The following is a 70795-nucleotide window of genomic DNA, read 5'->3' as shown; positions in this document are numbered from 1 at the left end:
TATCGTATGCTTTGTAATCACAAGAAAAAACTAATTTAGCTTCAGAACAACTGCCTAGAAACAGTACACTGTGGTGGTCCACATGCAAAATTATGATGTGATATGAGGATGGTTGAGAAACATGCATGGATGTTATTTATCTGAGATCGCATCAAGCACAAAATGATTTTACAGCATGAATGATCACTCTGACTCAATACTGTTATTTACTGCAATATTCTTTATAAGATTTTGTGGAGTTCAAAGGAACATAGAGCCCTTTAGAAAGGGCATGGAAATGGAGAGTGATTTGTTATATAAGTGCAGGCATTTACAACAGAATGAACAATTTTTTTAGCTGTGTTTTGACGTATGTGATTGGAGCTTATGAGAGTATATAGGTTTTCTAACTTTCCTGGTAGGTTAAGAAGCAGTTTTCACATAATTATTATCAAAATATTTCTACCTAAATATTATATTACTATTGAAAATTGTTGTTACTTAGATGGATCTTGGGAATGGTCCTAGGCTAGGCAGGCTATCTCTAGATCTTGTTGTTCACCTTTTGTACTCTGTTGATTTATTCCATCAGGTGATTCCCCAGTTAATTATGTCTTCCAGTTACCCACTGTGAACATTTCTGTCAGTTTGATATACAAAGCTACAGGTGTACTCACTGAAAAATCCCATGAAATTTGTAAATTTTTGCTCTACTTTTGGCTAATGAAGAGCATTATTTAGAGGGCAGATGTTGTTGCTGGTAATGTCACTGTGATTTTGCAGAACTAATCTAATCAAACTTACTATTCTAAAGTTGAAACAACTTTTTAATGTGAAAGTAGAGTAATATGATTAGGAATTTCTGGTCATTTTCACATTCTTCTTCTTTACTGCATTTAATCAAATTATGTCAAAGTTTTCTGCTTACGAACATTGGGAAAATCTCAGCTTCCCCCTCCCATATGAATCTTGAAGGAAATAAGATACAAACAAAAGTGAGAGGAGTTCTCGTGCTATTTTAAACTAAGAAGAACTTAATTATCACAGATGAATAACATTTTTCTAATTGCTTCCTTAGATATTTTTAATTTGTTCCTATAATTTTTTTGAAAATATGATTAAATATTTAAATGCTGATTTAGCTTGCTTCATTTTTAGTGTTTCTTTATTAAAATAAGTGCAGCTTTACCAACCCTGACAATTCTGCTAGAGTGCCTTAGTGGTTTTAATATTGAGTGTCCTTGATACAGTCCAAAGTAACAACACTTAAATGTATAAAATTGCATAGCTCATTGAGATAGTTGACTGCAACAGCAGAAGTTTTTACTTGTATGTGTCTTAAGTACTTTTAAATTCTTTGAATTATTGTATCATGATAGAAAGAAAAAGAAGCAAGTGAAAAAATTACATTGGTCATGGTACCCTTATTTCATGTGCTATGTATTAAAAATGTGTTTTGTGGTTTTGCAAAGAAATAATGGCATGACAAAAAATTATATTCATTCTATTTTTAAAGTTCCATTCATTTCAACAGCTGTGTCTGTCAATATATATTTCTGGTTTTCCTTTCCTCTGAATTTCTCTTTCAAACTCTTCCATTCCACAGATCTGAACAGTTACGGTCATTTCCTTTTTCCCTGATGTTGCAAGCAAAGATGTTATTGCAGTTGTTGTATGAATAATATCTCTTTGTGGTCACTCTCAATGATCATTTTCTGCTCATGAGACCATGCTGCCACTCAGCAATGAACTGTTTGAGCAACACAGGATTTGGGAGAACAAATGCATCATGTATGAGAGGTGGGAAACAAACTGAAAATTACCTGCCTAAGAACTATTCCCCAGATCCATCTGAATAATTACAGTCTTCCAGAGCAATATAACCATTGGCTAGAAATATTTTTATAATAATTATGTGAAGGACTTACTATTAATCTGTCAGGAAATTTAGGACAGCTATGTATTTCTGCTTACTATCACAATGATTTCTGAAATTATGTTGCTTGTGCAGTAGCATATGTCCATCTTGTTACCTGGGTGTGCAGCTGCTGATTTTTATGAAGGACCCCACCTTAATAAAGTCTGAAATTAAATGTGGAAAGTGTGTTTAGAAAATCAAAGGCTTGGTTCAGTATGAATTCTGGGTCAAGACTGACATGTTAACACTTGAGTTTGCTTTACATTGAACATAAAATTAGCAATAGCTCTTCTCTCAAATGCTAATAAAATTTACAGATTAACTGCTTTCTACTTATTTTTCTTAAGAAATATGTGTTCTGGATTGCAAGGGTAAAATGTCATCGATGAGTAGCAACATGGGCTTTGTCCGATTTCAAGAAAAAAAGAAGCATCTTGCCCTTTCAATGGTAAGACTTTTACTCTGTCTTAATGTCAGTTTCTAAAAGCACAGGCACCCAGATACTATTTATATTTTTATTATTTGGAATTATTTTACAGTAACTTTGTTTGGAGAATTCTGCACAGCTCATATTTGGTTTTTATTGCTTCTTTGGGTGTACTACTGTTCTCTTTTTGAGAAGTAATTTATACCACATCACATCAGTAGTATTTTCATAAACATAGAAACTATACAAACCACAATTTTCTTTGCTTTTAATAAAGAAATCTGTCATCTCATTATAGTGAGAACTCAATATGAAAGGGAAAGCCAGATTTTTGTAGATAGAAATAATTTTTCTTTGTTCTGGTATTTATCAAGCCAAGATTTAACTTTAATGGTATTCACTTTATGTTTTTAAACATTTCTATATGTGTAGAAAGAGATACTTGTACAGAAATATTCTTTCTTTCATTGTGAAAAAGCTATTGCAATAAACCTTGAGCTGGCATCAGTAACGATTTTCTAATATTCATACCTCTTACCCATTGCTGCATATTTTATCATTGAACTTCAGACCAATCAAACAGTGGTGATATTTTTGCTGTTTCTAGAATTACTCACACAGTGGAATTTTGTTGGAAAATACTAACACTGGGAAATTGATCTCAATCATCACTGAGAAGGAAAAATTAATTTTTTTCAGTAGTTTGATGAACTCAAATACTTTCTTTGAGTTTGGAGTGTTTTTGCAACATTTGAGCATGGTATTTTGGAGTTATTTTACTGTATCTGAAATTTAAACCAATAGAGAATAATTGCAAACTTAATAAAATTTCCAATTATTCTGTTAATATAATAGAAGTTAAAAAAAAAAAAGAATAATAAGGTTGAAACAATAACAAGTTGTAAGTAATTACAATTCAATTTCTTAAATTTTGGAACTATATTTATTTTATTTTCATTTATTTTTGGAATGCAGATATTAAAGTGATCCAAAGTGTCTAACTGCAAAATGAAGTTTGTCTGTGTATCAGACTCAGACATGTTTGCAGTGACTGTTCAGGGTTGCAAGGAGGTTGATTTCTCTGCTTAACATAAGACATGTTAACATGAAAAATTTTCAAGCATTCATGAGGATGTAATCAATAATAAGACATGAACTCTGATGCCCATGTAAAAGCAATCAGCAAATCAGTTTTGGGGAAAGCCATTTCTAAAGAGGAGTGAAATTCTGCCAACAAATCCCAATTTACATTCTAAAAGTGTTAAAATCGGATTTTTACCTGAATTTTCAGAACTGACTGATTTAATTTTCTTGGTCGTGGATATACATGTATTAAGGAGAGGTAAGTAGAATAATTTTTAAAATTACTTTAAAGTTTGAATTCATGCAAACACTGAAATACAAAATTTATTCCAATAACAGTACAAGGATAGATAGTGTAATGTAGAGTAAAACAGAGTTTTGAAAGGAAAAACAAATCTGTCAGCCTAGGTCTCCTGGAGCTGTCTTTCTTCTTTATTTTACTATGTAAGGTATAAAAAAGTAGCTTTAATTTTTTTTTTGTATTTATTTTCTTATTCAGCAAGACATTCTTGTCATTTTCCTCAGGAAAGTAATATTGCTGCTTTAATAGAACTTGGGATGTGTTTGAAATAGCCAGTTCAACTTTCTTTATTGTTATTCAACATCATAACAGCACTATTTCTTGTTACACTATCTTGCATTCTTTAAAATAACAATTTTGTCTTTTGGGTTTTCATCCTTCAAATGCTTATTGATTTCTTGTTCCACTCCAGGCATTAGACAAGCCAGAGATGTGTAATTTTCTAGAATTGTCACGGTTGTCTCTGAAGTCCCTACAGTTTACAAATGTTTATCTGGAAGATAGTTTCTTGAACTGAATCCCATATTTCAAGCATTACTCCATCAGAGATGCCCAGAGACAAGTGTTGCCTGTTTGCTTTCTCTCAAGATATCTCTGTATAAACTGGAAATAAATTTTCCTAAATTGGAAAGATTTGGCCTTCCTTTTCTGTCATCTCACATTGAAAACTTACAGTTTGTTATCACATGAACAAATTCTTTCCATTTCTGAGGCTGTCCATCAGGGAGGTCTTCCTATCACATTAAGAATTTGTTCTTCACATGGTTGCCTCCTCTTACCCTTTCAGCTCTCTGTTTCCAAAGTTGCATCTCAAAATTTAAAACATAAAACACATCAAGAAATAACAATTGTCAGGAATCCCAGTACTCTGAATCACATGTTGTCTTACTGTAGCCATCAGATGTACTCATTCACATACTACATTGTGAATAGCCTTGAACAAAATATGTCTTGGGAAAAACTCTGACCTACGTGCTAGAGAAAGAGATATTGAGCACCATGGAGCTGGCTCACTAAATCTGGAAATTTCCCTTTCTAATCTACAAGGTAAATAAAATTGCTTTCTGATTTCTTCAGACTGTGAAACTGCGAAAACACATCCATTACAGAAACACATGATCTACTACGTGAATTTCTCTCTCACAGGTGTTTTGGCAAGCTAAAGTGGATAAGTAAAGTTAACATATTTTATCGTATCAGCTAGTGGATCTATCACAAGTTAGAAAGGATCCGTAAGTTCCAAAAGCATGCAAGCAGAAAGCAGGGATGGAAGCAGGATTGTGCATGTATTAAGGAAGAGTACAGGTATTTTGCAGCTCTGAGTTTCTGTAAAGCAACAGAAATATAAACTTAACAGCAAACCCCCACAAAACATTTAGGAGCCTTTCACAGAAAACAGAAGTTTTAATAAATTGCAGGACTGAAAGAGAGCCTGCCCTGGTTCGATTTCTTGTGATGTATAGTTTAACTGTGTTGATTACTGAGCACAGCCTAAACCCAGAGAAGTGGTTTGTAGCTGTAGTTGTGGCACAGAATGAAATTATGATAGAAAAGTGGTGATTTTCTGGGAAACTGAATTTAATAAATAAAATGTATGAACATAGATATCTCCTGTGCAAAAAGATACTTTTTATCTATTGACAGTCCTGGGGAGTACAGATAAAATGATCCTAAATACCAGAGATTTGACAGACTTTGCTGCTCTTTAACGTTGCCAGTTGAAAGGAAATGCCAAGCAGAGTTTCAGGCCTGTCTGAAAACACCAAAACAACAATGTGTTATTTTCTACTTACATGCTTAACAAACTATTAGCACCCTGGTCCACCCTAAATATATCTGTTACATGACGTGTCTACTGAAGTTTTCCAAATTAATATTTCACTCTGCCTATTTAACATGGAGAAATTTTATTTGCATAGATCATTTTGGAAGTTAAAAGCAAATGTTTTTGTCAGCGGCCTCAATAAAAGGGTTATTTTTGATGTTAAAGTTTTTGTTAGATTTTAATTTACATGAAATAATAGCCTAAGGGGTGACAAGATACAGACTTATTTTGAGATGTTAACGAGATTTTATCATGTTGCATAGCACAATCCAAAGGCATCTTACTACCAAGCAAAGATGAGAACTTAAAGATAGATTTTTGTTCAATTTGGAAAGAAGATGTCACTTATTGACTGGAACACTGGGTGTGGGATATCAATACTAAGGGTCTAGTATAAGACTCTCCCATGGACTTGAGGTGAAATTTTCTTTGTGCTTTTTGTTTCATCAGTTTCAAAATGAATGTAGTGTAATAATCACATGTAAAAGTAACAGTGAGACTTAATGCATATTTAATGAAATGTTTCCCCAGACAAATAAGAATTTCACATTTGTCTGGATTTGAATTAGTTTTGGGTTAGAATGCATAGCTTAACAAATATGTGCAAAAGCTCTGAATAAATTGCCTCTTGAAATAAGGACAAAATAAAGATGACTCTTAAATTGCTTATTGTAAGATCCTGTACTCTCAAGAATATGGTTGTAACTTTTATACAAAGAAAATATTCTCCTCTTTACAAATACGTACAAATCTGAATTTTCTATTTCCTTACATGTTAATGAGAAAGATTAATTTAATACACATGAGGAGTTGAGTAGCTCTGTGCTTATCTCAAGACTCATGGAAGCTCTTTCACATTATGCAGTTGGTGATCTGGCAGCTTTTGTGATTGGTAGATCCCTCGCAAAGGCAACTGTATGGTAGATAGAAAGGTTTTAACACCCTTCTGACAAATAAGCAGCTGACAGAGTCCCTTGATGGTGCTGTTTGTGACACAGATACACCAAACACTGTCTCATTTACTTGAAAATGTCAGCAGCTGGAACGCGGAACAAGATGGTGACTAATAAGTCTGAATTAATTGCAGCCATTAATTTTAATTGGGATTCAAAATGTTCCAATTTGATGTACATTTAAATTACTAATTAAGTTTCACTCTGTGTATCTCTCATATGAAGCAATTACTGATATTTCTCTCTGAGATAAATACCTCAAAAGGAAACTGAAGAAAGATTTTGATTTTGATTTTCATCAAACTGTGTGCATTTAAACTTGGCATTCTCCTTATTAGTCATATCTTAGTAAGATTCTCTAAGGACTGGAAAGATTTTTTAAAAAAACCCATTTGTTTTAATAAAATACACACCTTTATGGAGAAAAAAGTAAATTACTTATAAATTTCAGTACACTATACAACAATGCTCAGATTTTTAGGATTTTTGGGTTTGGTTTTTTCATTAGTTTTTTTGTAAAATTATGTTGCACAAAGGGATGTGTCCTAAGCTGCCTGAATTCACATATTTTTCATAATTTTGGACAAGTCAACCATTCAACCATGGAGAATTCTCTGTTATCTAGATGCTTACTCCACACACTTTGAACAAAATAGGATGCTGTTAAAAAGTAACTGTGAACTGGTTGAATAATGCCCAGAAATAATAAAATACTTAATTACTGATAAAAATACTCACATAATAAGTAAAGAAATAATACTTAAATAAAAATAACAAATAATAGAAATAAATAAATAAAAATAGCTAGAACTGACACTATCTAAAGACTCTAGAGGCCTTAATAACGTTTTTCCAAAAACTGCTCATGTATAAGTAATAATACAATTTAACACTGTAAGTAACTCATCATATCATGCTGTTGTCTCAGAAATACAAAGAAATGGATCACCCTCTGAAAAGAACTAAGAGTAAAAAGATTAATGTCAAAATGCACAAGGTTATCTGTAGATATTGAGTAGAAATAGAAAACTAAAAAGTCTTCCTTTCAGGTCTTAGTAATCTAGTAGCAAAATCAAAATAACAATCAGATATTCTGTATGAGACAGCACACCATATAACTTGCATATAGGATTTTTAATTTATAGTAATATATGTTAATCAGTTAGTCCTTCTCTTCAGATGACCACCTACTCATTTTATTATATTAAAAACATTTTTTTTCTTTGTATTTAAAAATTCTACTTTTTGCTAGGACCTCAAATAAAAAAAATTGGGAGTCAAGTCATGCTATATATCCAGGAAAGTAAACAATAAAAGTTATTTGCTAGAGGCCAGTTCACTTCAGATTTTTGGGGATTTTTTGTTTAAAAAGTAAGAATGAACTCTGTGTCTACTCCCAAGTTTCCTATTCATTTTTTTCCCCTTTATTTCTGAATTTACTAGAAACAAAGTTGCAAAAAACTTACTGTTTATCTTCTAATCCTAAATTATTTACATCTAGCAACGTATTTTTGTTGTGCTGGTTTTAGCTTGGGTGGAGCAAATTCTCTTCACAGTAGCTCTTATGGGACCATGTTTTGTGCTGAAAACAGCACGGATAACACAGGGATGTTTCCGTTACTGCTGAGCACTTGTCAAGGCCTTTTTGGCTCCTCACAGAACCCAATCAGCCAGGAAGCTGGGGCTGCAGGGGAGCTGGGAGGGGACACAGCCAGGACAGCTGACCCCAGCTGACCAAAGGCATATTCCAGACCATATGGCACCATTCTCGGCATACAAAGGTCGGGGAAGAAGGAGGAAGGGAGGGGAAGTTCCGTGTGATGATATTTGCCTTCTCAAGTCACCATTTTGTGTGATGGAGCCCTGCTTTCCTGGGAGTGGCAGAACACCCGCCTGCCCACAGGAATCAGTGAATGGATTTCTTGTTTCTCTTTGCTAGTGCATGGGTTTTTCTTTCCCTATTAAACTGTCTTTATCTGAACCCATCAGTTTTCCCACTTTTACTCCTCTGATTCTCTCCCCCATGTCACCGAAGGGGACAGTGAACGAGCAGTCACATGGGGTTTAGTTACTTACTGGAGTTAAACCACTACAAACATTTAATACATACTTGTGCAGTTATGTTAAGCTGTATATATCTTGTTCAATTTTATTTTATTTTATTTTATTAATTTTTAAATTATTTTTGATGAAGTTGTGATTATTTAATTCTGTACTGGGAGTTAATGTTCCTTATTTTTCATGCTGTAAGTTTGGCCAACCAGTTAGGAATATCATTGTCAACAGCTGAATTCACCTAAGAGCTTGTTATGCAAATCATGAATAAGAGCATACTGTCATGTTTAGCTTCAATTAAAAAAATAATATTTTCTTTTCTTTCCATCTTAGGGTGGAAGTAGAAAAATATGGATATATAGTAAGTGGGAAATGACAACCCAGCTCTACCCCTGATAAATAGAAAAAGTATTTTAAGAGACTGTGAGATTAATACTGTAGGCATTAAGGAGTATATATGTACATGGCATTACCAATAGCATAGAGGATTTTGTGATCTCAGAGGAAAATCTGATTTCTCTTTGCTTGCAACATAGATTGATAGGGGGTTTTTTTGTTTGTTTACTTGTGGTTTTAATAAAGGCAATAAGTGTGATGCTGACATAATGCTGAAATAGTAGGAATTTATGTATTGCTGGGCATCTAATTAATAGGAATAAAACAAAGGAAGAAAAGATTAATTCTGTTGGGAGAATGTGAAGTGTCCAGAAAAATACAGAGAGCACTTGCTGATCCTAAAAGACAAGAAATGTAATAAGCTTATTTCTCTGTGAAGTTGAGTGGGTAATGACAGAATCAAATATAATAACTCTGTCATGCTACTGTAGATGAACCATGTGCTCCAGGCAAAACTAATACAAGAAGAAGGGTAGGTTTGACAAGGCAGAAGAGATCACAGATCTCTCCTTCAAACTGCTGTGTCATTAAAAAAAAACCCCATGCAAGTGAATCTGAATTTCAAAGAAGAAAAATCAAGGAAATACAAGTGTTGAATTAGAACATATACGGGAATAGCACAACCTAAATACCAAATGTTGCATTAATAATATCTTAAACCACAAGTGAATAAATATTTCTCATTTTATGATTGTGATTTGTGTAATTTTGATTTTTGTCTTCTACACAGATTGTAGGGCTCAGCTTATTATTATAAACATTATCATTATCATTGCCATTATCATTATCATTATTCAGTCCTTTTCTGATGGGCACAAAATAACAAAGCTCTTTTTCTGAGGATGACATTAAATTATGAATGAATCAATATTTTATAAATAATATTTTGCACTGAGAGACATTAGGACCCAAATAAATGTCTTCCATAGTTCTGTATTTTATAGACATTTTTGTATCACCAATATATTATACAATTTCTATTTTAAATTAATAATTTTAGTTTATGGATTGCCTTGGCTGAGCAGTCTCTTTCGTGGAATAGCTTCATTTCATTTATTCTGGAAAATTATAGCAAATATTTCAAAATTAGTTGATTAAAATCTGGAAGAGATTCAATGATCTTTGCCTTTCATTTGATTTTTTTGCAGTAATTAGTTTTCTTTACCCCTCTATAGGATTTCTAACTTCCAAAATATTTTAAGACATTATAGAAATAATTTTTTGATGTATGCAGTTTTGATGTGAGCAGTATTCTGATAAATAAATCCTTTTTGTCTGTGGGCCTAAGAGGTCTATTTAGCAATATTTAACAAAAAACCAAAAGAAAAACCCAAAAAAACCCCACAAAACCAACAAACAAACAAAAAAAACCCCACAAAAAATTTACAAATAAAAGAGGAAAATTATAGCTTTCTTATTATGATTAGCAAAAGTTAGAGGCTGTAAATAGGGTTCTGCAATGATTTAGTTCAAAGAATAAGTATCAGTAGCTAGAAAAATGAATAGAAATATGAGTAAGTAAGGAAATTAATAGTTTACAAAGTTTTATCTAAGGAAAGCAAAATTTTCTTGTGATGAAAGGTACAGCAAAGTAAATAGAATTTCTCATAATTTTTTTCTTCTTAGAGCATCCTTGCTAAAGGAGATGCTCTTTAGTTAGAATACATATAATTGTTAGTAAGTATGAAAATGGGCATAAAAGGACCCATAACAATAACAAAACAGTTTAGATAATTGCAGATTTTTTTTTTTTTACATAATACCTGTTTGACAAAAACAGAAATTCCCAACTTCAGAAAATTCTGGGAAAAAAATGCATACTATGACAATAATGAGCAGAGGTCACACACACACTCAGAAATAGAAATTTCCGTATTTTCCTGGAAAGAGATGTGGACAGAAGTATGGTCTGGAACAAGAGGCTTTACAGAGGCTAGAGCTAGAGAAAGAAATGACTACTTTTATACCTACAGTTGAACTATCCAAAGCTGAAGTAATTGAAATATTTTAGTGAGTGTTTGCACCAAAAAGTGACAGATGTTTCAGCTTTTAAAAGTATTTTTGTCTTGAATGAACAATCTAACATAGAACACTGCTAATTATTTCTCTACTATGCTCACCTGTACTAGAAATAAAAATAAATTAAAAATTATGTTGGAAACCAGAGGAAAATGATTTTATCTGAATTAATACTTCATTGCAGCTGCAATAAGATATTCTGACACAGTCATTATGTTAGATCTACTGCTGTTTATGAACTCAGAATAATGATGCAAGAATCAATAAAAAGTTTCTGAATAGATGCAGACCACATTAGAAAAAAACAAACCAAAAGAACCTACTGAGTACAATAGAAACTCCTGCTTGTTACATATTGCAGCTGATTTAGTTGTTGGTTATAATAAATGCAAAATTACTTCTCAGTGATTTGTACCTAAAAAGTTCATCAGAAGATAAATCTTCTAAGGACTTACAATGCCATAAGGTAAATTAGACCAAAATTGTGGTATTGGTACTAATTAATTCAAATAGTGGCAGTGATGACTGAGAATGGATTTTTTCATCATTCCTTTTATAGAGTTCAATAAATTCCATCTCATTATTGTGTATAAAGCAGGTTTTTAAGGTTTAATGCTCACCATTTTGAGGGTATGTAAATTTTACTTTACTTAGTACTGCAACACCTGAACCACGGTCTATCTAACATTTAATTTTTGATCATGCATAGCGATCTGATCTTTTACGTTGTCACATCAGTTTGAAAATAAAAAAGAGAAAGAAAAAAGAAAAGAAATGCAATTACCTTTGATCAAGAATTGCAGTGCTTTAAAACTTAATAAATCTGCACCCAAAAGGTCTTGATTTCTTTATACAGTGGAAATGGGAAGTCATTAAGAAGATTATGTCAGAATTCTTCCAAGCATTGATAGAGGTAATTGAGAAAAGCTAGGGTCTCAGTGATCCAAAAGATTATTGCTTCAAGTTTGCCACTGGCTGCAATGATCTTGAGAAAGACCTTTAACTACTAAACCACTAAGACTTGATGTTGGCTTTTCTGGTTTACTTCATTGGATGCTGAGAACACTCTTAATTTAACTATGTGATCATTGAATGTGTTAACTAGAAATAGCATTTATTATATTTTATTTCAACATATACATCGAAAAGCAGTCAGAATGCATATGTAGATACTTCTCCTTTTTATGGACAAAACCAAAATATTCTCTCCTGTGCACAAGAGGCCCAAGGAGACGTTCTGCTGAAGATGCTTAAAAAATTTGTGAAGTACTTGGTTTGGTGCTTTCTTGTGTCTTGACAAGATTGTGCCTCCAGCAAAGCAAGGGTATGCCCCCTGGAGGAGGGGGCAGGAGTGGGAGGAAAGGCACACAAAATATGGAGATATTAATATTCTAGTAGTGGGGTATTGCTGTGGAGTTTATGTCTACTTTTGAAAAATATCATATCAAGGTGCCAAAGTAAAGGGTAGAGAGCTTTTATTTACTCAGATAAATATTGGATAACTCATTATTAGACAAGTTATGGACTATAAAAAGCCGCCTGGCAGACCCAGCCCAGCCCAGATTTCAGTGGAAGCATATCATAAAACACTGTCAGTTGCAAGTAGCAGCCGTGTTACTGGGCCGCAAGGTTACGCGCTCATTTAGCTCTGCTGTGGAGAGCCCCGTTATGAAGTTTTGCTTTCCATTTTCTTTGTTTTCCCATTGATTTATCAACTGTCAGGTTGTCTGTCTTACTTTTCCTTAGTTCATCCCTTTCCCTGAGACTTTGTTCCTCCCAGCTCCTAGCTATGGCATACCTGTGCAAAGATGATCTTCTCAGTTTTGAAACCTGTGTTTGGGATGGGAGGCAAAGTTGGTTGTAGGGATGGTGCCTCTTCTGACATTTCCCTTGCTCACCCTCCAGGTGAGACAATAATTTTCTGCCAAAATTTGATAGAATAGTACTTTTGTTCTTAAATAGTAAAAACAACTTCACTTCCGCAGAAAAAAAATCCCTGGGATTCATCTACGCATTACCTGGTCTTAATTTCTCAAGGCTTTAAGTACCCTGATGGTCCCTTCCAAAGCTCTGAGAATGTACACAATTATTTACTTATTTTCTTACTTCCTTTGGTGGTTTTCTAGAGTTTTAATCAACATGTTGAGTGAGAGTTGTTGGATAACAGAATTAACTAATTTCATTGCAATTCATTATTTCTTTTTCCAAAGTTATGGAGAAAATACCACTATGTCACAAATTGGGAATTTAGTTTAAATTTTGAGAATTATTTTCCTATAAGACATCTTTGACATCACTATTATTGATGGAATTTAAAAATAGAGATATAGAATTTTCATTGGAAGTGCACTCATTTTAGAAGTCAGCTCACAACAGATTCATGTATGAGAATATAGTGAGAAGCATAATAATGCATCATTATATTTCATAAATAACTGGCAGCAGGATGGAAAAGATGATAAAAATGCCAGCTGTTCCCAATTAAGCATTTCATATGGGTTGAATTTCTGTTGATTTATTTATTCTGCAGTTCACTTTTATCCTCAAAGTTTTGCAGTAGCAGGAGCTGTAGTCCAACACGAGGAGCAAGGTCTGATTCTGCAGTGCAAGTTTTCATTTGTGGCTCTGAACCAGGTACACCAATATGTCTCATGATAGCTATCATCCTGATTAAATTTTAATCCTCCAGCCAGGGTCATACCTGAGGGTTTGGAATCCTTTCAAAGTGTAGCGATATATCTGAAGATTTGATATCCTATGGTCCTTTTCCAAGAAGGTCACATTTTAGTGACTGCTGAATCTCAAACATTTCAGATAAGGTAATGCTGTAAATTTATTTTTAGTTAATTAAACAATTTAAATTAGTGGTCTCTTCAAAAAATTAGTAAAATTCTTGAGAGTACTTTTTTATTTTGATATTTCTGGTGGGTTTTTTTAAATTTATTTTTTGTTTGCTTTGGGTTTTTTAAGTTCAGTGGAGATATCTAATTATGTATAGAGTATAAAATTTAAAGTATTCCTAACCTAATTTTTAAGGGAGTTCAATGTAGAAGGCTTGTAGAACAGGCTAGTTGCATATCTCTTGGGACTGAAAAATATATATGGGCATATCTTTGAAACTAAGGGGATGATCGAGGCGTCTTGTGATATTTGGTGGGAAAAAAAACCCTTCCCCCTCCCCCCCCAAAAAAATAAACATAAAGCAGGAGAAGTTAAGGAGTATATAAAGACATATAACAACAAGAGCTAAGATTCTGCATTTTAAGATTTATTTTACAATTTAGGAAAACAAATTTTATTTTAGAATACTGAAAAATTAATTCTGCTGTTTTGTATCACATCTGCAATTCATTCAAATTCTGCACACAGGAGTTAAATGAAATAAAACTTTAAAATAATTTTAAAAATGCATTTATGGTGTATGCATGCTATGTACCTATGTACACTCAAGATTAGTATAATGGTTATCAAGCATTTTAAAAATGCTTGCCCTTAAGAGTACCTTCTATGGCCTCAATTGGTTTTAAAGCAAAAGGACTTTTGTAATAATAATATCAACTTGACTAAAATTCTACAAGATTTTTATATTGGATTAATGCTAAATGTATAAGCATATTTCATTTATCAGTCAAGTTCCAGGCAGCTAATTAAACATTAGATTTTTAACTGAATATCATAGGCTGTAACTTTGCAGAGCATTCTGCATTTCTCATAGTGTAAATCATTTATACCTGCCAGCAACAGAATTGGTCAACTAACTGATGCCCCAGTTCTTATTTTCAGGCAATGTCCTGATGTCTTTGCATGTTTAACCATCAAGTTTTGAGCACAGCATGTGGCGAGAAACTACTGCCAGTTTGAGTTTTTAACTGTTTAATTTATATGTTTCAGTTTTCTATTCTTGATTATATTAATTTCTCTTCAGAAGCCTCATCAAGAATAAGAAACCTGTATGCTATCCAGTGTTCAGATATATTGCATGCTTGGTGGATAATGCATTTGAATTGAAATCAGAACTGATTAAGTGCAATTCTTCTGAATCCATTTCATCTCACCTTATATCAAAATGACTGAATTTTATCTCCTTTTATAAAGCACACTGAGATCTATGAATAAAAACATTTCCCAAGATTTATAATGACAATTGTCATTGTTTGTTCTTAAGAGAGTAAGAAAGAGTGGAATGGATACAATGTAGTGATGAATGTAAAGTGTCCATACTCACACACTTGCTCACTGGCAGAAGAGAGACAATTTTACCTTGCTCCTGGATTAATTTACAAGAAAGCACACTGTATTTCTCTTATATATAATACCTTCTCAGAGTATGTCAAGAGTTTTACTGTGCATCTTCCAGTAATACTTCTGAAAATAGGTATGTGTACCTAGCTGATTACTTCCCAATGAAGAGGAAGATGGATATTTAGAATGGTGTGCTTTATATTCAGATATGCAATTCTTGTCCTAGAGAGCAGTTTCACATACGGATGTTACACTGAAGTCTATGAGCATTGGAGGCACTGTGTCTTATGGAAAGTATTTTTGCATTATTTGACCTTTGTGCTTTCCAGCATGTGTACCTTCTTTCAACGATATTTTCAAGGAGATGTAATATTCAGTCACATTTTCCAGTGTCTTTTTGTTAGGGTATTGCTTCCCTAGCAAGCAGTGAACCAGAACATCTATTGTCCTACAGCTCTGGGTCTGCTCCTTGCACTGTCAAGTCAGGCCACAGATCCTCATAGCTCAGTGTGTCCTTTGTAGCAACAGAACATATTAGCTTTTCCTAAAACCTTTAATAATTCTTAACTCAGAATAGTATCAACTCCAGAAGACTTGTAGGGGTGATGGGGAAGTCTCCAAGTATTCGATTTTTATTTAAAAAGTTGTTTTTCTCTGGAAGGGCATTTTTAACTTTCCTTGGCTAGCATAAGGTTCAGGAGCCCGGTCAATACAAAATCTCGCATATGATGAAATAGCTCTTTATAATTGTCATGTCCAAGCACTTTTCCAGTGCTTTTTAATCTTTACATTTTTTTTTTCTTGCTTACTTACTAAGTTCCTACTCCCAATTTAAGGTCTTAAGGTGACCTTTTTTCAATAAATAGCTGGTCCTTAAACACAAAAAAAAGACCAAATATCCTCCCTTGCTTCCTGAATGGGCAATTTCATTTGAAAGGGATGTTTATGTAGAGGAGTAATACTGAACTATAAATTTCAGGTTAAGAGACTATTTATTTTGTTTTTCCATCTATTTCTATTCTTTCTTCCATTAAATATAAGGCAGCTGCACTTGTCACATACAATTTATAATTGCAGTTTTGATTGTAGAGGCCTTGCTATGATGTACTCAGGAGTTTTCACTGCATTTCTCTGCAAACTGATTAAAAAATTATAAGGAATATGAAGGTGTAGGAGTTTATTTTCTACTTAAAATTTCAGCTTGGAAATACAGAAGATGCTTGTCATACTTTGCTAAGAAAATAGTCTAAAAGCTACTTTCAAACTCTTGTCCATATATTTTGTCAACCAAAATGTACCACTAAAAATTGTAATTTTATCCTTAATACATATACAGATTTAAGCTAAGCAGATACTAATACAAACATAGAAAGAGTCTATTTAAGGAAGAAATCTGACCCCAAAATTTTTTCTTCTAGTTATATTGCTAAATTTTGAATAAATTAAACCATATTCTATACAAAGTATATTCAAGTACCATTTAGTTTACTCCTAGACTGAAATAAGGTTTATCAAAAAACTTTTTAGTTCAAGAAATTGTAATTGGCCATTTTTTATAAATAATGACACCTTAATGCATCACCAGCTCATTGACTGCATTGTGATTATCTGTGGAATAAGACATTCTAATACAAAGCTTCAGGCTGAGCCAAAATTTCTCATCATAATATAAGCTTTTATAGTCATTATAGAGTGTTAAGTTAGGCTGAGGGTTGGAGAAGAAATTCAGGAAATGACTAAGTGATAGACCATCAAGGAATAATGAGATTAGATTGGAGGGCTTATCAAGCATCTCTTTTTAACTTCATTTTTTATTACAGCGGAGAGCCAGCTGCTTTGCTCTGGTTCTCTCATGCTTCTCTCACATGCTTTCTCTGATTCTGTTGCATTTTGAGCAAAGAGATCAGAAAGGACTTTTTGGACAGATGGTGATGTTGACTCTGAGCTGTAATTCATATGCAATCTCTGTCCAGAATTACTTTTGTGCCATATGCACTGACTTTTACATTCCCTTTGGAAATGGTTTTAAGAGCAGGAACAAGCAAGATATCAAAATATGTCATTTCTCTTCCCCCTATGGTTATACTAAATGCACTTCTGCAAGGTGCTAATGGACAAGGTGTCTCAAACCTCACATCCCATCTCTGTAAGGGGGAGGCCAGCCTCAGCTGTTGAGGACAAGTCTCCTAGGACAACTAGTTGTATAAAGGTGGAAATCAATTTATATTGAGAGATTAAATTGAAATGAATTATTTAAATTTTAGTGAATACTTGAAGCCAGAAACACTACATCGTCTTCCAAAAATCTGTCCCTCTAAAAAGTAGAATTGAACCGAAAGCAGGAAATATAAGACCTCTACCTTTAAATAACAAGGAATGTGGTGGTTGTGCCTATAGTAACTCATTATACACAAAAATACAGATGAGAAATAGGCAAAATAGTATCCACATAGTGCATGTGTAGTGCAGTTTACATTGAAAGGGTAAATGGTAGGGGTCTAATTTAACAGCAAAATCAACCATAGGTAGGGCAGAAAATTAATTGTTGTAGAGGTAAAAGCAGGCTACAGAATACAAGTCATTCATTAACTAGTGTAATCCGGAAGAAAGTTCCTTTGTGCAGATTATACCATAGTTTACCTCTACAGATGATTTTTCAGTTTCCATGAAGCTTAACTGAAGAAGAAAAACCAGGCACAGAGGACTATCAGGTGAGACCTAACCTTAATTATATTTTTAAAATAGCACCAGTTGTTTTAGGAGAAAGGTGTTATTTGCTAAATCTCTTACAGTTTATGGGTCAAGTCCTTGACTCTTAAAAGAGGATTAGGTAGTTGACAGTGCCGACAGTTTTACAGGTCATTCAAGGATTTCCCTCATACACGTTAAGTTTCACATGTTAAAAATTAACTGCTCTGTTTTTCACCATATTTTTCAAAAATATCTCTCATAGCAGAATTATAGCTACAGGATCTCAGGGAGAATTAGTCAGGGATAACCTGTTGGAATTATATTGTTACAAAAAATATTCATTTTCCAGTCAGAAAATTGTAATGTTATATTTTTCCTGTTAAGAGAGTTGAAATGATGGCGCCTTGGGTGTCTGCTTTGGAAGTCCTCAGTTTTATTCTGTTTTAGAGAAAAAAAGATAATGCATTGGAGGACAGACAATTTGATCAGTATCCAGGTTGTTCCATAGTATGCAACCTATTATCTGGTAGACCTAGACACACAGAAGTGTTAAGTCTCTTCTTTAAGCTTCCTGTAACTTGCCAACACACCTTAAGCTGCAAAAGATACCAAAGAGGTTGTTTCAGAATGTTAGTATTGACAGTTCATTCTATGCATTTGGAGGCCTTATTGCATACTTCCAGTACCAAAAGGAGACATCCAGGAAGGGCATGCAGTGATAGGCCAAGGGGAAATGGCTTCAAACTGAAAGATGGTAGATTTAGATGGGATATTAAGAATAAATTAATCATTGTGACGGTGGGGAGGCACTGAAAGAGGTTGCCCAGAGAAGCTCTGGTTGCCCTATCATGGGAAGTGTTTAAGGCTTGGCTGAATGGAGCTCTGAGCAACCTGGTCTAGTGGAAGACGTCCCTGCCCCCAGCAGGGAAGTTGAAACTAGGTGATCTTCACAATTCCTCCCAACCTAAACCATTCTGGTATTCAAAAGGAAGAAAATGTATATAGTCTATAGAATAAGTATAGTAGTGTAGTGGGATATTAGGTGCTTGAGACAATGAGTTAAAGCTTCTAGAAGAAAAATAAATATGATAAGCATGAACAGATGAAGATAAAAAATTGCTTTCCCTTCTTAAAAAAAAAGAAAAAACAATTAAGTTATTTTTGTCTTTTGTTTCCCCCACACATGGATTTTAATTGCCTCTGAAAACAGCAAAGCAATATAAAGGAATGCCATTTCCTTTCTTTGAATATTGTAGGGTTGAAAAATGCTATTTGCAATGTCTTTCTACCATTTACTTTTTACCACTACAAAACATAAAACAATTTCATTATCATGTGCTAAAACATCAGGGCTGTAAAATATCATCCTGGATTCATATAATAAGATTTCTTTTCTGGTGTTCAGATTAAATGTTTCTTTCAGGGTCGTGTTGAAGGGAAAATTTTCTATATGCATAGCAGGTAAGAAAGAAATGAAATTCATATAAATAAATATGCTCTATGTATACAATAGCAAAAATATTCCATGAAAACTGCCAGACATAGCCTATGCTATATTTTGTTTTCCTTGAGTGCACTGAGAAAGCTAAAACTTTTATGTACTATACACTTTTTGGGTGGCAAGGACTTTCAAAACATCAATGGGCAGTCTCTAAAAAGCACAAATGGTAAAGTTTTATGATATTTTTAATCCTATTGCAGCCATTTTTATTTATTACCTTTTAATAATTATCAGGATCTCTAGGGGTTGGCATTTTTTTCATTTGTGGTCACATGTTTTTCGGGGGGGTTGTGTACTTATCCCTGATTTGTTTTTCTTATTTTTTTGTGGGGTTTTTCCACCAAGCTCAGCACTAAGGACCTTATCTCGCCCTGGCCAGCCTTATTGAATCTGATTTTCTCTCTCATTGGGTTGATATGTTTGAACTATTGCCAAGTCAACTTGATCTTTAATTATTCTGGATAGCAATGCTAGCATTATCCTGATTATGCATTTTGGGAGGAGGGATTGTGTGTATACGTTATATTTAGATTCCTTCAATTAAATGAAGAGAAAATGTATTCTTAATAATACAAGCTGCCAAAATCTATAAAGACAGAAACAAAGAAGGGATAAAACAAGATGACATTACCTCCAGCCAGTCATCTTTTGTTATGCAGTTTATTGTAAGTACCATGGACTTTGCAAAGATTTGTTTACATGTGTTCCGACGGCACATTTTTCCATCCCCCTTCTTCCTTCTTGGAAAGGAAAACGAATTTCATAAACTCTGATCTCTGAAGTGAAAAGATTAAAGCAAATCTATACTTCATTCTTTTATACACAAGACTTTTCAAATTTTTCAGTGGTATTACCTGTAAGAGATCTAAGGAATCAAGGAAAATTAGGCCCTTTCATTAATGAAAAATTATCTCAGGAGACCATTTATTTTCTGCCAAGCTAAAACAATGTGGTCTGCAATTCTAACTATTCTCTAAGTTTGATGAAAATCTCCATATCATGTAACACACTTTCGCGAAAGAGAAAATACAATATAAAATTCGTAATTGTATTAACAGTATAGTTCAAACTAATATCTAATGCTGTTTCTGCAGATGGAAAAAGAAAATGCACATATTCTGGTGGCCTAACTTTTTTAAAGCCATCTTAGAATTATTTATTAAGAAATAACGGCAAAATCTGTGAAATATTGCAATCGATTAGATTATTACTAGTTGTCTATAGAAAAGAAAACTGATACTAGTATGGCACCTATAAATAAATGGTAGATAATATCACCAGGGACAATACTAGAAATTATTACCAGAGCAATAATCTTACCAGTGTACCACAGCTGAAATAGAATTTATCTTGAGTGTTGAGGTAAATTCCACCTTCATTGTTGGAAGCATGCCATTAGACAAACTCAGAGCAAATACTACGTTGTAACAATGACACATGGAATAATAAATTTGGGAACTGGTGTCAAACAGTAATGAAAAGCTAATGAAGAAACTAAAGCTTAATATACATTTCATAAGTTGTGCTTCTGTGAACAGAAATAACCCACAGAACAGTACTGTAAATGATGCAGAGAATTATGCTTTACAGCATCAGCCAAATTGCCTTTATTTAAATTAGAAGCTTTCTAAATTCAAGGAAATGTAAATAAAGTTATCATTAGCAATGTGCTGCACTAGTCAAGATTAATTGGATAGCTGTTCAAGGAACAACAATTCAGACTTAAGATTATGAAGAGCTTGCTGTTTGCTTTCTCTGCAGTGTATTTTTAAGACAGTATACTGGCAGAATTAATGCTATGAATTGAAATGGTAATGCAACAAAGAGATGACAGTTAATATAAATCCATGCATTGTATTTTAGGGAAGTTGAAAGGATATTTTTGGTTAGGGATGTAATTGAATAGTCAGTGTCTTGAATGTTAATTTAGAAGATTCATAAGCATATTGTAGCTGTATAAATACATAATTGTTGATAGGAATATGTGGATATTCGAGAGGTGAAGTGTGGTTTCTTATTGAATGCACTATTGTTTTTATAGCATTACCATATTGGCAATAATGATGAGCCATAAGCCTTCACAGGTCTTTGTAAAGAAAAGAAGAGTACTTTTAGTACAGAGCTTGCTTTTTTTCTGAAGGAGAAAGAAGAATCTTAGATCCATATTTTTACATATTTAATGTGGGTTTTTTAAAATCTTGGTAAGAGTACATAGAAATATATCAATACAAAATATGTCCCACTTTGAGAAATGAAAATTTTATTTTCATTTTTCTTTTTCCCCCAATTTGGTTGTATTGTAATGGACACCTGAATAGTTCTGTCACATCCAAACAAATGTACAGAGTAAAAATTTAAGTCCAAATAAAGTTTCTAAAACATACACTTCCCTAGTATTCAGGGCTAAATATGATACTCGCTGTGGCGAGTTCCAAGCAGAAAGAAGAGGAGGCGGCAAGGTTTTGGCTGTACCGTACTCAACTTGGCCTGCCTTTCGCATGGTGAGTATCCCTGGTGGCCTTGGCTTTGTGGTTTTCTAAAGCCTAAATCTAGGTGTATCCATAACCATAAGCCTAGTTTGAGTCAGAAATCGAGCATTGGGCTGTGGCGAGTTCCAAGCAGAAAGAAGAGGAAGCGGCAAGGTTTTGGCTGTACCGTACACAACTTGGCCTGCCTTTCGCATGGTGATTGTCCCTGGAGCTCCTGGCTTTGTGGTTTTCTCAAGCCTAACCCTAGGCGTAACCCTAACCCTAACCCTAGTTTGAGCCAGAAATCGGGCATTGGGCTGTGGCGAGTTCCAATCTGAAGGAAGAAGAGGCAGCAAGGTTTTGGCTGTACTGCGCTCACCTTGGCCTGCCTTTCGCATGGTGAGTGTCCCTGGAGCTCCTGGCTTTGTGGTTTTCTCAAGCCTAACTCTAGGTGTATCCATAACCATAAGCCTAGTGTGCGTCAGAAATCACGCAGTGGGCTGTGGCGAGTTCCAAGCAGAAAGAAGAGGAGGCGGCAAGGTTTTGGCTGTACCGTACTCAACTTGGCCTGCCTTTCGCATGGTGAGTATCCCTGGTGGCCTTGGCTTTGTGGTTTTCTAAAGCCTAAATCTAGGTGTATCCATAACCATAAGCCTAGTTTGAGTCAGAAATCGTGCATTGGGCTGTGGCGAGTTCCAAGCAGAAAGAAGAGGGGGCAGCAAGGTTTTGGCTGTACCGTACACAACTTGGCCTGCCTTTCGCATGGTGATTGTCCCTGGAGCTCCTGGCTTTGTTGTTTTCTCAACCCTAACCCAAGGCGTAACCCTAACCCTAACTGTCGTTTGAGCCAGAAATCGGGCATTGGGCTGTGGCGAGTTCCAAGCAGAAAGAAGAGGGGGCAGCAAGGTTTTGGCTGTACCGTACACAACTTGGCCTGCCTTTCGCATGGTGATTGTCCCTGGAGCTCCTGGCTTTGTGGTTTTCTCAACACTAACCCTAGGCGTAACCCTAACCCTAATCCTAGTTTGAGCCAGAAATCGGGCATGGGGCTGTGGCGAGTTCCAAGCAGAAAGAAGAAGAGGCAGCAAGGTTTTGGCTGTACTGCGCTCACCTTGGCCTGCCTTTCGCATGGTGATTGTCCCTGGAGCTCCTGGCTTTGTTGTTTTCTCAACCCTAACCCTAGGCGTAACCCTAACCCTAACCCTAACTGTCGTTTGAGCCAGGAATCGAGCATTGGGCTGTGGTGAGTTCCAATCAGAAAGAAGAAGAGGCAGCAAGGTTTTGGCTGTACTGCGCTCACCTTGGCCTGCCTTTCGCATGGTGATTGTCCCTGGAGCTCCTGGCTTTGTGGTTTTCTAAAGCCTAACTCTAGGTGTATCCATAACCATATGCCTAGTGTGCGTCAGAAATCACGCAGTGGGCTGTGGCGAGTTCCAAGCAGAAAGAAGAGGAGGCGGCAAGGTTTTGGCTGTACCGTACTCAACTTGGCCTGCCTTTCGCATGGTGATTGTCCCTGGAGCTCCTGGCTTTGTGGTTTTCTCAACCCTAACCCTAGGCGTAACCCTAACCCTAACCCTAGTTTGAGCCAGAAATCGGGCATTGGGCTGTGGCGAGTTCCAATCTGAAGGAAGAAGAGGCAGCAAGGTTTTGGCTGTACTGCGCTCACCTTGGCCTGCCTTTCGCATGGTGATTGTCCCTGGAGCTCCTGGCTTTGTGGTTTTCTCAAGCCTAACTCTAGGTGTATCCATAACCATAAGCCTAGTGTGCGTCAGAAATCACGCAGTGGGCTGTGGAGAGTTCCAAGCAGAAAGAAGAGGAGGCGGCAAGGTTTTGGCTGTACCGTACTCAACTTGGCCTGCCTTTCGCATGGTGATTGTCCCTGGAGCTCCTGGCTTTGTGGTTTTCTCAAGCCTAACTCTAGGTGTATCCATAACCATAAGCCTAGTGTGCGTCAGAAATCACGCAGTGGGCTGTGGCGAGTTCCAATCAGAAAGAAGAAGAGGCAGCAAGGTTTTGGCTGTACTGCGCTCACCTTGGCCTGCCTTTCGCATGGTGATTGTCCCTGGAGCTCCTGGCTTTGTGGTTTTCTCAAGCCTAACTCTAGGTGTATCCATAACCATAAGCCTAGTGTGCGTCAGAAATCACGCAGTGGGCTGTGGCGAGTTCCAAGCAGAAAGAAGAGGAGGCGGCAAGGTTTTGGCTGTACCGTACTCAACTTGGCCTGCCTTTCGCATGGTGAGTATCCCTGGTGGCCTTGGCTTTGTGGTTTTCTAAAGCCTAAATCTAGGTGTATCCATAACCATAAGCCTAGTTTGAGTCAGAAATCGAGCATTGGGCTGTGGTGAGTTCCAAGCAGAAAGAAGAGGAGGCGGCAAGGTTTTGGCTGTACCGTACACAACTTGGCCTGCCTTTCGCATGGTGATTGTCCCTGGAGCTCCTGGCTTTGTGGTTTTCTCAAGCCTAACCCTAGGCGTAACCCTAACCCTAACCCTAGTTTGAGCCAGAAATCGGGCATTGGGCTGTGGCGAGTTCCAATCAGAAAGAAGAAGAGGCAGCAAGGTTTTGGCTGTACTGCGCTCACCTTGGCCTGCCTTTCGCATGGTGATTGTCCCTGGAGCTCCTGGCTTTGTGGTTTTCTCAAGCCTAACTCTAGGTGTATCCATAACCATAAGCCTAGTGTGCGTCAGAAATCACGCAGTGGGCTGTGGCGAGTTCCAAGCAGAAAGAAGAGGAGGCGGCAAGGTTTTGGCTGTACCGTACTCAACTTGGCCTGCCTTTCGCATGGTGATTGTCCCTGGAGCTCCTGGCTTTGTGGTTTTCTCAAGCCTAACCCTAGGCGTAACCCTAACCCTAACCCTAGTTTGAGCCAGAAATCACGCAGTGGGCTGTGGCGAGTTCCAAGCAGAAAGAAGAGGGGGCAGCAAGGTTTTGGCTGTACCGTACACAACTTGGCCTGCCTTTCGCATGGTGATTGTCCCTGGAGCTCCTGGCTTTGTGGTTTTCTCAACCCTAACCCTAGGCGTAACCCTAACCCTAACCCTAACTGTCGTTTGAGCCAGAAATCGGGCATTGGGCTGTGGCGAGTTCCAATCTGAAGGAAGAAGAGGCAGCAAGGTTTTGGCTGTACTGCGCTCACCTTGGCCTGCCTTTCGCATGGTGATTGTCCCTGGAGCTCCTGGCTTTGTGGTTTTCTCAACCCTAACCCTAGGTGTATCCATAACCATAAGCCTAGTGTGCGTCAGAAATCGAGCATTGGGCTGAGGCGAGTTCCAAGCAGAAAGAAGAGGAGGCGGCAAGGTTTTGGCTGTACCGTACTCAACTTGGTCTGCCTTTCGCATGGTGATTGTCCCTGGAGCTCCTGGCTTTGTGGTTTTCTCAAGCCTAACCCTAGGCGTAACCCTAACCCTAACCCTAGTTTGAGCCAGAAATCGGGCATTGGGCTGTGGCGAGTTCCAAGCAGAAAGAAGAAGAGGCAGCAAGGTTTTGGCTGTACTGCGCTCACCTTGGCCTGCCTTTCGCATGGTGAGTGTCCCTGGAGCTCCTGGCTTTGTGGTTTTCTCAAGCCTAACTCTAGGTGTATCCATAACCATAAGCCTAGTGTGCGTCAGAAATCACGCAGTGGGCTGTGGCGAGTTCCAAGCAGAAAGAAGAGGAGGCGGCAAGGTTTTGGCTGTACCGTACTCAACTTGGCCTGCCTTTCGCATGGTGATTATCCCTGGTGGCCTTGGCTTTGTGGTTTTCTCAAGCCTAACTCTAGGTGTATCCATAACCATAAGCCTAGTTTGAGTCAGAAATCGTGCATTGGGCTGTGGCGAGTTCCAAGCAGAAAGAAGAGGGGGCAGCAAGGTTTTGGCTGTACCGTACTCAACTTGGCCTGCCTTTCGCATGGTGATTGTCCCTGGAGCTCCTGGCTTTGTGGTTTTCTCAACCCTAACCCAAGGCGTAACCCTAACCCTAACTGTCGTTTGAGCCAGAAATCGGGCATTGGGCTGTGGCGAGTTCCAAGCAGAAAGAAGAGGGGGCAGCAAGGTTTTGGCTGTACCGTACACAACTTGGCCTGCCTTTCGCATGGTGATTGTCCCTGGAGCTCCTGGCTTTGTGGTTTTCTCAAGCCTAACCCAAGGCGTAACCCTAACCCTAACCCTAGTTTGAGCCAGAAATCGGGCATTGGGCTGTGGCGAGTTCCAAGCAGAAAGAAGAGGGGGCAGCAAGGTTTTGGCTGTACCGTACACAACTTGGCCTGCCTTTCGCATGGTGATTGTCCCTGGAGCTCCTGGCTTTGTGGTTTTCTCAACCCTAACCCTAGGCGTAACCCTAACCCTAACTGTCGTTTGAGCCAGAAATCGGGCATGGGGCTGTGGCGAGTTCCAAGCAGAAAGAAGAGGAGGCGGCAAGGTTTTGGCTGTACCGTACTCAACTTGGCCTGCCTTTCGCATGGTGATTGTCCCTGGAGCTCCTGGCTTTGTTGTTTTCTCAACCCTAACCCTAGGCGTAACCCTAACCCTAACCCTAACTGTCGTTTGAGCCAGGAATCGAGCATTGGGCTGTGGTGAGTTCCAATCAGAAAGAAGAAGAGGCAGCAAGGTTTTGGCTGTACTGCGCTCACCTTGGCCTGCCTTTCGCATGGTGAGTGTCCCTGGAGCTCCTGGCTTTGTGGTTTTCTAAAGCCTAAATCTAGGTGTATCCATAACCATATGCCTAGTGTGCGTCAGAAATCACGCAGTGGGCTGTGGCGAGTTCCAAGCAGAAAGAAGAGGAGGCGGCAAGGTTTTGGCTGTACCGTACTCAACTTGGCCTGCCTTTCGCATGGTGATTGTCCCTGGAGCTCCTGGCTTTGTGGTTTTCTCAACCCTAACCCTAGGTGTATCCATAACCATAAGCCTAGTGTGCGTCAGAAATCGAGCATTGGGCTGTGGCGAGTTCCAAGCAGAAAGAAGAGGAGGCGGCAAGGTTTTGGCTGTACCGTACTCAACTTGGTCTGCCTTTCGCATGGTGAGTGTCCCTGGAGCTCCTGGCTTTGTGGTTTTCTCAACCCTAACCCTAGGCGTAACCCTAACCCTAACCCTAGTTTGAGCCAGAAATCGGGCATTGGGCTGTGGCGAGTTCCAATCTGAAGGAAGAAGAGGCAGCAAGGTTTTGGCTGTACTGCGCTCACCTTGGCCTGCCTTTCGCATGGTGAGTGTCCCTGGAGCTCCTGGCTTTGTGGTTTTCTCAAGCCTAACTCTAGGTGTATCCATAACCATAAGCCTAGTGTGCGTCAGAAATCACGCAGTGGGCTGTGGCGAGTTCCAATCAGAAAGAAGAAGAGGCAGCAAGGTTTTGGCTGTACTGCGCTCACCTTGGCCTGCCTTTCGCATGGTGATTGTCCCTGGAGCTCCTGGCTTTGTGGTTTTCTCAAGCCTAACTCTAGGTGTATCCATGATCATAAGCCTAGTGTGCGTCAGAAATCACGCAGTGGGCTGTGGTGAGTTCCAAGCAGAAAGAAGAGGAGGCGGCAAGGTTTTGGCTGTACCGGACTCAACTTGGCCTGCCTTTCGCATGGTGAGTATCCCTGGTGGCCTTGGCTTTGTGGTTTTCTAAAGCCTAAATCTAGGTGTATCCATAACCATAAGCCTAGTGTGCGTCAGAAATCACGCAGTGGGCTGTGGTGAGTTCCAAGCAGAAAGAAGAGGAGGCGGCAAGGTTTTGGCTGTACCGGACTCAACTTGGCCTGCCTTTCGCATGGTGAGTATCCCTGGTGGCCTTGGCTTTGTGGTTTTCTAAAGCCTAAATCTAGGTGTATCCATAACCATAAGCCTAGTTTGAGTCAGAAATCGAGCATTGGGCTGTGGTGAGTTCCAAGCAGAAAGAAGAGGAGGCGGCAAGGTTTTGGCTGTACCGTACTCAACTTGGCCTGCCTTTCGCATGGTGATTGTCCCTGGAGCTCCTGGCTTTGTGGTTTTCTCAAGCCTAACCCTAGGCGTAACCCTAACCCTAACCCTAGTTTGAGCCAGAAATCGGGCATTGGGCTGTGGCGAGTTCCAATCAGAAAGAAGAAGAGGCAGCAAGGTTTTGGCTGTACTGCGCTCACCTTGGCCTGCCTTTCGCATGGTGATTGTCCCTGGAGCTCCTGGCTTTGTGGTTTTCTCAAGCCTAACTCTAGGTGTATCCATAACCATAAGCCTAGTGTGCGTCAGAAATCACGCAGTGGGCTGTGGCGAGTTCCAAGCAGAAAGAAGAAGAGGCAGCAAGGTTTTGGCTGTACCGTACTCAACTTGGCCTGCCTTTCGCATGGTGATTGTCCCTGGAGCTCCTGGCTTTGTGGTTTTCTCAAGCCTAACCCTAGGCGTAACCCTAACCCTAACCCTAGTTTGAGCCAGAAATCGGGCATTGGGCTGTGGCGAGTTCCAAGCAGAAAGAAGAGGGGGCAGCAAGGTTTTGGCTGTACCGTACACAACTTGGCCTGCCTTTCGCATGGTGATTGTCCCTGGAGCTCCTGGCTTTGTGGTTTTCTCAACCCTAACCCTAGGCGTAACCCTAACCCTAACCCTAACTGTCGTTTGAGCCAGAAATCGGGCATTGGGCTGTGGCGAGTTCCAATCTGAAGGAAGAAGAGGCAGCAAGGTTTTGGCTGTACTGCGCTCACCTTGGCCTGCCTTTCGCATGGTGATTGTCCCTGGAGCTCCTGGCTTTGTGGTTTTCTCAACCCTAACCCTAGGTGTATCCATAACCATAAGCCTAGTGTGCGTCAGAAATCACGCAGTGGGCTGTGGAGAGTTCCAAGCAGAAAGAAGAGGAGGCAGCAAGGTTTTGGCTGTACCGTACTCAACTTGGCCTGCCTTTCGCATGGTGATTGTCCCTGGAGCTCCTGGCTTTGTTGTTTTCTCAACCCTAACCCTAGGCGTAACCCTAACCCTAACCCTAACTGTCGTTTGAGCCAGGAATCGAGCATTGGGCTGTGGTGAGTTCCAATCAGAAAGAAGAAGAGGCAGCAAGGTTTTGGCTGTACTGCGCTCACCTTGGCCTGCCTTTCGCATGGTGAGTGTCCCTGGAGCTCCTGGCTTTGTGGTTTTCTAAAGCCTAAATCTAGGTGTATCCATAACCATATGCCTAGTGTGCGTCAGAAATCACGCAGTGGGCTGTGGCGAGTTCCAAGCAGAAAGAAGAGGAGGCGGCAAGGTTTTGGCTGTACCGTACTCAACTTGGCCTGCCTTTCGCATGGTGATTGTCCCTGGAGCTCCTGGCTTTGTGGTTTTCTCAACCCTAACCCTAGGTGTATCCATAACCATAAGCCTAGTGTGCGTCAGAAATCGAGCATTGGGCTGTGGCGAGTTCCAAGCAGAAAGAAGAGGAGGCGGCAAGGTTTTGGCTGTACCGTACTCAACTTGGTCTGCCTTTCGCATGGTGAGTGTCCCTGGAGCTCCTGGCTTTGTGGTTTTCTCAACCCTAACCCTAGGCGTAACCCTAACCCTAACCCTAGTTTGAGCCAGAAATCGGGCATTGGGCTGTGGCGAGTTCCAATCTGAAGGAAGAAGAGGCAGCAAGGTTTTGGCTGTACTGCGCTCACCTTGGCCTGCCTTTCGCATGGTGAGTGTCCCTGGAGCTCCTGGCTTTGTGGTTTTCTCAAGCCTAACTCTAGGTGTATCCATAACCATAAGCCTAGTGTGCGTCAGAAATCACGCAGTGGGCTGTGGCGAGTTCCAATCAGAAAGAAGAAGAGGCAGCAAGGTTTTGGCTGTACTGCGCTCACCTTGGCCTGCCTTTCGCATGGTGATTGTCCCTGGAGCTCCTGGCTTTGTGGTTTTCTCAAGCCTAACTCTAGGTGTATCCATGATCATAAGCCTAGTGTGCGTCAGAAATCACGCAGTGGGCTGTGGTGAGTTCCAAGCAGAAAGAAGAGGAGGCGGCAAGGTTTTGGCTGTACCGGACTCAACTTGGCCTGCCTTTCGCATGGTGAGTATCCCTGGTGGCCTTGGCTTTGTGGTTTTCTAAAGCCTAAATCTAGGTGTATCCATAACCATAAGCCTAGTGTGCGTCAGAAATCACGCAGTGGGCTGTGGTGAGTTCCAAGCAGAAAGAAGAGGAGGCGGCAAGGTTTTGGCTGTACCGGACTCAACTTGGCCTGCCTTTCGCATGGTGAGTATCCCTGGTGGCCTTGGCTTTGTGGTTTTCTAAAGCCTAAATCTAGGTGTATCCATAACCATAAGCCTAGTTTGAGTCAGAAATCGAGCATTGGGCTGTGGTGAGTTCCAAGCAGAAAGAAGAGGAGGCGGCAAGGTTTTGGCTGTACCGTACACAACTTGGCCTGCCTTTCGCATGGTGATTGTCCCTGGAGCTCCTGGCTTTGTGGTTTTCTCAAGCCTAACCCTAGGCGTAACCCTAACCCTAACCCTAGTTTGAGCCAGAAATCGGGCATTGGGCTGTGGCGAGTTCCAATCAGAAAGAAGAAGAGGCAGCAAGGTTTTGGCTGTACTGCGCTCACCTTGGCCTGCCTTTCGCATGGTGATTGTCCCTGGAGCTCCTGGCTTTGTGGTTTTCTCAAGCCTAACTCTAGGTGTATCCATAACCATAAGCCTAGTGTGCGTCAGAAATCACGCAGTGGGCTGTGGCGAGTTCCAAGCAGAAAGAAGAGGAGGCGGCAAGGTTTTGGCTGTACCGTACTCAACTTGGCCTGCCTTTCGCATGGTGATTGTCCCTGGAGCTCCTGGCTTTGTGGTTTTCTCAAGCCTAACCCTAGGCGTAACCCTAACCCTAACCCTAGTTTGAGCCAGAAATCGGGCATTGGGCTGTGGCGAGTTCCAAGCAGAAAGAAGAGGGGGCAGCAAGGTTTTGGCTGTACCGTACACAACTTGGCCTGCCTTTCGCATGGTGATTGTCCCTGGAGCTCCTGGCTTTGTGGTTTTCTCAACCCTAACCCTAGGCGTAACCCTAACCCTAACCCTAACTGTCGTTTGAGCCAGAAATCGGGCATTGGGCTGTGGCGAGTTCCAATCTGAAGGAAGAAGAGGCAGCAAGGTTTTGGCTGTACTGCGCTCACCTTGGCCTGCCTTTCGCATGGTGATTGTCCCTGGAGCTCCTGGCTTTGTGGTTTTCTCAACCCTAACCCTAGGTGTATCCATAACCATAAGCCTAGTGTGCGTCAGAAATCACGCAGTGGGGTGTGGCGAGTTCCAAGCAGAAAGAAGAGGAGGCAGCAAGGTTTTGGCTGTACCGTACTCAACTTGGCCTGCCTTTCGCATGGTGATTGTCCCTGGAGCTCCTGGCTTTGTGGTTTTCTCAAGCCTAAATCTAGGTGTATCCATAACCATAAGCCTAGTTTGAGTCAGAAATCGAGCATTGGGCTGTGGCGAGTTCCAAGCAGAAAGAAGAGGAGGCGGCAAGGTTTTGGCTGTACCGTACTCAACTTGGCCTGCCTTTCGCATGGTGATTATCCCTGGTGGCCTTGGCTTTGTGGTTTTCTAAAGCCTAAATCTAGGTGTATCCATAACCATAAGCCTAGTTTGAGTCAGAAATCGTGCATTGGGCTGTGGCGAGTTCCAAGCAGAAAGAAGAGGGGGCAGCAAGGTTTTGGCTGTACCGTACACAACTTGGCCTGCCTTTCGCATGGTGATTGTCCCTGGAGCTCCTGGCTTTGTGGTTTTCTCAACCCTAACCCAAGGCGTAACCCTAAACCTAACTGTCGTTTGAGCCAGAAATCGGGCATTGGGCTGTGGCGAGTTCCAAGCAGAAAGAAGAGGGGGCGGCAAGGTTTTGGCTGTACCGTACAAAACTTGGCCTGCCTTTCGCATGGTGATTGTCCCTGGAGCTCCTGGCTTTGTGGTTTTCTCAACCCTAACCCTAGGCGTAACCCTAACCCTAACCCTAGTTTGAGCCAGAAATCGGGCATGGGGCTGTGGCGAGTTCCAAGCAGAAAGAAGAGGGGGCAGCAAGGTTTTGGCTGTACTGCGCTCACCTTGGCCTGCCTTTCGCATGGTGATTGTCCCTGGAGCTCCTGGCTTTGTTGTTTTCTCAACCCTAACCCTAGGCGTAACCCTAACCCTAACCCTAACTGTCGTTTGAGCCAGGAATCGAGCATTGGGCTGTGGTGAGTTCCAATCAGAAAGAAGAAGAGGCAGCAAGGTTTTGGCTGTACTGCGCTCACCTTGGCCTGCCTTTCGCATGGTGAGTGTCCCTGGAGCTCCTGGCTTTGTGGTTTTCTCAACCCTAACCCTAGGCGTAACCCTAACCCTAACCCTAGTTTGAGCCAGAAATCGGGCATTGGGCTGTGGCGAGTTCCAATCTGAAGGAAGAAGAGGCAGCAAGGTTTTGGCTGTACCGTACTCAACTTGGCCTGCCTTTCGCATGGTGATTGTCCCTGGAGCTCCTGGCTTTGTGGTTTTCTCAAGCCTAACTCTAGGTGTATCCATAACCATAAGCCTAGTGTGCGTCAGAAATCACGCAGTGGGCTGTGGCGAGTTCCAAGCAGAAAGAAGAGGAGGCGGCAAGGTTTTGGCTGTACCGTACTCAACTTGGCCTGCCTTTCGCATGGTGAGTATCCCTGGTGGCCTTGGCTTTGTGGTTTTCTAAAGCCTAAATCTAGGTGTATCCATAACCATAAGCCTAGTTTGAGTCAGAAATCGAGCATTGGGCTGTGGCGAGTTCCAAGCAGAAAGAAGAGGAGGCGGCAAGGTTTTGGCTGTACCGTACACAACTTGGCCTGCCTTTCGCATGGTGATTGTCCCTGGAGCTCCTGGCTTTGTGGTTTTCTCAAGCCTAACCCTAGGCGTAACCCTAACCCTAACCCTAGTTTGAGCCAGAAATCGGGCATTGGGCTGTGGCGAGTTCCAATCAGAAAGAAGAAGAGGCAGCAAGGTTTTGGCTGTACTGCGCTCACCTTGGCCTGCCTTTCGCATGGTGATTGTCCCTGGAGCTCCTGGCTTTGTGGTTTTCTCAAGCCTAACTCTAGGTGTATCCATAATCATAAGCCTAGTGTGCGTCAGAAATCACGCAGTGGGCTGTGGCGAGTTCCAAGCAGAAAGAAGAGGAGGCGGCAAGGTTTTGGCTGTACCGTACTCAACTTGGCCTGCCTTTCGCATGGTGAGTATCCCTGGTGGCCTTGGCTTTGTGGTTTTCTAAAGCCTAAATCTAGGTGTATCCATAACCATAAGCCTAGTTTGAGTCAGAAATCGAGCATTGGGTTGTGGCGAGTTCCAAGCAGAAAGAAGAGGAGGCGGCAAGGTTTTGGCTGTACCGTACTCAACTTGGCCTGCCTTTCGCATGGTGAGTGTCCCTGGAGCTCCTGGCTTTGTGGTTTTCTCAACCCTAACCCTAGGCGTAACCCTAACCCTAACCCTAACTGTCGTTTGAGCCAGAAATCGGGCATTGGGCTGTGGCGAGTTCCAATCTGAAGGAAGAAGAGGCAGCAAGGTTTTGGCTGTACTGCGCTCACCTTGGCCTGCCTTTCGCATGGTGATTGTCCCTGGAGCTCCTGGCTTTGTGGTTTTCTCAAGCCTAACTCTAGGTGTATCCATAACCATAAGCCTAGTGTGCGTCAGAAATCACGCAGTGGGCTGTGGAGAGTTCCAAGCAGAAAGAAGAGGAGGCGGCAAGGTTTTGGCTGTACTGCGCTCACCTTGGCCTGCCTTTCGCATGGTGATTGTCCCTGGAGCTCCTGGCTTTGTGGTTTTCTCAACCCTAACCCTAGGTGTATCCATAACCATAAGCCTAGTGTGCGTCAGAAATCGAGCATTGGGCTGTGGCGAGTTCCAAGCAGAAAGAAGAGGAGGCGGCAAGGTTTTGGCTGTACCGTACTCAACTTGGTCTGCCTTTCGCATGGTGAGTGTCCCTGGAGCTCCTGGCTTTGTGGTTTTCTCAAGCCTAACCCTAGGCGTAACCCTAACCCTAACCCTAGTTTGAGCCAGAAATCGGGCATTGGGCTGTGGCGAGTTCCAATCTGAAGGAAGAAGAGGCAGCAAGGTTTTGGCTGTACTGCGCTCACCTTGGCCTGCCTTTCGCATGGTGAGTATCCCTGGAGCTCCTGGCTTTGTGGTTTTCTCAACCCTAACCCTAGGCGTAACCCTAACCCTAACCCTAACTGTCGTTTGAGCCAGGAATCGAGCATTGGGCTGTGGCAAGTTCCAATCAGAAGGAAGAAGAGGCAGCAAGGTTTTGGCTGTACTGCGCTCACCTTGGCCTGCCTTTCGCATGGTGATTGTCCCTGGAGCTCCTGGCTTTGTGGTTTTCTCAACCCTAACCCAAGGCGTAACCCCAACCCTAACCCTAGTTTGAGCCATTAATCGGGCATTGGGCTGTGGCGAGTTCCAAGCAGAAAGAAGAGGGGGCAGCAAGGTTTTGGCTGTACCGTACAAAACTTGGCCTGCCTTTCGCATGGTGATTGTCCCTGGAGCTCCTGGCTTTGTGGTTTTCTCAACCCTAACCCTAGGCGTAACCCTAACCCTAACTGTCGTTTGAGCCAGGAATCGAGCATTGGGCTGTGGCGAGTTCCAATCAGAAGGAAGAAGAGGCAGCAAGGTTTTGGCTGTACTGCGCTCACCTTGGCCTGCCTTTCGCATGGTGAGTGTCCCTGGAGCTCCTGGCTTTGTGGTTTTCTCAAGCCTAACTCTAGGTGTATCCATAATCATAAGCCTAGTGTGCGTCAGAAATCACGCAGTGGGCTGTGGCGAGTTCCAAGCAGAAAGAAGAGGAGGCGGCAAGGTTTTGGCTGTACCGTACTCAACTTGGCCTGCCTTTCGCATGGTGAGTATCCCTGGTGGCCTTGGCTTTGTGGTTTTCTAAAGCCTAAATCTAGGTGTATCCATAACCATAAGCCTAGTTTGAGTCAGAAATCGAGCATTGGGTTGTGGCGAGTTCCAAGCAGAAAGAAGAGGAGGCGGCAAGGTTTTGGCTGTACCGTACTCAACTTGGCCTGCCTTTCGCATGGTGATTGTCCCTGGAGCTCCTGGCTTTGTGGTTTTCTCAACCCTAACCCTAGGCGTAACCCTAACCCTAACCCTAACTGTCGTTTGAGCCAGAAATCGGGCATTGGGCTGTGGCGAGTTCCAATCTGAAGGAAGAAGAGGCAGCAAGGTTTTGGCTGTACTGCGCTCACCTTGGCCTGCCTTTCGCATGGTGATTGTCCCTGGAGCTCCTGGCTTTGTGGTTTTCTCAACCCTAACCCTAGGTGTATCCATAACCATAAGCCTAGTGTGCGTCAGAAATCACGCAGTGGGCTGTGGAGAGTTCCAAGCAGAAAGAAGAGGAGGCAGCAAGGTTTTGGCTGTACCGTACTCAACTTGGCCTGCCTTTCGCATGGTGATTGTCCCTGGAGCTCCTGGCTTTGTGGTTTTCTCAAGCCTAAATCTAGGTGTATCCATAACCATAAGCCTAGTTTGAGTCAGAAATCGAGCATTGGGCTGTGGCGAGTTCCAAGCAGAAAGAAGAGGAGGCGGCAAGATTTTGGCTGTACCGTACTCAACTTGGTCTGCCTTTCGCATGGTGAGTGTCCCTGGAGCTCCTGGCTTTGTGGTTTTCTCAAGCCTAACCCTAGGCGTAACCCTAACCCTAACCCTAGTTTGAGCCAGAAATCGGGCATTGGGCTGTGGCGAGTTCCAATCTGAAGGAAGAAGAGGCAGCAAGGTTTTGGCTGTACTGCGCTCACCTTGGCCTGCCTTTCGCATGGTGAGTGTCCCTGGAGCTCCTGGCTTTGTGGTTTTCTCAAGCCTAACTCTAGGTGTATCCATAACCATAAGCCTAGTGTGCGTCAGAAATCACGCAGTGGGCTGTGGCGAGTTCCAAGCAGAAAGAAGAGGAGGCGGCAAGGTTTTGGCTGTACCGTACTCAACTTGGCCTGCCTTTCGCATGGTGATTATCCCTGGTGGCCTTGGCTTTGTGGTTTTCTAAAGCCTAAATCTAGGTGTATCCATAACCATAAGCCTAGTTTGAGTCAGAAATCGTGCATTGGGCTGTGGCGAGTTCCAAGCAGAAAGAAGAGGGGGCAGCAAGGTTTTGGCTGTACCGTACACAACTTGGCCTGCCTTTCGCATGGTGATTGTCCCTGGAGCTCCTGGCTTTGTGGTTTTCTCAACACTAACCCTAGGCGTAACCCTAACCCTAACCCTAGTTTGAGCCAGAAATCGGGCATGGGGCTGTGACGAGTTCCAAGCAGAAAGAAGAAGAGGCAGCAAGGTTTTGGCTGTACTGCGCTCACCTTGGCCTGCCTTTCGCATGGTGATTGTCCCTGGAGCTCCTGGCTTTGTTGTTTTCTCAACCCTAACCCTAGGCGTAACCCTAACCCTAATCCTAACTGTCGTTTGAGCCAGGAATCGAGCATTGGGCTGTGGTGAGTTCCAATCAGAAAGAAGAAGAGGCAGCAAGGTTTTGGCTGTACTGCGCTCACCTTGGCCTGCCTTTCGCATGGTGAGTGTCCCTGGAGCTCCTGGCTTTGTGGTTTTCTAAAGCCTAAATCTAGGTGTATCCATAACCATATGCCTAGTGTGCGTCAGAAATCACGCAGTGGGCTGTGGCGAGTTCCAAGCAGAAAGAAGAGGAGGCGGCAAGGTTTTGGCTGTACCGTACTCAACTTGGCCTGCCTTTCGCATGGTGAGTATCCCTGGTGGCCTTGGCTTTGTGGTTTTCTAAAGCCTAAATCTAGGTGTATCCATAACCATAAGCCTAGTTTGAGTCAGAAATTGGGCATTGGGCTGTGGCGAGTTCCAAGCAGAAAGAAGAGGAGGCGGCAAGGTTTTGGCTGTACCGTACTCAACTTGGCCTGCCTTTCGCATGGTGATTGTCCCTGGAGCTCCTGGCTTTGTGGTTTTCTCAAGCCTAAATCTAGGTGTATCCATAACCCTAAGCCTAGTTTGAGCCAGAAATCGGGCATTGGGCTGTGGCGAGTTCCAATCTGAAGGAAGAAGAGGCAGCAAGGTTTTGGCTGTACTGCGCTCACCTTGGCCTGCCTTTCGCATGGTGATTGTCCCTGGAGCTCCTGGCTTTGTGGTTTTCTCAACCCTAACCCTAGGTGTATCCATAACCATAAGCCTAGTGTGCGTCAGAAATCACGCAGTGGGCTGTGGCGAGTTCCAATCAGAAAGAAGAAGAGGCAGCAAGGTTTTGGCTGTACTGCGCTCACCTTGGCCTGCCTTTCGCATGGTGATTGTCCCTGGAGCTCCTGGCTTTGTGGTTTTCTCAAGCCTAACTCTAGGTGTATCCATAACCATAAGCCTAGTGTGCGTCAGAAATCACGCAGTGGGCTGTGGCGAGTTCCAAGCAGAAAGAAGAGGAGGCGGCAAGGTTTTGGCTGTACCGTACTCAACTTGGCCTGCCTTTCGCATGGTGAGTATCCCTGGTGGCCTTGGCTTTGTGGTTTTCTAAAGCCTAAATCTAGGTGTATCCATAACCATAAGCCTAGTTTGAGTCAGAAATCGAGCATTGGGCTGTGGCGAGTTCCAAGCAGAAAGAAGAGGAGGCGGCAAGGTTTTGGCTGTACCGTACTCAACTTGGCCTGCCTTTCGCATGGTGATTGTCCCTGGAGCTCCTGGCTTTGTGGTTTTCTCAAGCCTAACCCTAGGCGTAACCCTAACCCTAACTGTCGTTTGAGCCAGAAATCGGGCATTGGGCTGTGGCGAGTTCCAATCAGAAAGAAGAAGAGGCAGCAAGGTTTTGGCTGTACTGCGCTCACCTTGGCCTGCCTTTCGCATGGTGATTGTCCCTGGAGCTCCTGGCTTTGTGGTTTTCTAAAGCCTAACTCTAGGTGTATCCATAACCATAAGCCTAGTGTGCGTCAGAAATCACGCAGTGGGCTGTGGCGAGTTCCAAGCAGAAAGAAGAGGAGGCGGCAAGGTTTTGGCTGTACCGTACTCAACTTGGCCTGCCTTTCGCATGGTGATTGTCCCTGGAGCTCCTGGCTTTGTGGTTTTCTCAACCCTAACCCTAGGCGTAACCCTAACCCTAACCCTAGTTTGAGCCAGAAATCGGGCATTGGGCTGTGGCGAGTTCCAAGCAGAAAGAAGAGGGGGCAGCAAGGTTTTGGCTGTACCGTACACAACTTGGCCTGCCTTTCGCATGGTGATTGTCCCTGGAGCTCCTGGCTTTGTGGTTTTCTCAACCCTAACCCTAGGCGTAACCCTAACCCTAACCCTAACTGTCGTTTGAGCCAGAAATCGGGCATTGGGCTGTGGCGAGTTCCAATCTGAAGGAAGAAGAGGCAGCAAGGTTTTGGCTGTACTGCGCTCACCTTGGCCTGCCTTTCGCATGGTGATTGTCCCTGGAGCTCCTGGCTTTGTGGTTTTCTCAAGCCTAACTCTAGGTGTATCCATAACCATAAGCCTAGTGTGCGTCAGAAATCACGCAGTGGGCTGTGGAGAGTTCCAAGCAGAAAGAAGAGGAGGCGGCAAGGTTTTGGCTGTACCGTACTCAACTTGGCCTGCCTTTCGCATGGTGATTGTCCCTGGAGCTCCTGGCTTTGTGGTTTTCTAAAGCCTAAATCTAGGTGTATCCATAACCATAAGCCTAGTTTGAGTCAGAAATCGAGCATTGGGCTGTGGCGAGTTCCAAGCAGAAAGAAGAGGAGGCGGCAAGGTTTTGGCTGTACCGTACTCAACTTGGTCTGCCTTTCGCATGGTGAGTGTCCCTGGAGCTCCTGGCTTTGTGGTTTTCTCAAGCCTAACCCTAGGCGTAACCCTAACCCTAACCCTAGTTTGAGCCAGAAATCGGGCATTGGGCTGTGGCGAGTTCCAATCTGAAGGAAGAAGAGGCAGCAAGGTTTTGGCTGTACTGCGCTCACCTTGGCCTGCCTTTCGCATGGTGAGTATCCCTGGAGCTCCTGGCTTTGTGGTTTTCTCAACCCTAACCCTAGGCGTAACCCTAACCCTAACCCTAACTGTCGTTTGAGCCAGGAATCGAGCATTGGGCTGTGGCAAGTTCCAATCAGAAGGAAGAAGAGGCAGCAAGGTTTTGGCTGTACTGCGCTCACCTTGGCCTGCCTTTCGCATGGTGATTGTCCCTGGAGCTCCTGGCTTTGTGGTTTTCTCAACCCTAACCCAAGGCGTAACCCCAACCCTAACCCTAGTTTGAGCCATTAATCGGGCATTGGGCTGTGGCGAGTTCCAAGCAGAAAGAAGAGGGGGCAGCAAGGTTTTGGCTGTACCGTACAAAACTTGGCCTGCCTTTCGCATGGTGATTGTCCCTGGAGCTCCTGGCTTTGTGGTTTTCTCAACCCTAACCCTAGGCGTAACCCTAACCCTAACTGTCGTTTGAGCCAGGAATCGAGCATTGGGCTGTGGCGAGTTCCAATCAGAAGGAAGAAGAGGCAGCAAGGTTTTGGCTGTACTGCGCTCACCTTGGCCTGCCTTTCGCATGGTGAGTGTCCCTGGAGCTCCTGGCTTTGTGGTTTTCTCAAGCCTAACTCTAGGTGTATCCATAACCATAAGCCTAGTGTGCGTCAGAAATCACGCAGTGGGCTGTGGCGAGTTCCAAGCAGAAAGAAGAGGAGGCGGCAAGGTTTTGGCTGTACCGTACTCAACTTGGCCTGCCTTTCGCATGGTGAGTATCCCTGGTGGCCTTGGCTTTGTGGTTTTCTAAAGCCTAAATCTAGGTGTATCCATAACCATAAGCCTAGTTTGAGTCAGAAATCGAGCATTGGGTTGTGGCGAGTTCCAAGCAGAAAGAAGAGGAGGCGGCAAGGTTTTGGCTGTACCGTACTCAACTTGGCCTGCCTTTCGCATGGTGATTGTCCCTGGAGCTCCTGGCTTTGTGGTTTTCTCAAGCCTAACCCTAGGCGTAACCCTAACCCTAACCCTAGTTTGAGCCAGAAATCGGGCATTGGGCTGTGGCGAGTTCCGATCTGAAGGAAGAAGAGGCAGCAAGGTTTTGGCTGTACTGCGCTCACCTTGGCCTGCCTTTCGCATGGTGATTGTCCCTGGAGCTCCTGGCTTTGTGGTTTTCTCAAGCCTAACTCTAGGTGTATCCATAACCATAAGCCTAGTGTGTGTCAGAAATCACGCAGTGGGCTGTGGCGAGTTCCAAGCAGAAAGGAGGCGGCAAGGTTTTGGCTGTACCGTACTCAACTTGGCCTGCCTTTCGCATGGTGAGTATCCCTGGTGGCCTTGGCTTTGTGGTTTTCTAAAGCCTAAATCTAGGTGTATCCATAACCATAAGCCTAGTTTGAGTCAGAAATCGAGCATTGGGCTGTGGCGAGTTCCAAGCAGAAAGAAGAGGAGGCGGCCAGAAATCGGGCATTGGGCTGTGGCGAGTTCCAATCTGAAGGAAGAAGAGGCAGCAAGGTTTTGGCTGTACTGCGCTCACCTTGGCCTGCCTTTCGCATGGTGATTGTCCCTGGAGCTCCTGGCTTTGTGGTTTTCTCAAGCCTAACCCTAGGTGTATCCATAACCATAAGCCTAGTGTGCGTCAGAAATCACGCAGTGGGCTGTGGAGAGTTCCAAGCAGAAAGAAGAGGAGGCAGCAAGGTTTTGGCTGTACCGTACTCAACTTGGCCTGCCTTTCGCATGGTGATTGTCCCTGGAGCTCCTGGCTTTGTGGTTTTCTCAAGCCTAAATCTAGGTGTATCCATAACCATAAGCCTAGTTTGAGTCAGAAATCGAGCATTGGGCTGTGGCGAGTTCCAAGCAGAAAGAAGAGGGGGCAGCAAGGTTTTGGCTGTACCGTACACAACTTGGCCTGCCTTTCGCATGGTGATTGTCCCTGGAGCTCCTGGCTTTGTGGTTTTCTCAAGCCTAACCCTAGGCGTAACCCTAACCCTAACCCTAGTTTGAGCCAGAAATCGGGCATTGGGCTGTGGCGAGTTCCAATCAGAAAGAAGAAGAGGCAGCAAGGTTTTGGCTGTACTGCGCTCACCTTGGCCTGCCTTTCGCATGGTGATTGTCCCTGGAGCTCCTGGCTTTGTGGTTTTCTCAAGCCTAACTCTAGGTGTATCCATAACCATAAGCCTAGTGTGCGTCAGAAATCACGCAGTGGGGTGTGGCGAGTTCCAAGCAGAAAGAAGAGGAGGCGGCAAGGTTTTGGCTGTACCGTACTCAACTTGGCCTGCCTTTCGCATGGTGATTGTCCCTGGAGCTCCTGGCTTTGTGGTTTTCTCAAGCCTAACCCTAGGCGTAACCCTAACCCTAACCCTAGTTTGAGCCAGAAATCGGGCATTGGGCTGTGGCGAGTTCCAAGCAGAAAGAAGAGGGGGCAGCAAGGTTTTGGCTGTACCGTACACAACTTGGCCTGCCTTTCGCATGGTGATTGTCCCTGGAGCTCCTGGCTTTGTGGTTTTCTCAAGCCTAACCCTAGGCGTAACCCTAACCCTAACCCTAACTGTCGTTTGAGCCAGAAATCGGGCATTGGGCTGTGGCGAGTTCCAATCTGAAGGAAGAAGAGGCAGCAAGGTTTTGGCTGTACTGCGCTCACCTTGGCCTGCCTTTCGCATGGTGATTGTCCCTGGAGCTCCTGGCTTTGTGGTTTTCTCAAGCCTAACTCTAGGTGTATCCATAACCATAAGCCTAGTGTGCGTCAGAAATCACGCAGTGGGCTGTGGAGAGTTCCAAGCAGAAAGAAGAGGAGGCGGCAAGGTTTTGGCTGTACCGTACTCAACTTGGCCTGCCTTTCGCATGGTGATTGTCCCTGGAGCTCCTGGCTTTGTGGTTTTCTAAAGCCTAAATCTAGGTGTATCCATAACCATAAGCCTAGTTTGAGTCAGAAATCGAGCATTGGGCTGTGGCGAGTTCCAAGCAGAAAGAAGAGGAGGCGGCAAGGTTTTGGCTGTACCGTACTCAACTTGGTCTGCCTTTCGCATGGTGAGTGTCCCTGGAGCTCCTGGCTTTGTGGTTTTCTCAAGCCTAACCCTAGGCGTAACCCTAACCCTAACCCTAGTTTGAGCCAGAAATCGGGCATTGGGCTGTGGCGAGTTCCAATCTGAAGGAAGAAGAGGCAGCAAGGTTTTGGCTGTACTGCGCTCACCTTGGCCTGCCTTTCGCATGGTGAGTATCCCTGGAGCTCCTGGCTTTGTGGTTTTCTCAACCCTAACCCTAGGCGTAACCCTAACCCTAACCCTAACTGTCGTTTGAGCCAGGAATCGAGCATTGGGCTGTGGCAAGTTCCAATCAGAAGGAAGAAGAGGCAGCAAGGTTTTGGCTGTACTGCGCTCACCTTGGCCTGCCTTTCGCATGGTGATTGTCCCTGGAGCTCCTGGCTTTGTGGTTTTCTCAACCCTAACCCAAGGCGTAACCCCAACCCTAACCCTAGTTTGAGCCAGAAATCGGGCATTGGGCTGTGGCGAGTTCCAAGCAGAAAGAAGAGGGGGCAGCAAGGTTTTGGCTGTACCGTACTCAACTTGGCCTGCCTTTCGCATGGTGATTGTCCCTGGAGCTCCTGGCTTTGTGGTTTTCTCAACCCTAACCCTAGGCGTAACCCTAACCCTAACTGTCGTTTGAGCCAGGAATCGAGCATTGGGCTGTGGCGAATTCCAATCTGAAGGAAGAAGAGGCAGCAAGGTTTTGGCTGTACTGCGCTCACCTTGGCCTGCCTTTCGCATGGTGAGTGTCCCTGGAGCTCCTGGCTTTGTGGTTTTCTCAAGCCTAACTCTAGGTGTATCCATAACCATAAGCCTAGTGTGCGTCAGAAATCACGCAGTGGGCTGTGGCGAGTTCCAATCAGAAAGAAGAAGAGGCAGCAAGGTTTTGGCTGTACTGCGCTCACCTTGGCCTGCCTTTCGCATGGTGATTGTCCCTGGAGCTCCTGGCTTTGTGGTTTTCTCAAGCCTAACTCTAGGTGTATCCATAACCATAAGCCTAGTGTGCGTCAGAAATCACGCAGTGGGCTGTGGCGAGTTCCAAGCAGAAAGAAGAGGAGGCGGCAAGGTTTTGGCTGTACCGTACTCAACTTGGCCTGCCTTTCGCATGGTGAGTATCCCTGGTGGCCTTGGCTTTGTGGTTTTCTAAAGCCTAAATCTAGGTGTATCCATAACCATAAGCCTAGTTTGAGTCAGAAATCGAGCATTGGGCTGTGGCGAGTTCCAAGCAGAAAGAAGAGGAGGCGGCAAGGTTTTGGCTGTACCGTACACAACTTGGCCTGCCTTTCGCATGGTGATTGTCCCTGGAGCTCCTGGCTTTGTGGTTTTCTCAAGCCTAACCCTAGGCGTAACCCTAACCCTAACCCTAGTTTGAGCCAGAAATCGGGCATTGGGCTGTGGCGAGTTCCAATCAGAAAGAAGAAGAGGCAGCAAGGTTTTGGCTGTACTGCGCTCACCTTGGCCTGTCTTTCGCATGGTGATTGTCCCTGGAGCTCCTGGCTTTGTGGTTTTCTCAAGCCTAACTCTAGGTGTATCCATAACCATAAGCCTAGTGTGCGTCAGAAATCACGCAGTGGGCTGTGGCGAGTTCCAAGCAGAAAGAAGAGGAGGCGGCAAGGTTTTGGCTGTACCGTACTCAACTTGGCCTGCCTTTCGCATGGTGATTGTCCCTGGAGCTCCTGGCTTTGTGGTTTTCTCAAGCCTAACCCTAGGCGTAACCCTAACCCTAACCCTAGTTTGAGCCAGAAATCACGCAGTGGGCTGTGGCGAGTTCCAAGCAGAAAGAAGAGGGGGCAGCAAGGTTTTGGCTGTACCGTACACAACTTGGCCTGCCTTTCGCATGGTGATTGTCCCTGGAGCTCCTGGCTTTGTGGTTTTCTCAACCCTAACCCTAGGCGTAACCCTAACCCTAACCCTAACTGTCGTTTGAGCCAGAAATCGGGCATTGGGCTGTGGCGAGTTCCAATCTGAAGGAAGAAGAGGCAGCAAGGTTTTGGCTGTACTGCGCTCACCTTGGCCTGCCTTTCGCATGGTGATTGTCCCTGGAGCTCCTGGCTTTGTGGTTTTCTCAACCCTAACCCTAGGTGTATCCATAACCATAAGCCTAGTGTGCGTCAGAAATCGAGCATTGGGCTGTGGCGAGTTCCAAGCAGAAAGAAGAGGAGGCGGCAAGGTTTTGGCTGTACCGTACTCAACTTGGTCTGCCTTTCGCATGGTGAGTGTCCCTGGAGCTCCTGGCTTTGTGGTTTTCTCAAGCCTAACCCTAGGCGTAACCCTAACCCTAACCCTAGTTTGAGCCAGAAATCGGGCATTGGGCTGTGGCGAGTTCCAAGCAGAAAGAAGAAGAGGCAGCAAGGTTTTGGCTGTACTGCGCTCACCTTGGCCTGCCTTTCGCATGGTGAGTGTCCCTGGAGCTCCTGGCTTTGTGGTTTTCTCAAGCCTAACTCTAGGTGTATCCATAACCATAAGCCTAGTGTGCGTCAGAAATCACGCAGTGGGCTGTGGCGAGTTCCAAGCAGAAAGAAGAGGAGGCGGCAAGGTTTTGGCTGTACCGTACTCAACTTGGCCTGCCTTTCGCATGGTGATTATCCCTGGTGGCCTTGGCTTTGTGGTTTTCTCAAGCCTAACTCTAGGTGTATCCATAACCATAAGCCTAGTTTGAGTCAGAAATCGTGCATTGGGCTGTGGCGAGTTCCAAGCAGAAAGAAGAGGGGGCAGCAAGGTTTTGGCTGTACCGTACTCAACTTGGCCTGCCTTTCGCATGGTGATTGTCCCTGGAGCTCCTGGCTTTGTGGTTTTCTCAACCCTAACCCAAGGCGTAACCCTAACCCTAACTGTCGTTTGAGCCAGAAATCGGGCATTGGGCTGTGGCGAGTTCCAAGCAGAAAGAAGAGGGGGCAGCAAGGTTTTGGCTGTACCGTACACAACTTGGCCTGCCTTTCGCATGGTGATTGTCCCTGGAGCTCCTGGCTTTGTGGTTTTCTCAAGCCTAACCCAAGGCGTAACCCTAACCCTAACCCTAGTTTGAGCCAGAAATCGGGCATTGGGCTGTGGCGAGTTCCAAGCAGAAAGAAGAGGGGGCAGCAAGGTTTTGGCTGTACCGTACACAACTTGGCCTGCCTTTCGCATGGTGATTGTCCCTGGAGCTCCTGGCTTTGTGGTTTTCTCAACCCTAACCCTAGGCGTAACCCTAACCCTAACTGTCGTTTGAGCCAGAAATCGGGCATGGGGCTGTGGCGAGTTCCAAGCAGAAAGAAGAGGAGGCGGCAAGGTTTTGGCTGTACCGTACTCAACTTGGCCTGCCTTTCGCATGGTGATTGTCCCTGGAGCTCCTGGCTTTGTTGTTTTCTCAACCCTAACCCTAGGCGTAACCCTAACCCTAATCCTAACTGTCGTTTGAGCCAGGAATCGAGCATTGGGCTGTGGTGAGTTCCAATCAGAAGGAAGAAGAGGCAGCAAGGTTTTGGCTGTACTGCGCTCACCTTGGCCTGCCTTTCGCATGGTGAGTGTCCCTGGAGCTCCTGGCTTTGTGGTTTTCTAAAGCCTAAATCTAGGTGTATCCATAACCATATGCCTAGTGTGCGTCAGAAATCACGCAGTGGGCTGTGGCGAGTTCCAAGCAGAAAGAAGAGGAGGCGGCAAGGTTTTGGCTGTACCGTACTCAACTTGGCCTGCCTTTCGCATGGTGATTGTCCCTGGAGCTCCTGGCTTTGTGGTTTTCTCAACCCTAACCCTAGGTGTATCCATAACCATAAGCCTAGTGTGCGTCAGAAATCGAGCATTGGGCTGTGGCGAGTTCCAAGCAGAAAGAAGAGGAGGCGGCAAGGTTTTGGCTGTACCGTACTCAACTTGGTCTGCCTTTCGCATGGTGAGTGTCCCTGGAGCTCCTGGCTTTGTGGTTTTCTCAACCCTAACCCTAGGCGTAACCCTAACCCTAACCCTAGTTTGAGCCAGAAATCGGGCATTGGGCTGTGGCGAGTTCCAATCTGAAGGAAGAAGAGGCAGCAAGGTTTTGGCTGTACTGCGCTCACCTTGGCCTGCCTTTCGCATGGTGAGTGTCCCTGGAGCTCCTGGCTTTGTGGTTTTCTCAAGCCTAACTCTAGGTGTATCCATAACCATAAGCCTAGTGTGCGTCAGAAATCACGCAGTGGGCTGTGGCGAGTTCCAATCAGAAAGAAGAAGAGGCAGCAAGGTTTTGGCTGTACTGCGCTCACCTTGGCCTGCCTTTCGCATGGTGATTGTCCCTGGAGCTCCTGGCTTTGTGGTTTTCTCAAGCCTAACTCTAGGTGTATCCATAATCATAAGCCTAGTGTGCGTCAGAAATCACGCAGTGGGCTGTGGTGAGTTCCAAGCAGAAAGAAGAGGAGGCGGCAAGGTTTTGGCTGTACCGGACTCAACTTGGCCTGCCTTTCGCATGGTGAGTATCCCTGGTGGCCTTGGCTTTGTGGTTTTCTAAAGCCTAAATCTAGGTGTATCCATAACCATAAGCCTAGTTTGAGTCAGAAATCGAGCATTGGGCTGTGGTGAGTTCCAAGCAGAAAGAAGAGGAGGCGGCAAGGTTTTGGCTGTACCGTACACAACTTGGCCTGCCTTTCGCATGGTGATTGTCCCTGGAGCTCCTGGCTTTGTGGTTTTCTCAAGCCTAACCCTAGGCGTAACCCTAACCCTAACCCTAGTTTGAGCCAGAAATCGGGCATTGGGCTGTGGCGAGTTCCAAGCAGAAAGAAGAGGGGGCAGCAAGGTTTTGGCTGTACCGTACACAACTTGGCCTGCCTTTCGCATGGTGATTGTCCCTGGAGCTCCTGGCTTTGTGGTTTTCTCAACCCTAACCCTAGGCGTAACCCTAACCCTAACCCTAACTGTCGTTTGAGCCAGAAATCGGGCATTGGGCTGTGGCGAGTTCCAATCTGAAGGAAGAAGAGGCAGCAAGGTTTTGGCTGTACTGCGCTCACCTTGGCCTGCCTTTCGCATGGTGATTGTCCCTGGAGCTCCTGGCTTTGTGGTTTTCTCAACCCTAACCCTAGGTGTATCCATAACCATAAGCCTAGTGTGCGTCAGAAATCGAGCATTGGGCTGTGGCGAGTTCCAAGCAGAAAGAAGAGGAGGCGGCAAGGTTTTGGCTGTACCGTACTCAACTTGGTCTGCCTTTCGCATGGTGATTGTCCCTGGAGCTCCTGGCTTTGTGGTTTTCTCAAGCCTAACCCTAGGCGTAACCCTAACCCTAACCCTAGTTTGAGCCAGAAATCGGGCATTGGGCTGTGGCGAGTTCCAAGCAGAAAGAAGAAGAGGCAGCAAGGTTTTGGCTGTACTGCGCTCACCTTGGCCTGCCTTTCGCATGGTGAGTGTCCCTGGAGCTCCTGGCTTTGTGGTTTTCTCAAGCCTAACTCTAGGTGTATCCATAACCATAAGCCTAGTGTGCGTCAGAAATCACGCAGTGGGCTGTGGCGAGTTCCAAGCAGAAAGAAGAGGAGGCGGCAAGGTTTTGGCTGTACCGTACTCAACTTGGCCTGCCTTTCGCATGGTGATTATCCCTGGTGGCCTTGGCTTTGTGGTTTTCTCAAGCCTAACTCTAGGTGTATCCATAACCATAAGCTTAGTTTGAGTCAGAAATCGTGCATTGGGCTGTGGCGAGTTCCAAGCAGAAAGAAGAGGGGGCAGCAAGGTTTTGGCTGTACCGTACTCAACTTGGCCTGCCTTTCGCATGGTGATTGTCCCTGGAGCTCCTGGCTTTGTGGTTTTCTCAACCCTAACCCAAGGCGTAACCCTAACCCTAACTGTCGTTTGAGCCAGAAATCGGGCATTGGGCTGTGGCGAGTTCCAAGCAGAAAGAAGAGGGGGCAGCAAGGTTTTGGCTGTACCGTACACAACTTGGCCTGCCTTTCGCATGGTGATTGTCCCTGGAGCTCCTGGCTTTGTGGTTTTCTCAAGCCTAACCCAAGGCGTAACCCTAACCCTAACCCTAGTTTGAGCCAGAAATCGGGCATTGGGCTGTGGCGAGTTCCAAGCAGAAAGAAGAGGGGGCAGCAAGGTTTTGGCTGTACCGTACACAACTTGGCCTGCCTTTCGCATGGTGATTGTCCCTGGAGCTCCTGGCTTTGTGGTTTTCTCAACCCTAACCCTAGGCGTAACCCTAACCCTAACTGTCGTTTGAGCCAGAAATCGGGCATGGGGCTGTGGCGAGTTCCAAGCAGAAAGAAGAGGAGGCGGCAAGGTTTTGGCTGTACCGTACTCAACTTGGCCTGCCTTTCGCATGGTGATTGTCCCTGGAGCTCCTGGCTTTGTTGTTTTCTCAACCCTAACCCTAGGCGTAACCCTAACCCTAACCCTAACTGTCGTTTGAGCCAGGAATCGAGCATTGGGCTGTGGTGAGTTCCAATCAGAAAGAAGAAGAGGCAGCAAGGTTTTGGCTGTACTGCGCTCACCTTGGCCTGCCTTTCGCATGGTGAGTGTCCCTGGAGCTCCTGGCTTTGTGGTTTTCTAAAGCCTAAATCTAGGTGTATCCATAACCATATGCCTAGTGTGCGTCAGAAATCACGCAGTGGGCTGTGGCGAGTTCCAAGCAGAAAGAAGAGGAGGCGGCAAGGTTTTGGCTGTACCGTACTCAACTTGGCCTGCCTTTCGCATGGTGATTGTCCCTGGAGCTCCTGGCTTTGTGGTTTTCTCAACCCTAACCCTAGGTGTATCCATAACCATAAGCCTAGTGTGCGTCAGAAATCGAGCATTGGGCTGTGGCGAGTTCCAAGCAGAAAGACGAGGAGGCGGCAAGGTTTTGGCTGTACCGTACTCAACTTGGTCTGCCTTTCGCATGGTGAGTGTCCCTGGAGCTCCTGGCTTTGTGGTTTTCTCAAGCCTAACCCTAGGCGTAACCCTAACCCTAACCCTAGTTTGAGCCAGAAATCGGGCATTGGGCTGTGGCGAGTTCCAATCTGAAGGAAGAAGAGGCAGCAAGGTTTTGGCTGTACTGCGCTCACCTTGGCCTGCCTTTCGCATGGTGAGTGTCCCTGGAGCTCCTGGCTTTGTGGTTTTCTCAAGCCTAACTCTAGGTGTATCCATAACCATAAGCCTAGTGTGCGTCAGAAATCACGCAGTGGGCTGTGGCGAGTTCCAATCAGAAAGAAGAAGAGGCAGCAAGGTTTTGGCTGTACTGCGCTCACCTTGGCCTGCCTTTCGCATGGTGATTGTCCCTGGAGCTCCTGGCTTTGTGGTTTTCTCAAGCCTAACTCTAGGTGTATCCATGATCATAAGCCTAGTGTGCGTCAGAAATCACGCAGTGGGCTGTGGTGAGTTCCAAGCAGAAAGAAGAGGAGGCGGCAAGGTTTTGGCTGTACCGGACTCAACTTGGCCTGCCTTTCGCATGGTGAGTATCCCTGGTGGCCTTGGCTTTGTGGTTTTCTAAAGCCTAAATCTAGGTGTATCCATAACCATAAGCCTAGTTTGAGTCAGAAATCGAGCATTGGGCTGTGGTGAGTTCCAAGCAGAAAGAAGAGGAGGCGGCAAGGTTTTGGCTGTACCGTACACAACTTGGCCTGCCTTTCGCATGGTGATTGTCCCTGGAGCTCCTGGCTTTGTGGTTTTCTCAAGCCTAACCCTAGGCGTAACCCTAACCCTAACCCTAGTTTGAGCCAGAAATCGGGCATTGGGCTGTGGCGAGTTCCAATCAGAAAGAAGAAGAGGCAGCAAGGTTTTGGCTGTACTGCGCTCACCTTGGCCTGCCTTTCGCATGGTGATTGTCCCTGGAGCTCCTGGCTTTGTGGTTTTCTCAAGCCTAACTCTAGGTGTATCCATAACCATAAGCCTAGTGTGCGTCAGAAATCACGCAGTGGGCTGTGGCGAGTTCCAAGCAGAAAGAAGAGGAGGCGGCAAGGTTTTGGCTGTACCGTACTCAACTTGGCCTGCCTTTCGCATGGTGATTGTCCCTGGAGCTCCTGGCTTTGTGGTTTTCTCAAGCCTAACCCTAGGCGTAACCCTAACCCTAACCCTAGTTTGAGCCAGAAATCGGGCATTGGGCTGTGGCGAGTTCCAAGCAGAAAGAAGAGGGGGCAGCAAGGTTTTGGCTGTACCGTACACAACTTGGCCTGCCTTTCGCATGGTGATTGTCCCTGGAGCTCCTGGCTTTGTGGTTTTCTCAACCCTAACCCTAGGCGTAACCCTAACCCTAACCCTAACTGTCGTTTGAGCCAGAAATCGGGCATTGGGCTGTGGCGAGTTCCAATCTGAAGGAAGAAGAGGCAGCAAGGTTTTGGCTGTACTGCGCTCACCTTGGCCTGCCTTTCGCATGGTGATTGTCCCTGGAGCTCCTGGCTTTGTGGTTTTCTCAACCCTAACCCTAGGTGTATCCATAACCATAAGCCTAGTGTGCGTCAGAAATCACGCAGTGGGCTGTGGAGAGTTCCAAGCAGAAAGAAGAGGAGGCAGCAAGGTTTTGGCTGTACCGTACTCAACTTGGCCTGCCTTTCGCATGGTGATTGTCCCTGGAGCTCCTGGCTTTGTGGTTTTCTCAAGCCTAAATCTAGGTGTATCCATAACCATAAGCCTAGTTTGAGTCAGAAATCGAGCATTGGGCTGTGGCGAGTTCCAAGCAGAAAGAAGAGGAGGCGGCAAGGTTTTGGCTGTACCGTACTCAACTTGGCCTGCCTTTCGCATGGTGATTATCCCTGGTGGCCTTGGCTTTGTGGTTTTCTAAAGCCTAAATCTAGGTGTATCCATAACCATAAGCCTAGTTTGAGTCAGAAATCGTGCATTGGGCTGTGGCGAGTTCCAAGCAGAAAGAAGAGGGGGCAGCAAGGTTTTGGCTGTACCGTACACAACTTGGCCTGCCTTTCGCATGGTGATTGTCCCTGGAGCTCCTGGCTTTGTGGTTTTCTCAACCCTAACCCAAGGCGTAACCCTAAACCTAACTGTCGTTTGAGCCAGAAATCGGGCATTGGGCTGTGGCGAGTTCCAAGCAGAAAGAAGAGGGGGCGGCAAGGTTTTGGCTGTACCGTACAAAACTTGGCCTGCCTTTCGCATGGTGATTGTCCCTGGAGCTCCTGGCTTTGTGGTTTTCTCAACCCTAACCCTAGGCGTAACCCTAACCCTAACCCTAACTGTCGTTTGAGCCAGGAATCGAGCATTGGGCTGTGGTGAGTTCCAATCAGAAAGAAGAAGAGGCAGCAAGGTTTTGGCTGTACTGCGCTCACCTTGGCCTGCCTTTCGCATGGTGAGTGTCCCTGGAGCTCCTGGCTTTGTGGTTTTCTCAACCCTAACCCTAGGCGTAACCCTAACCCTAACCCTAGTTTGAGCCAGAAATCGGGCATTGGGCTGTGGCGAGTTCCAATCTGAAGGAAGAAGAGGCAGCAAGGTTTTGGCTGTACCGTACTCAACTTGGCCTGCCTTTCGCATGGTGATTGTCCCTGGAGCTCCTGGCTTTGTGGTTTTCTCAAGCCTAACTCTAGGTGTATCCATAACCATAAGCCTAGTGTGCGTCAGAAATCACGCAGTGGGCTGTGGCGAGTTCCAAGCAGAAAGAAGAGGAGGCGGCAAGGTTTTGGCTGTACCGTACTCAACTTGGCCTGCCTTTCGCATGGTGAGTATCCCTGGTGGCCTTGGCTTTGTGGTTTTCTAAAGCCTAAATCTAGGTGTATCCATAACCATAAGCCTAGTTTGAGTCAGAAATCGAGCATTGGGCTGTGGCGAGTTCCAAGCAGAAAGAAGAGGAGGCGGCAAGGTTTTGGCTGTACCGTACACAACTTGGCCTGCCTTTCGCATGGTGATTGTCCCTGGAGCTCCTGGCTTTGTGGTTTTCTCAAGCCTAACCCTAGGCGTAACCCTAACCCTAACTGTTGTTTGAGCCAGAAATCGGGCATTGGGCTGTGGCGAGTTCCAATCAGAAAGAAGAAGAGGCAGCAAGGTTTTGGCTGTACTGCGCTCACCTTGGCCTGCCTTTCGCATGGTGATTGTCCCTGGAGCTCCTGGCTTTGTGGTTTTCTCAAGCCTAACTCTAGGTGTATCCATAATCATAAGCCTAGTGTGCGTCAGAAATCACGCAGTGGGCTGTGGCGAGTTCCAAGCAGAAAGAAGAGGAGGCGGCAAGGTTTTGGCTGTACCGTACTCAACTTGGCCTGCCTTTCGCATGGTGAGTATCCCTGGTGGCCTTGGCTTTGTGGTTTTCTAAAGCCTAAATCTAGGTGTATCCATAACCATAAGCCTAGTTTGAGTCAGAAATCGAGCATTGGGTTGTGGCGAGTTCCAAGCAGAAAGAAGAGGAGGCGGCAAGGTTTTGGCTGTACCGTACTCAACTTGGCCTGCCTTTCGCATGGTGATTGTCCCTGGAGCTCCTGGCTTTGTGGTTTTCTCAACCCTAACCCTAGGCGTAACCCTAACCCTAACCCTAACTGTCGTTTGAGCCAGAAATCGGGCATTGGGCTGTGGCGAGTTCCAATCTGAAGGAAGAAGAGGCAGCAAGGTTTTGGCTGTACTGCGCTCACCTTGGCCTGCCTTTCGCATGGTGATTGTCCCTGGAGCTCCTGGCTTTGTGGTTTTCTCAAGCCTAACTCTAGGTGTATCCATAACCATAAGCCTAGTGTGCGTCAGAAATCACGCAGTGGGCTGTGGAGAGTTCCAAGCAGAAAGAAGAGGAGGCGGCAAGGTTTTGGCTGTACTGCGCTCACCTTGGCCTGCCTTTCGCATGGTGATTGTCCCTGGAGCTCCTGGCTTTGTGGTTTTCTCAACCCTAACCCTAGGTGTATCCATAACCATAAGCCTAGTGTGCGTCAGAAATCGAGCATTGGGCTGTGGCGAGTTCCAAGCAGAAAGAAGAGGAGGCGGCAAGGTTTTGGCTGTACCGTACTCAACTTGGTCTGCCTTTCGCATGGTGAGTGTCCCTGGAGCTCCTGGCTTTGTGGTTTTCTCAAGCCTAACCCTAGGCGTAACCCTAACCCTAACCCTAGTTTGAGCCAGAAATCGGGCATTGGGCTGTGGCGAGTTCCAATCTGAAGGAAGAAGAGGCAGCAAGGTTTTGGCTGTACTGCGCTCACCTTGGCCTGCCTTTCGCATGGTGAGTATCCCTGGAGCTCCTGGCTTTGTGGTTTTCTCAACCCTAACCCTAGGCGTAACCCTAACCCTAACCCTAACTGTCGTTTGAGCCAGGAATCGAGCATTGGGCTGTGGCAAGTTCCAATCAGAAGGAAGAAGAGGCAGCAAGGTTTTGGCTGTACTGCGCTCACCTTGGCCTGCCTTTCGCATGGTGATTGTCCCTGGAGCTCCTGGCTTTGTGGTTTTCTCAACCCTAACCCAAGGCGTAACCCCAACCCTAACCCTAGTTTGAGCCATTAATCGGGCATTGGGCTGTGGCGAGTTCCAAGCAGAAAGAAGAGGGGGCAGCAAGGTTTTGGCTGTACCGTACAAAACTTGGCCTGCCTTTCGCATGGTGATTGTCCCTGGAGCTCCTGGCTTTGTGGTTTTCTCAACCCTAACCCTAGGCGTAACCCTAACCCTAACTGTCGTTTGAGCCAGGAATCGAGCATTGGGCTGTGGCGAGTTCCAATCAGAAGGAAGAAGAGGCAGCAAGGTTTTGGCTGTACTGCGCTCACCTTGGCCTGCCTTTCGCATGGTGAGTGTCCCTGGAGCTCCTGGCTTTGTGGTTTTCTCAAGCCTAACTCTAGGTGTATCCATAATCATAAGCCTAGTGTGCGTCAGAAATCACGCAGTGGGCTGTGGCGAGTTCCAAGCAGAAAGAAGAGGAGGCGGCAAGGTTTTGGCTGTACCGTACTCAACTTGGCCTGCCTTTCGCATGGTGATTATCCCTGGTGGCCTTGGCTTTGTGGTTTTCTCAAGCCTAACTCTAGGTGTATCCATAACCATAAGCTTAGTTTGAGTCAGAAATCGTGCATTGGGCTGTGGCGAGTTCCAAGCAGAAAGAAGAGGGGGCAGCAAGGTTTTGGCTGTACCGTACTCAACTTGGCCTGCCTTTCGCATGGTGATTGTCCCTGGAGCTCCTGGCTTTGTGGTTTTCTCAACCCTAACCCAAGGCGTAACCCTAACCCTAACTGTCGTTTGAGCCAGAAATCGGGCATTGGGCTGTGGCGAGTTCCAAGCAGAAAGAAGAGGGGGCAGCAAGGTTTTGGCTGTACCGTACACAACTTGGCCTGCCTTTCGCATGGTGATTGTCCCTGGAGCTCCTGGCTTTGTGGTTTTCTCAAGCCTAACCCAAGGCGTAACCCTAACCCTAACCCTAGTTTGAGCCAGAAATCGGGCATTGGGCTGTGGCGAGTTCCAAGCAGAAAGAAGAGGGGGCAGCAAGGTTTTGGCTGTACCGTACACAACTTGGCCTGCCTTTCGCATGGTGATTGTCCCTGGAGCTCCTGGCTTTGTGGTTTTCTCAACCCTAACCCTAGGCGTAACCCTAACCCTAACTGTCGTTTGAGCCAGAAATCGGGCATGGGGCTGTGGCGAGTTCCAAGCAGAAAGAAGAGGAGGCGGCAAGGTTTTGGCTGTACCGTACTCAACTTGGCCTGCCTTTCGCATGGTGATTGTCCCTGGAGCTCCTGGCTTTGTTGTTTTCTCAACCCTAACCCTAGGCGTAACCCTAACCCTAACCCTAACTGTCGTTTGAGCCAGGAATCGAGCATTGGGCTGTGGTGAGTTCCAATCAGAAAGAAGAAGAGGCAGCAAGGTTTTGGCTGTACTGCGCTCACCTTGGCCTGCCTTTCGCATGGTGAGTGTCCCTGGAGCTCCTGGCTTTGTGGTTTTCTAAAGCCTAAATCTAGGTGTATCCATAACCATATGCCTAGTGTGCGTCAGAAATCACGCAGTGGGCTGTGGCGAGTTCCAAGCAGAAAGAAGAGGAGGCGGCAAGGTTTTGGCTGTACCGTACTCAACTTGGCCTGCCTTTCGCATGGTGATTGTCCCTGGAGCTCCTGGCTTTGTGGTTTTCTCAACCCTAACCCTAGGTGTATCCATAACCATAAGCCTAGTGTGCGTCAGAAATCGAGCATTGGGCTGTGGCGAGTTCCAAGCAGAAAGACGAGGAGGCGGCAAGGTTTTGGCTGTACCGTACTCAACTTGGTCTGCCTTTCGCATGGTGAGTGTCCCTGGAGCTCCTGGCTTTGTGGTTTTCTCAAGCCTAACCCTAGGCGTAACCCTAACCCTAACCCTAGTTTGAGCCAGAAATCGGGCATTGGGCTGTGGCGAGTTCCAATCTGAAGGAAGAAGAGGCAGCAAGGTTTTGGCTGTACTGCGCTCACCTTGGCCTGCCTTTCGCATGGTGAGTGTCCCTGGAGCTCCTGGCTTTGTGGTTTTCTCAAGCCTAACTCTAGGTGTATCCATAACCATAAGCCTAGTGTGCGTCAGAAATCACGCAGTGGGCTGTGGCGAGTTCCAATCAGAAAGAAGAAGAGGCAGCAAGGTTTTGGCTGTACTGCGCTCACCTTGGCCTGCCTTTCGCATGGTGATTGTCCCTGGAGCTCCTGGCTTTGTGGTTTTCTCAAGCCTAACTCTAGGTGTATCCATGATCATAAGCCTAGTGTGCGTCAGAAATCACGCAGTGGGCTGTGGTGAGTTCCAAGCAGAAAGAAGAGGAGGCGGCAAGGTTTTGGCTGTACCGGACTCAACTTGGCCTGCCTTTCGCATGGTGAGTATCCCTGGTGGCCTTGGCTTTGTGGTTTTCTAAAGCCTAAATCTAGGTGTATCCATAACCATAAGCCTAGTTTGAGTCAGAAATCGAGCATTGGGCTGTGGTGAGTTCCAAGCAGAAAGAAGAGGAGGCGGCAAGGTTTTGGCTGTACCGTACACAACTTGGCCTGCCTTTCGCATGGTGATTGTCCCTGGAGCTCCTGGCTTTGTGGTTTTCTCAAGCCTAACCCTAGGCGTAACCCTAACCCTAACCCTAGTTTGAGCCAGAAATCGGGCATTGGGCTGTGGCGAGTTCCAATCAGAAAGAAGAAGAGGCAGCAAGGTTTTGGCTGTACTGCGCTCACCTTGGCCTGCCTTTCGCATGGTGATTGTCCCTGGAGCTCCTGGCTTTGTGGTTTTCTCAAGCCTAACTCTAGGTGTATCCATAACCATAAGCCTAGTGTGCGTCAGAAATCACGCAGTGGGCTGTGGCGAGTTCCAAGCAGAAAGAAGAGGAGGCGGCAAGGTTTTGGCTGTACCGTACTCAACTTGGCCTGCCTTTCGCATGGTGATTGTCCCTGGAGCTCCTGGCTTTGTGGTTTTCTCAAGCCTAACCCTAGGCGTAACCCTAACCCTAACCCTAGTTTGAGCCAGAAATCGGGCATTGGGCTGTGGCGAGTTCCAAGCAGAAAGAAGAGGGGGCAGCAAGGTTTTGGCTGTACCGTACACAACTTGGCCTGCCTTTCGCATGGTGATTGTCCCTGGAGCTCCTGGCTTTGTGGTTTTCTCAACCCTAACCCTAGGCGTAACCCTAACCCTAACCCTAACTGTCGTTTGAGCCAGAAATCGGGCATTGGGCTGTGGCGAGTTCCAATCTGAAGGAAGAAGAGGCAGCAAGGTTTTGGCTGTACTGCGCTCACCTTGGCCTGCCTTTCGCATGGTGATTGTCCCTGGAGCTCCTGGCTTTGTGGTTTTCTCAACCCTAACCCTAGGTGTATCCATAACCATAAGCCTAGTGTGCGTCAGAAATCACGCAGTGGGCTGTGGAGAGTTCCAAGCAGAAAGAAGAGGAGGCAGCAAGGTTTTGGCTGTACCGTACTCAACTTGGCCTGCCTTTCGCATGGTGATTGTCCCTGGAGCTCCTGGCTTTGTGGTTTTCTCAAGCCTAAATCTAGGTGTATCCATAACCATAAGCCTAGTTTGAGTCAGAAATCGAGCATTGGGCTGTGGCGAGTTCCAAGCAGAAAGAAGAGGAGGCGGCAAGGTTTTGGCTGTACCGTACTCAACTTGGCCTGCCTTTCGCATGGTGATTATCCCTGGTGGCCTTGGCTTTGTGGTTTTCTAAAGCCTAAATCTAGGTGTATCCATAACCATAAGCCTAGTTTGAGTCAGAAATCGTGCATTGGGCTGTGGCGAGTTCCAAGCAGAAAGAAGAGGGGGCAGCAAGGTTTTGGCTGTACCGTACACAACTTGGCCTGCCTTTCGCATGGTGATTGTCCCTGGAGCTCCTGGCTTTGTGGTTTTCTCAACCCTAACCCAAGGCGTAACCCTAAACCTAACTGTCGTTTGAGCCAGAAATCGGGCATTGGGCTGTGGCGAGTTCCAAGCAGAAAGAAGAGGGGGCGGCAAGGTTTTGGCTGTACCGTACAAAACTTGGCCTGCCTTTCGCATGGTGATTGTCCCTGGAGCTCCTGGCTTTGTGGTTTTCTCAACCCTAACCCTAGGCGTAACCCTAACCCTAACCCTAACTGTCGTTTGAGCCAGGAATCGAGCATTGGGCTGTGGTGAGTTCCAATCAGAAAGAAGAAGAGGCAGCAAGGTTTTGGCTGTACTGCGCTCACCTTGGCCTGCCTTTCGCATGGTGAGTGTCCCTGGAGCTCCTGGCTTTGTGGTTTTCTCAACCCTAACCCTAGGCGTAACCCTAACCCTAACCCTAGTTTGAGCCAGAAATCGGGCATTGGGCTGTGGCGAGTTCCAATCTGAAGGAAGAAGAGGCAGCAAGGTTTTGGCTGTACCGTACTCAACTTGGCCTGCCTTTCGCATGGTGATTGTCCCTGGAGCTCCTGGCTTTGTGGTTTTCTCAAGCCTAACTCTAGGTGTATCCATAACCATAAGCCTAGTGTGCGTCAGAAATCACGCAGTGGGCTGTGGCGAGTTCCAAGCAGAAAGAAGAGGAGGCGGCAAGGTTTTGGCTGTACCGTACTCAACTTGGCCTGCCTTTCGCATGGTGAGTATCCCTGGTGGCCTTGGCTTTGTGGTTTTCTAAAGCCTAAATCTAGGTGTATCCATAACCATAAGCCTAGTTTGAGTCAGAAATCGAGCATTGGGCTGTGGCGAGTTCCAAGCAGAAAGAAGAGGAGGCGGCAAGGTTTTGGCTGTACCGTACACAACTTGGCCTGCCTTTCGCATGGTGATTGTCCCTGGAGCTCCTGGCTTTGTGGTTTTCTCAAGCCTAACCCTAGGCGTAACCCTAACCCTAACTGTTGTTTGAGCCAGAAATCGGGCATTGGGCTGTGGCGAGTTCCAATCAGAAAGAAGAAGAGGCAGCAAGGTTTTGGCTGTACTGCGCTCACCTTGGCCTGCCTTTCGCATGGTGATTGTCCCTGGAGCTCCTGGCTTTGTGGTTTTCTCAAGCCTAACTCTAGGTGTATCCATAATCATAAGCCTAGTGTGCGTCAGAAATCACGCAGTGGGCTGTGGCGAGTTCCAAGCAGAAAGAAGAGGAGGCGGCAAGGTTTTGGCTGTACCGTACTCAACTTGGCCTGCCTTTCGCATGGTGAGTATCCCTGGTGGCCTTGGCTTTGTGGTTTTCTAAAGCCTAAATCTAGGTGTATCCATAACCATAAGCCTAGTTTGAGTCAGAAATCGAGCATTGGGTTGTGGCGAGTTCCAAGCAGAAAGAAGAGGAGGCGGCAAGGTTTTGGCTGTACCGTACTCAACTTGGCCTGCCTTTCGCATGGTGATTGTCCCTGGAGCTCCTGGCTTTGTGGTTTTCTCAACCCTAACCCTAGGCGTAACCCTAACCCTAACCCTAACTGTCGTTTGAGCCAGAAATCGGGCATTGGGCTGTGGCGAGTTCCAATCTGAAGGAAGAAGAGGCAGCAAGGTTTTGGCTGTACTGCGCTCACCTTGGCCTGCCTTTCGCATGGTGATTGTCCCTGGAGCTCCTGGCTTTGTGGTTTTCTCAAGCCTAACTCTAGGTGTATCCATAACCATAAGCCTAGTGTGCGTCAGAAATCACGCAGTGGGCTGTGGAGAGTTCCAAGCAGAAAGAAGAGGAGGCGGCAAGGTTTTGGCTGTACTGCGCTCACCTTGGCCTGCCTTTCGCATGGTGATTGTCCCTGGAGCTCCTGGCTTTGTGGTTTTCTCAACCCTAACCCTAGGTGTATCCATAACCATAAGCCTAGTGTGCGTCAGAAATCGAGCATTGGGCTGTGGCGAGTTCCAAGCAGAAAGAAGAGGAGGCGGCAAGGTTTTGGCTGTACCGTACTCAACTTGGTCTGCCTTTCGCATGGTGAGTGTCCCTGGAGCTCCTGGCTTTGTGGTTTTCTCAAGCCTAACCCTAGGCGTAACCCTAACCCTAACCCTAGTTTGAGCCAGAAATCGGGCATTGGGCTGTGGCGAGTTCCAATCTGAAGGAAGAAGAGGCAGCAAGGTTTTGGCTGTACTGCGCTCACCTTGGCCTGCCTTTCGCATGGTGAGTATCCCTGGAGCTCCTGGCTTTGTGGTTTTCTCAACCCTAACCCTAGGCGTAACCCTAACCCTAACCCTAACTGTCGTTTGAGCCAGGAATCGAGCATTGGGCTGTGGCAAGTTCCAATCAGAAGGAAGAAGAGGCAGCAAGGTTTTGGCTGTACTGCGCTCACCTTGGCCTGCCTTTCGCATGGTGATTGTCCCTGGAGCTCCTGGCTTTGTGGTTTTCTCAACCCTAACCCAAGGCGTAACCCCAACCCTAACCCTAGTTTGAGCCATTAATCGGGCATTGGGCTGTGGCGAGTTCCAAGCAGAAAGAAGAGGGGGCAGCAAGGTTTTGGCTGTACCGTACAAAACTTGGCCTGCCTTTCGCATGGTGATTGTCCCTGGAGCTCCTGGCTTTGTGGTTTTCTCAACCCTAACCCTAGGCGTAACCCTAACCCTAACTGTCGTTTGAGCCAGGAATCGAGCATTGGGCTGTGGCGAGTTCCAATCAGAAGGAAGAAGAGGCAGCAAGGTTTTGGCTGTACTGCGCTCACCTTGGCCTGCCTTTCGCATGGTGAGTGTCCCTGGAGCTCCTGGCTTTGTGGTTTTCTCAAGCCTAACTCTAGGTGTATCCATAATCATAAGCCTAGTGTGCGTCAGAAATCACGCAGTGGGCTGTGGCGAGTTCCAAGCAGAAAGAAGAGGAGGCGGCAAGGTTTTGGCTGTACCGTACTCAACTTGGCCTGCCTTTCGCATGGTGAGTATCCCTGGTGGCCTTGGCTTTGTGGTTTTCTAAAGCCTAAATCTAGGTGTATCCATAACCATAAGCCTAGTTTGAGTCAGAAATCGAGCATTGGGTTGTGGCGAGTTCCAAGCAGAAAGAAGAGGAGGCGGCAAGGTTTTGGCTGTACCGTACTCAACTTGGCCTGCCTTTCGCATGGTGATTGTCCCTGGAGCTCCTGGCTTTGTGGTTTTCTCAACCCTAACCCTAGGCGTAACCCTAACCCTAACCCTAACTGTCGTTTGAGCCAGAAATCGGGCATTGGGCTGTGGCGAGTTCCAATCTGAAGGAAGAAGAGGCAGCAAGGTTTTGGCTGTACTGCGCTCACCTTGGCCTGCCTTTCGCATGGTGATTGTCCCTGGAGCTCCTGGCTTTGTGGTTTTCTCAACCCTAACCCTAGGTGTATCCATAACCATAAGCCTAGTGTGCGTCAGAAATCACGCAGTGGGCTGTGGAGAGTTCCAAGCAGAAAGAAGAGGAGGCAGCAAGGTTTTGGCTGTACCGTACTCAACTTGGCCTGCCTTTCGCATGGTGATTGTCCCTGGAGCTCCTGGCTTTGTGGTTTTCTCAAGCCTAAATCTAGGTGTATCCATAACCATAAGCCTAGTTTGAGTCAGAAATCGAGCATTGGGCTGTGGCGAGTTCCAAGCAGAAAGAAGAGGAGGCGGCAAGGTTTTGGCTGTACCGTACTCAACTTGGTCTGCCTTTCGCATGGTGAGTGTCCCTGGAGCTCCTGGCTTTGTGGTTTTCTCAACACTAACCCTAGGCGTAACCCTAACCCTAACCCTAGTTTGAGCCAGAAATCGGGCATTGGGCTGTGGCGAGTTCCAAGCAGAAAGAAGAAGAGGCAGCAAGGTTTTGGCTGTACTGCGCTCACCTTGGCCTGCCTTTCGCATGGTGATTGTCCCTGGAGCTCCTGGCTTTGTTGTTTTCTCAACCCTAACCCTAGGCGTAACCCTAACCCTAATCCTAACTGTCGTTTGAGCCAGGAATCGAGCATTGGGCTGTGGTGAGTTCCAATCAGAAAGAAGAAGAGGCAGCAAGGTTTTGGCTGTACTGCGCTCACCTTGGCCTGCCTTTCGCATGGTGAGTGTCCCTGGAGCTCCTGGCTTTGTGGTTTTCTAAAGCCTAAATCTAGGTGTATCCATAACCATATGCCTAGTGTGCGTCAGAAATCACGCAGTGGGCTGTGGCGAGTTCCAAGCAGAAAGAAGAGGAGGCGGCAAGGTTTTGGCTGTACCGTACTCAACTTGGCCTGCCTTTCGCATGGTGAGTATCCCTGGTGGCCTTGGCTTTGTGGTTTTCTAAAGCCTAAATCTAGGTGTATCCATAACCATAAGCCTAGTTTGAGTCAGAAATTGGGCATTGGGCTGTGGCGAGTTCCAAGCAGAAAGAAGAGGAGGCGGCAAGGTTTTGGCTGTACCGTACTCAACTTGGCCTGCCTTTCGCATGGTGATTGTCCCTGGAGCTCCTGGCTTTGTGGTTTTCTCAAGCCTAAATCTAGGTGTATCCATAACCCTAACCCTAGTTTGAGCCAGAAATCGGGCATTGGGCTGTGGCGAGTTCCAATCTGAAGGAAGAAGAGGCAGCAAGGTTTTGGCTGTACTGCGCTCACCTTGGCCTGCCTTTCGCATGGTGATTGTCCCTGGAGCTCCTGGCTTTGTGGTTTTCTCAACCCTAACCCTAGGTGTATCCATAACCATAAGCCTAGTGTGCGTCAGAAATCACGCAGTGGGCTGTGGCGAGTTCCAATCAGAAAGAAGAAGAGGCAGCAAGGTTTTGGCTGTACTGCGCTCACCTTGGCCTGCCTTTCGCATGGTGATTGTCCCTGGAGCTCCTGGCTTTGTGGTTTTCTCAAGCCTAACTCTAGGTGTATCCATAACCATAAGCCTAGTGTGCGTCAGAAATCACGCAGTGGGCTGTGGCGAGTTCCAAGCAGAAAGAAGAGGAGGCGGCAAGGTTTTGGCTGTACCGTACTCAACTTGGCCTGCCTTTCGCATGGTGAGTATCCCTGGTGGCCTTGGCTTTGTGGTTTTCTAAAGCCTAAATCTAGGTGTATCCATAACCATAAGCCTAGTTTGAGTCAGAAATCGAGCATTGGGCTGTGGCGAGTTCCAAGCAGAAAGAAGAGGAGGCGGCAAGGTTTTGGCTGTACCGTACTCAACTTGGCCTGCCTTTCGCATGGTGATTGTCCCTGGAGCTCCTGGCTTTGTGGTTTTCTCAAGCCTAACCCTAGGCGTAACCCTAACCCTAACTGTCGTTTGAGCCAGAAATCGGGCATTGGGCTGTGGCGAGTTCCAATCAGAAAGAAGAAGAGGCAGCAAGGTTTTGGCTGTACTGCGCTCACCTTGGCCTGCCTTTCGCATGGTGATTGTCCCTGGAGCTCCTGGCTTTGTGGTTTTCTAAAGCCTAACTCTAGGTGTATCCATAACCATAAGCCTAGTGTGCGTCAGAAATCACGCAGTGGGCTGTGGCGAGTTCCAAGCAGAAAGAAGAGGAGGCGGCAAGGTTTTGGCTGTACCGTACTCAACTTGGCCTGCCTTTCGCATGGTGATTGTCCCTGGAGCTCCTGGCTTTGTGGTTTTCTCAACCCTAACCCTAGGCGTAACCCTAACCCTAACCCTAGTTTGAGCCAGAAATCGGGCATTGGGCTGTGGCGAGTTCCAAGCAGAAAGAAGAGGGGGCAGCAAGGTTTTGGCTGTACCGTACACAACTTGGCCTGCCTTTCGCATGGTGATTGTCCCTGGAGCTCCTGGCTTTGTGGTTTTCTCAACCCTAACCCTAGGCGTAACCCTAACCCTAACCCTAACTGTCGTTTGAGCCAGAAATCGGGCATTGGGCTGTGGCGAGTTCCAATCTGAAGGAAGAAGAGGCAGCAAGGTTTTGGCTGTACTGCGCTCACCTTGGCCTGCCTTTCGCATGGTGATTGTCCCTGGAGCTCCTGGCTTTGTGGTTTTCTCAAGCCTAACTCTAGGTGTATCCATAACCATAAGCCTAGTGTGCGTCAGAAATCACGCAGTGGGCTGTGGAGAGTTCCAAGCAGAAAGAAGAGGAGGCGGCAAGGTTTTGGCTGTACCGTACTCAACTTGGCCTGCCTTTCGCATGGTGATTGTCCCTGGAGCTCCTGGCTTTGTGGTTTTCTAAAGCCTAAATCTAGGTGTATCCATAACCATAAGCCTAGTTTGAGTCAGAAATCGAGCATTGGGCTGTGGCGAGTTCCAAGCAGAAAGAAGAGGAGGCGGCAAGGTTTTGGCTGTACCGTACTCAACTTGGTCTGCCTTTCGCATGGTGAGTGTCCCTGGAGCTCCTGGCTTTGTGGTTTTCTCAAGCCTAACCCTAGGCGTAACCCTAACCCTAACCCTAGTTTGAGCCAGAAATCGGGCATTGGGCTGTGGCGAGTTCCAATCTGAAGGAAGAAGAGGCAGCAAGGTTTTGGCTGTACTGCGCTCACCTTGGCCTGCCTTTCGCATGGTGAGTATCCCTGGAGCTCCTGGCTTTGTGGTTTTCTCAACCCTAACCCTAGGCGTAACCCTAACCCTAACCCTAACTGTCGTTTGAGCCAGGAATCGAGCATTGGGCTGTGGCAAGTTCCAATCAGAAGGAAGAAGAGGCAGCAAGGTTTTGGCTGTACTGCGCTCACCTTGGCCTGCCTTTCGCATGGTGATTGTCCCTGGAGCTCCTGGCTTTGTGGTTTTCTCAACCCTAACCCAAGGCGTAACCCCAACCCTAACCCTAGTTTGAGCCATTAATCGGGCATTGGGCTGTGGCGAGTTCCAAGCAGAAAGAAGAGGGGGCAGCAAGGTTTTGGCTGTACCGTACAAAACTTGGCCTGCCTTTCGCATGGTGAGTATCCCTGGTGGCCTTGGCTTTGTGGTTTTCTAAAGCCTAAATCTAGGTGTATCCATAACCATAAGCCTAGTTTGAGTCAGAAATCGAGCATTGGGTTGTGGCGAGTTCCAAGCAGAAAGAAGAGGAGGCGGCAAGGTTTTGGCTGTACCGTACTCAACTTGGCCTGCCTTTCGCATGGTGATTGTCCCTGGAGCTCCTGGCTTTGTGGTTTTCTCAAGCCTAACCCTAGGCGTAACCCTAACCCTAACCCTAGTTTGAGCCAGAAATCGGGCATTGGGCTGTGGCGAGTTCCGATCTGAAGGAAGAAGAGGCAGCAAGGTTTTGGCTGTACTGCGCTCACCTTGGCCTGCCTTTCGCATGGTGATTGTCCCTGGAGCTCCTGGCTTTGTGGTTTTCTCAAGCCTAACTCTAGGTGTATCCATAACCATAAGCCTAGTGTGTGTCAGAAATCACGCAGTGGGCTGTGGCGAGTTCCAAGCAGAAAGGAGGCAGCAAGGTTTTGGCTGTACCGTACTCAACTTGGCCTGCCTTTCGCATGGTGAGTATCCCTGGTGGCCTTGGCTTTGTGGTTTTCTAAAGCCTAAATCTAGGTGTATCCATAACCATAAGCCTAGTTTGAGTCAGAAATCGAGCATTGGGCTGTGGCGAGTTCCAAGCAGAAAGAAGAGGAGGCGGCCAGAAATCGGGCATTGGGCTGTGGCGAGTTCCAATCTGAAGGAAGAAGAGGCAGCAAGGTTTTGGCTGTACTGCGCTCACCTTGGCCTGCCTTTCGCATGGTGATTGTCCCTGGAGCTCCTGGCTTTGTGGTTTTCTCAAGCCTAACCCTAGGTGTATCCATAACCATAAGCCTAGTGTGCGTCAGAAATCACGCAGTGGGCTGTGGAGAGTTCCAAGCAGAAAGAAGAGGAGGCAGCAAGGTTTTGGCTGTACCGTACTCAACTTGGCCTGCCTTTCGCATGGTGATTGTCCCTGGAGCTCCTGGCTTTGTGGTTTTCTCAAGCCTAACTCTAGGTGTATCCATAACCATAAGCCTAGTTTGAGTCAGAAATCGAGCATTGGGCTGTGGCGAGTTCCAAGCAGAAAGAAGAGGGGGCAGCAAGGTTTTGGCTGTACCGTACACAACTTGGCCTGCCTTTCGCATGGTGATTGTCCCTGGAGCTCCTGGCTTTGTGGTTTTCTCAAGCCTAACCCTAGGCGTAACCCTAACCCTAACCCTAGTTTGAGCCAGAAATCGGGCATTGGGCTGTGGCGAGTTCCAATCAGAAAGAAGAAGAGGCAGCAAGGTTTTGGCTGTACTGCGCTCACCTTGGCCTGCCTTTCGCATGGTGATTGTCCCTGGAGCTCCTGGCTTTGTGGTTTTCTCAAGCCTAACTCTAGGTGTATCCATAACCATAAGCCTAGTGTGCGTCAGAAATCACGCAGTGGGCTGTGGCGAGTTCCAAGCAGAAAGAAGAGGAGGCGGCAAGGTTTTGGCTGTACCGTACTCAACTTGGCCTGCCTTTCGCATGGTGATTGTCCCTGGAGCTCCTGGCTTTGTGGTTTTCTCAAGCCTAACCCTAGGCGTAACCCTAACCCTAACCCTAGTTTGAGCCAGAAATCGGGCATTGGGCTGTGGCGAGTTCCAAGCAGAAAGAAGAGGGGGCAGCAAGGTTTTGGCTGTACCGTACACAACTTGGCCTGCCTTTCGCATGGTGATTGTCCCTGGAGCTCCTGGCTTTGTGGTTTTCTCAACCCTAACCCTAGGCGTAACCCTAACCCTAACCCTAAATGTCGTTTGAGCCAGAAATCGGGCATTGGGCTGTGGCGAGTTCCAATCTGAAGGAAGAAGAGGCAGCAAGGTTTTGGCTGTACTGCGCTCACCTTGGCCTGCCTTTCGCATGGTGATTGTCCCTGGAGCTCCTGGCTTTGTGGTTTTCTCAAGCCTAACTCTAGGTGTATCCATAACCATAAGCCTAGTGTGCGTCAGAAATCACGCAGTGGGCTGTGGAGAGTTCCAAGCAGAAAGAAGAGGAGGCGGCAAGGTTTTGGCTGTACCGTACTCAACTTGGCCTGCCTTTCGCATGGTGATTGTCCCTGGAGCTCCTGGCTTTGTGGTTTTCGAAAGCCTAAATCTAGGTGTATCCATAACCATAAGCCTAGTTTGAGTCAGAAATCGAGCATTGGGCTGTGGCGAGTTCCAAGCAGAAAGAAGAGGAGGCGGCAAGGTTTTGGCTGTACCGTACTCAACTTGGTCTGCCTTTCGCATGGTGAGTGTCCCTGGAGCTCCTGGCTTTGTGGTTTTCTCAAGCCTAACCCTAGGCGTAACCCTAACCCTAACCCTAGTTTGAGCCAGAAATCGGGCATTGGGCTGTGGCGAGTTCCAATCTGAAGGAAGAAGAGGCAGCAAGGTTTTGGCTGTACTGCGCTCACCTTGGCCTGCCTTTCGCATGGTGAGTATCCCTGGAGCTCCTGGCTTTGTGGTTTTCTCAACCCTAACCCTAGGCGTAACCCTAACCCTAACCCTAACTGTCGTTTGAGCCAGGAATCGAGCATTGGGCTGTGGCAAGTTCCAATCAGAAGGAAGAAGAGGCAGCAAGGTTTTGGCTGTACTGCGCTCACCTTGGCCTGCCTTTCGCATGGTGATTGTCCCTGGAGCTCCTGGCTTTGTGGTTTTCTCAACCCTAACCCAAGGCGTAACCCCAACCCTAACCCTAGTTTGAGCCATTAATCGGGCATTGGGCTGTGGCGAGTTCCAAGCAGAAAGAAGAGGGGGCAGCAAGGTTTTGGCTGTACCGTACAAAACTTGGCCTGCCTTTCGCATGGTGATTGTCCCTGGAGCTCCTGGCTTTGTGGTTTTCTCAACCCTAACCCTAGGCGTAACCCTAACCCTAACTGTCGTTTGAGCCAGAAATCGGGCATTGGGCTGTGGCGAGTTCCAATCAGAAAGAAGAAGAGGCAGCAAGGTTTTGGCTGTACTGCGCTCACCTTGGCCTGCCTTTCGCATGGTGATTGTCCCTGGAGCTCCTGGCTTTGTGGTTTTCTAAAGCCTAACTCTAGGTGTATCCATAACCATAAGCCTAGTGTGCGTCAGAAATCACGCAGTGGGCTGTGGCGAGTTCCAAGCAGAAAGAAGAGGAGGCGGCAAGGTTTTGGCTGTACCGTACTCAACTTGGCCTGCCTTTCGCATGGTGATTGTCCCTGGAGCTCCTGGCTTTGTGGTTTTCTCAACCCTAACCCTAGGCGTAACCCTAACCCTAACCCTAGTTTGAGCCAGAAATCGGGCATTGGGCTGTGGCGAGTTCCAAGCAGAAAGAAGAGGGGGCAGCAAGGTTTTGGCTGTACCGTACACAACTTGGCCTGCCTTTCGCATGGTGATTGTCCCTGGAGCTCCTGGCTTTGTGGTTTTCTCAACCCTAACCCTAGGCGTAACCCTAACCCTAACCCTAACTGTCGTTTGAGCCAGAAATCGGGCATTGGGCTGTGGCGAGTTCCAATCTGAAGGAAGAAGAGGCAGCAAGGTTTTGGCTGTACTGCGCTCACCTTGGCCTGCCTTTCGCATGGTGATTGTCCCTGGAGCTCCTGGCTTTGTGGTTTTCTCAAGCCTAACTCTAGGTGTATCCATAACCATAAGCCTAGTGTGCGTCAGAAATCACGCAGTGGGCTGTGGAGAGTTCCAAGCAGAAAGAAGAGGAGGCGGCAAGGTTTTGGCTGTACCGTACTCAACTTGGCCTGCCTTTCGCATGGTGATTGTCCCTGGAGCTCCTGGCTTTGTGGTTTTCTAAAGCCTAAATCTAGGTGTATCCATAACCATAAGCCTAGTTTGAGTCAGAAATCGAGCATTGGGCTGTGGCGAGTTCCAAGCAGAAAGAAGAGGAGGCGGCAAGGTTTTGGCTGTACCGTACTCAACTTGGTCTGCCTTTCGCATGGTGAGTGTCCCTGGAGCTCCTGGCTTTGTGGTTTTCTCAAGCCTAACCCTAGGCGTAACCCTAACCCTAACCCTAGTTTGAGCCAGAAATCGGGCATTGGGCTGTGGCGAGTTCCAATCTGAAGGAAGAAGAGGCAGCAAGGTTTTGGCTGTACTGCGCTCACCTTGGCCTGCCTTTCGCATGGTGAGTATCCCTGGAGCTCCTGGCTTTGTGGTTTTCTCAACCCTAACCCTAGGCGTAACCCTAACCCTAACCCTAACTGTCGTTTGAGCCAGGAATCGAGCATTGGGCTGTGGCAAGTTCCAATCAGAAGGAAGAAGAGGCAGCAAGGTTTTGGCTGTACTGCGCTCACCTTGGCCTGCCTTTCGCATGGTGATTGTCCCTGGAGCTCCTGGCTTTGTGGTTTTCTCAACCCTAACCCAAGGCGTAACCCCAACCCTAACCCTAGTTTGAGCCATTAATCGGGCATTGGGCTGTGGCGAGTTCCAAGCAGAAAGAAGAGGGGGCAGCAAGGTTTTGGCTGTACCGTACAAAACTTGGCCTGCCTTTCGCATGGTGAGTATCCCTGGTGGCCTTGGCTTTGTGGTTTTCTAAAGCCTAAATCTAGGTGTATCCATAACCATAAGCCTAGTTTGAGTCAGAAATCGAGCATTGGGTTGTGGCGAGTTCCAAGCAGAAAGAAGAGGAGGCGGCAAGGTTTTGGCTGTACCGTACTCAACTTGGCCTGCCTTTCGCATGGTGATTGTCCCTGGAGCTCCTGGCTTTGTGGTTTTCTCAAGCCTAACCCTAGGCGTAACCCTAACCCTAACCCTAGTTTGAGCCAGAAATCGGGCATTGGGCTGTGGCGAGTTCCGATCTGAAGGAAGAAGAGGCAGCAAGGTTTTGGCTGTACTGCGCTCACCTTGGCCTGCCTTTCGCATGGTGATTGTCCCTGGAGCTCCTGGCTTTGTGGTTTTCTCAAGCCTAACTCTAGGTGTATCCATAACCATAAGCCTAGTGTGTGTCAGAAATCACGCAGTGGGCTGTGGCGAGTTCCAAGCAGAAAGGAGGCAGCAAGGTTTTGGCTGTACCGTACTCAACTTGGCCTGCCTTTCGCATGGTGAGTATCCCTGGTGGCCTTGGCTTTGTGGTTTTCTAAAGCCTAAATCTAGGTGTATCCATAACCATAAGCCTAGTTTGAGTCAGAAATCGAGCATTGGGCTGTGGCGAGTTCCAAGCAGAAAGAAGAGGAGGCGGCCAGAAATCGGGCATTGGGCTGTGGCGAGTTCCAATCTGAAGGAAGAAGAGGCAGCAAGGTTTTGGCTGTACTGCGCTCACCTTGGCCTGCCTTTCGCATGGTGATTGTCCCTGGAGCTCCTGGCTTTGTGGTTTTCTCAAGCCTAACCCTAGGTGTATCCATAACCATAAGCCTAGTGTGCGTCAGAAATCACGCAGTGGGCTGTGGAGAGTTCCAAGCAGAAAGAAGAGGAGGCAGCAAGGTTTTGGCTGTACCGTACTCAACTTGGCCTGCCTTTCGCATGGTGATTGTCCCTGGAGCTCCTGGCTTTGTGGTTTTCTCAAGCCTAACTCTAGGTGTATCCATAACCATAAGCCTAGTTTGAGTCAGAAATCGAGCATTGGGCTGTGGCGAGTTCCAAGCAGAAAGAAGAGGGGGCAGCAAGGTTTTGGCTGTACCGTACACAACTTGGCCTGCCTTTCGCATGGTGATTGTCCCTGGAGCTCCTGGCTTTGTGGTTTTCTCAAGCCTAACCCTAGGCGTAACCCTAACCCTAACCCTAGTTTGAGCCAGAAATCGGGCATTGGGCTGTGGCGAGTTCCAATCAGAAAGAAGAAGAGGCAGCAAGGTTTTGGCTGTACTGCGCTCACCTTGGCCTGCCTTTCGCATGGTGATTGTCCCTGGAGCTCCTGGCTTTGTGGTTTTCTCAAGCCTAACTCTAGGTGTATCCATAACCATAAGCCTAGTGTGCGTCAGAAATCACGCAGTGGGCTGTGGCGAGTTCCAAGCAGAAAGAAGAGGAGGCGGCAAGGTTTTGGCTGTACCGTACTCAACTTGGCCTGCCTTTCGCATGGTGATTGTCCCTGGAGCTCCTGGCTTTGTGGTTTTCTCAAGCCTAACCCTAGGCGTAACCCTAACCCTAACCCTAGTTTGAGCCAGAAATCGGGCATTGGGCTGTGGCGAGTTCCAAGCAGAAAGAAGAGGGGGCAGCAAGGTTTTGGCTGTACCGTACACAACTTGGCCTGCCTTTCGCATGGTGATTGTCCCTGGAGCTCCTGGCTTTGTGGTTTTCTCAACCCTAACCCTAGGCGTAACCCTAACCCTAACCCTAAATGTCGTTTGAGCCAGAAATCGGGCATTGGGCTGTGGCGAGTTCCAATCTGAAGGAAGAAGAGGCAGCAAGGTTTTGGCTGTACTGCGCTCACCTTGGCCTGCCTTTCGCATGGTGATTGTCCCTGGAGCTCCTGGCTTTGTGGTTTTCTCAAGCCTAACTCTAGGTGTATCCATAACCATAAGCCTAGTGTGCGTCAGAAATCACGCAGTGGGCTGTGGAGAGTTCCAAGCAGAAAGAAGAGGAGGCGGCAAGGTTTTGGCTGTACCGTACTCAACTTGGCCTGCCTTTCGCATGGTGATTGTCCCTGGAGCTCCTGGCTTTGTGGTTTTCGAAAGCCTAAATCTAGGTGTATCCATAACCATAAGCCTAGTTTGAGTCAGAAATCGAGCATTGGGCTGTGGCGAGTTCCAAGCAGAAAGAAGAGGAGGCGGCAAGGTTTTGGCTGTACCGTACTCAACTTGGTCTGCCTTTCGCATGGTGAGTGTCCCTGGAGCTCCTGGCTTTGTGGTTTTCTCAAGCCTAACCCTAGGCGTAACCCTAACCCTAACCCTAGTTTGAGCCAGAAATCGGGCATTGGGCTGTGGCGAGTTCCAATCTGAAGGAAGAAGAGGCAGCAAGGTTTTGGCTGTACTGCGCTCACCTTGGCCTGCCTTTCGCATGGTGAGTATCCCTGGAGCTCCTGGCTTTGTGGTTTTCTCAACCCTAACCCTAGGCGTAACCCTAACCCTAACCCTAACTGTCGTTTGAGCCAGGAATCGAGCATTGGGCTGTGGCAAGTTCCAATCAGAAGGAAGAAGAGGCAGCAAGGTTTTGGCTGTACTGCGCTCACCTTGGCCTGCCTTTCGCATGGTGATTGTCCCTGGAGCTCCTGGCTTTGTGGTTTTCTCAACCCTAACCCAAGGCGTAACCCCAACCCTAACCCTAGTTTGAGCCATTAATCGGGCATTGGGCTGTGGCGAGTTCCAAGCAGAAAGAAGAGGGGGCAGCAAGGTTTTGGCTGTACCGTACAAAACTTGGCCTGCCTTTCGCATGGTGATTGTCCCTGGAGCTCCTGGCTTTGTGG

The sequence above is a fragment of the Corvus hawaiiensis genome, chromosome 1 (genome assembly GCF_020740725.1).
Source record: "Corvus hawaiiensis isolate bCorHaw1 chromosome 1, bCorHaw1.pri.cur, whole genome shotgun sequence".
NCBI classification, from domain to species: domain Eukaryota; kingdom Metazoa; phylum Chordata; class Aves; order Passeriformes; family Corvidae; genus Corvus; species Corvus hawaiiensis.
The sequence above is the reverse complement of the archived record's forward strand: the minus strand, read 5'-3'. Positions refer to the sequence as shown.